At 39.5% G+C, this 72089-nt stretch overlaps 1 protein-coding gene across 7 annotated transcripts; it reads right to left on the bottom strand.

The window, feature by feature from the left end:
- Positions 1-27175: 27175 nt before the first annotated feature.
- Positions 27176-54614, bottom strand: INSIG2 (insulin induced gene 2). 7 transcript variants are annotated; one of them, XM_032637858.1, is made up of 6 exons: positions 54557-54614; positions 39887-40279; positions 33544-33668; positions 30242-30408; positions 29978-30077; positions 27176-28932 (listed from the first exon to the last, which is right to left on the bottom strand). In XM_032637858.1, exons 2-6 carry the CDS (start codon positions 40128-40130, stop codon positions 28891-28893), a joined length of 678 nt encoding a protein of 225 aa, XP_032493749.1. In that variant the 5' UTR covers positions 40131-40279; positions 54557-54614; the 3' UTR covers positions 27176-28890. The 7 variants fall into 7 exon arrangements, with proteins under 7 accessions (XP_032493749.1, XP_032493753.1, XP_032493754.1 ...); XM_032637862.1 differs by having other exon boundaries at positions 35568-40279; positions 54557-54596; XM_032637863.1 differs by lacking the exon at positions 39887-40279 and adding an exon at positions 35568-35795 and having other exon boundaries at positions 54557-54590.
- Positions 54615-72089: the final 17475 nt, after the last annotated feature.

Genomic DNA, 72089 nt, shown 5'->3' with positions numbered 1-72089 from the left:
CCTTCAATCAAATCCTGCTGGCCTTCAAATTCCGATTCTCTGGGGTCCCTCCTCCCATTGCCAGACCCCCAGGTTTGGAAGCCTGATGTGGGGCTCAGGACCTTCACTCCAGTGGATGGTTTATGTGATATAATTGTTCTCCAGCTGTGAGTCACCCACCCAGCGGTTAGGGGATTTGATTCTTCGTGATTTCATCCCTCCTACCATCTTATTGTGGCTTCTCCTTTGTCTTTGGATATGGGGTATCTTTTTTGGTGAGTTCCAGTGTCTTCCTTTTGATGACTGTTCAGCAGTTAGTTGTGATTCTGGTGCTCTCGCAAGAGGGAGTGAGCACATGTCCTTCTACTCTGCCATCTTGAACCAATCTCCAAATCTCAGATATTAAAATCCCCAAATTCCAAAAGCATGAGTATTGAAATCAGAATGGCTAGTTTGCGTACCATCTCTACTGTTTACTCCTCCAACAAACTGGATTAATCCAGTCCTCTCTGAGGCCTCATATCTTCCCCAGTGAAATGGGGATAATCATAGGTATCTTACAGCAGGTGAACACATGTCATAGGCTATGTAAAGTGCTATCTCTATAGACACTTATTGCTCTGATCATCTTTGTCACTATTATTATTATTAATCATTAATTCAGTGCCAGGGACTCAGCTGGAAACTGAGGATTCAGAAGTGAATAAAACTCAGCCTTGCCCTCAAAGTGATCACAATCTAATAAAAATAATTCATGCTCATGCAGGGCTTATTATGTTCCATGCTCTGTGCCCAGCACTCTACATGTATTAGCTCATTTCATCCTCACAATCATCCTGCAATGATTACTCTCATTTTTCAGATGCGTAAACTGAAGCACAGAGGAGTTAAGTAACTTGTGCAAGATGCCATAGCTGGTTGATGGGTAAGATGGCTCTTGAGTACCCACATTTCACCACTATCCCATACAGGGAGAAGGACAGTTAAGAGGCAACCATAATGATGACATAAATATTGTGAGTATAAGTCGAGTGAGGGGTGGGAGGAGTTGTCAGCAAAGGCTTCTTAGAGGTGGTGGCCCCCAAGCTGAGGTCTGGCTAGGAGTTGGGAAAAGGCATGCCCAGCAAAAGGAGCGTATCAACAAAGACCCTGAACTGTGAAGCTTCTCCTTTCATGTGGGAGGGACTGAGAGAGAAAAATGGGAGGGAGCAGGATATGGTTGGAGAGGTGGGCTCCTGCCAGGAGTCAGAAGGGCATTGGGCACCATGCTAAGGAGCCCTGACTGTCTTCTGAGGGCACCAGGGATTTGCATTGGAAGTCTCCCTCTGACTGCAGTGTGAAGAACAATTTGGGAGAAGGAAGCATGGGTGATAGTCAAGGTCAGGGGCTACCACAGAAGTCTAGCTGCTATTACTAGTGTCTGAAAGTAGACTGTGCCAGTGGGGATGGAAAGCTTGAAAACTATTAAGCTATAGACATTGATGAAAGAGAAAGAGGAAGAAGAATCAAGCGTGACTCCTGGATCCTCGCCCAGGTGACTGGAGGGTCAGAGTGGCATGCACCAGGACCTGATGAGCAAGATCTGGGAAGCACATTTAAGAAAGGGCGTAGGAAGCAGAGCCTGGAGAAAACCGAAGAATGAGCAGAGGGAATGGAGGAAAACAAGCCAGTGCCTGCTCAAGAATCCAAAGAAAGGGGAAGGGTGAAGGATCCAGATTAGACACCAAGAATTTGCTTCCAACAGAGTCCTGAGTACTTAAATCCAGACCTGGATGTCTAAAACACAGAACTTTTCCTTGCAATTCAAAAAGTCCTTCTTTTCAGTCTTATTTTTCCCAGTCTTCATGTTCCACAATTTCACATTTCACTGCCCCAATCATTTAGTACGTTTAATTAATTTCTCAATATCTTTGTGAATTCTTTACTGCTGCTCTCTGCACACATAGACATAATAGGATGAAGGAGGAGGTTCTGCTGACTGGTATTTGTAATGTGCTGAGACTGATGAATGAACCAATACACACACCGTCACCATCACCAATAATAATAGCAACCCCTATTACTAAATGGGAGTCTCATCTCCTGTTTATTGAGCATCTATTATGTACGAGGTGTTCAATTGTGAGCTTTATAAACATGGCCAATAAACAGAGTAGAAATAACATTTCCCTTTTATAGCGGGAAAAACTAAGGCTTGAAGAAGTTAAGTGAGTGGCTGAAGATCACACAATAAATAATAAAAGGTAATGGGATATATGTGTACTATCCACCAAGGGTAGAGCCCTTTAAAATGTTTGTGTACCTACATGACTGACTTCCTTTATTTCCTTCTTATGATTTGAGGGAAGAGGAGGAGTTTTGGGCGGGGAGAGGGAGCAGAGCAAAGGAAACAGAATTAAGTGTAATCAGGTCAGGGTGTCACTGTTCCCAAGCCCAATATTGTAAGTTGTTGGCTATGTGTTCAAACTCAAACACTCCATCCTGCACAACCTCTTTCAGAAACAAATAAGCACCTGAATGATTTTTTTATATTTGCCATAGAGATTTATCGAAAGAAACAGAACACCCTGATGTAAAAATTCCTGGCCAGCTTTGAAGAACACAACTTACAAATCATTTGTTCATTTAACAAATACTTACCAAGCACCTACTGGAGGCCAAGCATTGGTCTAGGTCCTAGGGAGACAATGGTGAACATATCAAACACACCAGCATGAGAGAGAGAACTGAAGTTGCCCTTCTTGAATCGCCTTTTTGGAGGGGACTTGAAGGATGAGAGTGGTCGAGGGAAGGTGGAGGGCCTTTTGGGCAGAGGGGTCACTTGACAAAGGCCTCTTGCTCTAAAGCTGTGTTTTCAACACTCTTCCTGACCTCAGGGTCTTGCAAGTTCCAAATCACCCCTTAAAACTTGGGCAGGTTTGCCTGGTCTGACCTCCCTGGCTGGTTCTCAAAGCTATCCTGTGGGATTCTTCTGCACCCTTTGCACACTTCTATAGGAGCAAGTAGGAGCAGACAGCCCAGCCTGGGCCTCTCTGGTCTGAGTTCTCTGCCAGAAGGGAGGAGTCTTTCAGCTCCAGGACCTTGATGCCAGCACAGAGCGGATGCTCAGTAAACACAGTGAAATACCCACGGCATGCTGAGAGGTTTCCAACACAAATCAGGACCCTTTGGGTAGTCCTGGGCCACACTGCACATTTAGTCACTTCAGAGTTCCTTTTCGAGGCAGGGAGTTGGAGATAATAGAAAGGTTGGAGGCCCGGGCTCTGCAGGACTGATTGAACACACTGCTTATGGATTTGTTTTCCTCCCTCATCAAAGGACAGAGTGAGACCAGCATGGTGGACTTGGGACAAGATAGGACTTACTAAAGCCCATGAGTAGGGTTATTTGTGCTACAGCAAGTCCAAGATCAGCCTACATCCTGTAGTCAAGATGGAGCAGAGAGAGATTGTCTAGAAAGGAAGTAACATCACATTTAGTTTTTCCTTTAGTTCCCTTTGACTTACAATTCTGTGACAAAGTGTTGCTCTTGTCTGTGATTCACCTGAAGCTTAATTTTTCAACAAAAACAGAGTTGAAGCACCTGGCATAGAATACAATGGTAACTAAAATAATATTATTTATGGAGAACTGTAATTTTTGAACAGGTAAAATGATCTCATGGCTTAAAAATGAAAGTGATATAAAATGATGGACATTGAGAACATTGTCCCCACCCATGCTGTTCTTTGCCCTGTTTGATAACCCTGCTCTCTGCCCCCATGCCTCACCAGTTTCATTAGTTTCTTACCTGTCCTTCCAGTGATTCTTTATGCAAATACAAGCAGGTATGGAATTTTGTCAAATGCATCTTCAGTATCTGTAGAGACGATCATATGGTTTTTCTTTTTAGATCTATTTTGATGAAATGTCTTTGCATTCTTAGAATAAGCTGTACTTGTTATGAAGTATTATTCTTTTCGTATGCTGCTGAATTCTGGTTGCTAATATTTTACTTATGATTTATGCATCAATATTCATATGTGAGATTCATTTATCATTTCTTTTCTGTATAGCCTTTGTATTTAATGTTATGTTTGCTGGGTGAAAATAATTTGAAAGCTGTTCTTTTTCGTATATGCTCCAGAACAATTTAAATAGTTTTGGAATCATCCTTCCTTTAAAGGTTTGGTTAAATTTGCCTGGGAAACATGTAGCCCTTGTACTTTTTTTTTTTTTTTTTTTTTTTTTTTGGTACGCGGGCCTCTCACTGTTGTGGCCTCTCCTGTTGCAGAGCACAGGCTCCAGACGTGCAGGCTCAGCGGCCATGGCGCACGGGCCCAGCCGCTCTGCGGCATGTGGGATCTTCCCTGACTGGGGCACGAACCCGTGTCCCCTGCATTGGCAGGCGGACTCTCAACCACTGCACCACCAGGGAAGCCCTAGCCCTTGTACTTTAAAAAAAGTTAACTCCTTTAAAATTTTCTCTAATGTTTTCTATGAAAATTGGTCTGTTTAGAGCTGGTTTCAGTAAATTATATTCTTATAGAAAACTCCATTTCTTTCAGATTTGCAAATTTAGATACATAAAGTTGTGCAAAATTATTCTTAAATTTTCCTTCCTTTCTTCATCATTTTCTTCTTGTCATGTATTTTTTTTTCATTTGTTCATTCTTCCTTGATTTCTGAGAAGGCTTATTTGTTTTATTGATTTTGCCCGAATGATCCAGGTATTCACTTACTTACTTTGTTCCCCCTCACCACTGTTATCTAACTCATTAATTCCTTTTATTTTTATTTTATTCCTTCTGCTTTCCTCTGGTTTATTTTGTCGTTCTTTTTTCTAACTTTTTGATTCTTAATTCTTTCAATTTCATCTATTTTATATTTTACACCAATATTTCTTTTACATTTTAGGTTACGACATTTCCTATGAGCACTGCTTTTGTTCTATATTCTAGATTCAGAATCTAATATGTAGTATTTTCACTATCATTGGTTTCTAGAAATTCTGCAATTTCGATTTGTACTTTAACTCAGGACTTGTTTAAATGAAGATTTTCTTAAAATACCTTCATTTTTATTAATTTTTATTTTTACTGTATTGTGAACAAAAAATAATGTCTATATTATCTCTACTTTTTGAAATTTATTGTGACTTCCTTTGTGGTGGTCAATGGTATGGTCAATTATTGTGGCTGTTCCATGGGCACTTGAAGCAATAATATATTCCTACCTTCAGAGAGAAAGGGAGTTTGTTCATAGTAAATGCTCAAATGTTATTGAAGTAGCATCTAAAATCCCTCCAAGTCATGAAAGGGCCTTTTCCTACTCATCAAGGAAATATAGAAGGAGAACTGGATTTTCCAACTTCGTTTCATAAACAAAACCTAATGTTTTGGCTCTGGATGAAGCTTTTCACATCTACCTTTATGATTATGTGGCTTAGGTCTTTTGTATCCTTATTCATTTTGGGTCCAATTGATCAGAGAGGATGTGTTACTATTTCCTGAGATGTGAAAAGGGGTGGGGGGTAGGAGTGTGTGAAGAAATCATAGGTTTGTTGGAGTCACCTGTCAGGTCATCTCCAAACAAAAACACTCTTGTCATAAAGGAGAGCCCCCTCCCGCCCACCAAATTGACCAAGGTCTGTATTGTTTAATTTCTATTGGTATTCTTGAAAGGAGGAAGAATTAATCTTTCATTTAATCTGATGATTATGTATGGTTTTCTATCTACTTCATACATAGATTTTGCTTACCAAACCAAGTTGGAAAATCCAGTTCTCCTGTTATATTTCCGTAGTGGGTAGGACAAGGCCTTTTCATGACTTGGAGAGATTTTAGATGGTGATGTTGCTAATAATAACATTTGAGCACTGAGTATGGGCCAAAGTCTCTTCTAGGTACTTTGTATGTCTTAGGTTATTTAATCCTCACATTAACTCATAATATCCCATTTTACAAATTAGAAAACAACAACAACAAGACAAGTGTAGGTATAGTAACTTGTCCAAGTTCAAACTGCTAGTGAGTAGCGGAGCCAGGACCCTAACCTTAGTCGCTATGCTCTGTTGCCTCTTTTAGAGACTAGCTCTTCCAGGGCCTTCATTTTATAGGTGAAAGAATAGACCTAAAGTTGTTGAGTCAGCCAGTAAGCTCCTAGTGGAGCTAAAACTAGACCCCTAATATTTGGGCCTTCATCCAGAACCTTCCCACTATACTGCGTGACCTCTCACTATGCATAGAAGTAATGTTTTGCAATAGAAAGAAGTTGTAATTTGCTGGATGACATAGGCTAATCATTTATGGCACCCCCTGCCTGTCTCACCTCACAGGGCCATAGGGTAACACCATAGTAGATGGAAAGATGTTTTAGTCTATGGGCTACCTAAATACTTTCCGGTTCCTGAACAGATTGGTCAGCTATGGAATAAATTCACTTTTAATATGATTAAGATACACAAAGTTACAAAAAACTAAAATTCTATGAGAGAGAAATTCTTCTGGATAGGAATGTATTTTCAATAGGCATCTCCTGTATTCTCCAATTCCCATGCACATGACCTTCATTCTTTGTTTATTTATTGTGGGTGTCAGGCTTAAAAACAGACACTTCATCTGGACAAGTAGGAACAAAAGATAGCTAATCGAAAAGAATATTAATCAATCCTCAGGGGAGAGCGTAATCATTAAAAACAGCACATAAAGGGGTGAGTTTCTTGTATTTCTTGTATCCAAGTCCAGCTCTCATAGCCTTTCTCTCTTGCCAAAAGTGATCTAACATCTCCCTACATAGCTTGGCTTCAGATGGCAGGATTTTTTCTTTTCCATTCCATACTTATTCCAAAAATTATGAAAAGAGAATGGAGTTTATGACATTTGGGAAGAAACGGTCCACTGTATCTACTTTACTAAGAAAGAACATAATCGTTTTGGCAAGATAAGAGAATTTCATTCTGAAATTGTAACAATATCTTGCCCCAGTGGAATTATTTGGCTTACCAAAAATCAGAGTTGTTAAGCTAGCTAGGACAGGGCCCTAAGCCAAATGACTAGAGGTGATATCGTGTATAACTCCACACACAGAGGCTTTCAAAAGCTCAGGTTAAGGAACCTGCTTCTGTGGCTGGGGCTGGTGGTGTTCCAGTTGGATTCATTCTTAGTCAGGCAGCAAGATAGGGTCAAATACAAGCCCTGGAAGCCTGTCCGCTAGTTGTACCAAATCTCTATGAAGTATGAGAATGGAAACTAAGCACTTTCTTAAATCACGACATCATGAAGAGATCTGTCCAAAGCTGGCCCCACAACCTGCCTCTTCTGGGCACTGCAGCAGAAACTGAATAAAATGTGTTCCCATCATCTTAAAGAGCAAATCCATCTTCCAAACCTTCTAACCTAGCTTTTGGTGAATGTCAAATGAAGGTAAGAGCGCTTAAAGATTTGGGTGGATTTCTTGGAGAGGTTCTAGACTCTCCTAGTTTTCATTTCAAACAAGAACTGAAATGATTTAGTTGTGGCCTAGCTCAGATTTGAGGGAATTGCTTCAATGATATCTCCAGCCCCATTGACCAAAATGTTCTTATTTACAAAAGATTTTATTTAAAGGAAAGTATGGCCACCTCATGCTTAACCACATAGATTATCAGGAGCCCCTTCCATGACACCAGGTGAGATAGTTGAGCAGGGAACTTGCACATGTGGTTCAAATTTAAGTTATAAATGAAAATGTATCTGGCAAAAGTGGGAAAAGAGTTAAAAAAAGTTGTTTTTCATGAAACTGAGTGTTGGTATTTTCAGAGAACGAGGTAACCTCTGATACTCAAGTTTCATGGCCACTTCCAAGATCATTTAATTCAAGCCACACATCTAATTGCTCCAAATAATCTTTGGATGATCTGTTTGGTGGGCAGGCTTCTCTTCCCATTGAGGGACACACATTATCTATAGGGTGTGTATAAATTACATATGAACCAGAATATTAATCAGTAAAGGGAACACTAGCACATTATTTTAGTCATGGTTGGACAGGTACAAAGAACAGAAAATCACTCAATTTAAATCCTTTCTTAAAGAGTTTATTTGAAGGAAAGTATAGGTTTCATGGGAAGTAGAAAGACATGAGATGGTTTTTCTCTCTCCCTTCTTTATCTCCATCACCTACTGTCTGTTTCCGTCTACAGTTAGCAACTTTGTCTTGCATTAGCAACTTCCAGTTCATTATGACTTTTGGGCTCTGATACACGACACTTGTCTTTTTAGTTACCCTTTTTTTTGTCATCATATTGATACAGGCTGGGACCTGGGATCCTTTGCTGCAGTGCTGCAATGCTTGCACCTGGAAACATGTCTACTCAGGCAACAACAAAAACAAACAAACAAAAAAACAACAAAACTATAAAGGACTAAAAATAACTGTGTGCATGTGTAGTAGGGGCAAATTCTGGACAAGACACAAAAAGACCAAAAATGTCCAACTACCACTTCTAAAGAGCCAGGAGCAAAAAACAGGGTGTTGGGAGAAAAAGCAGGGTACTGCGCATGCCCCCTGCACTCACCACCACCAAAGGGGTGGGCAGACCACCTAAGCCACCCCTCCACCTGACTTCTGGACACACCCCTACCCTCACCCCATATAAGGAACCAGCTCACTGCCCCTCAGGGAACCCCAATAAAGCCTTGCCTCAATTTCTTTTCTGGCCTCTTATTAATTTCTATGGATTGACAAAGGCTAAGAACCCTTGGCGATATGAATATCGCATTGTGTCTGTGCAGAACAAATACATGGGGATTGGTGTGGCAAGGGACACCTGACCTGACCAGAGCCAGTAAGCTTCTATGAGACTGTAGCAGAGGTTCCTGAGAGACAGGACATGCAAGGGGAAGGACTTGAGGTTGGAGCTGCCAACACCATCCAGCCTTGTAAAACCCCAGCCTATGGCCAACACAGCAGATACAGAGAAGGATGGAAAGAAGTTGAGCCCTGATGGCAGTTTTTGAAACCTAAATCCTGGCTATACATGAAGCCAGTCCTGCCTGTTAGTTTTAATAACTTGCTTTCTTGCTTATGTCATTTTGAACCAGGTATTCTGCCATGCATATCCCCAAAGGTCCCAACTGCTGTAGCCATCAGCCCCAGATTCCACTGAGCCAACCTCATTCCTGACCTGACCTTATGGCTCTAGTTTCCTGATTGGACTCACTAGGAAGGGCGGGGGCATGCTCAGGAAGGAGTGTAGTTTACTGTGGTGTGTGGGACAACCCTTTTCAGAGCTAATGGTGAGACAAAGGGAGAGGAAATTATTAACCTCTTGCATTTATATTTTTTAATTAAGGGCCTTGATCTCATAATTAGCCTAATCTTATTTTTTCTTCCCTATCATCATTAAAGTCATGAATGTCAAAACCTAAGGGATAGATGGAAAAAATACCGGACTTAGAAGCACTCCCATGTTGCCTTCGATTTAACAGCATTCCAGAGACCTTCAAGATGGCGGAGGAGTAAGACATGGAGATCACCTTCCTCCCCATAAATACATCAGAAATACATCTACATGTGGAAGAAAACAACTCCTACAGAACACCTACTGAATGCTGGCAGAAGGCCTCTGACCTCCCAAAAGGCAAGAAACTCAACACATACCTGGGTAGGGCAAAAGAAAAAAGAAAAACAGAGACAAAAGAATAGGGATGGGACTTGCACCCCTGGGAGGGAGCTGTGAAGGAGGAAAGGTTTCCACACACTAGGAAGCCCCTTTGCAGGCAGAGACTGTGGGTGGCGGAGGGGGAAGCTTCAGAGCCACGGAGGAGAGCACAGCAACAGGGGTGCGGAGGGCAAAGTGGAGAGATTCCGCACAGAGGATCAGTGCCGACCAGCACTCACCAGTCCGAGAGGCTTGTCTGCTCACCCACTGGGGCGGGCGGGGCTGGGAGCTGAGGCTTGAGCTTCGGAGGTCAGATCCCAGGGAGAGGACTGGGGTTGGCGGTGTGAACATAGCCTGAAGGGGGCTAGTGTGCACAGCTAGCCGGGAAAGAGTCTGGGGAAAAGCCTTGACCTGCCTAAGAGGCAAGAGGCCATTGTTTCAGGGTGCACGAGGAAAGGGCATTCAGAGGACCGCCTAAACGAGCTCCAGAGACGGACGCGAGCTGAGGCTATCAGCGCAGACCCCAGAGACGGGCATGAGAAGCTAAGACAGCAGCCACCACTGTCCACACCTCCCATCCCAGGAGCCTGTGCAGCCCATCACTGCCAGGGTCCTGTGATACAGGGACAACTTCCCCGGGAGAACACACAGTGCACCTCAGGCTGGTGCAACGTCATGCCGGCCTCTGCCGCCACAAGTTCGCACCGCATTCCATGCCCCTCCCTCCCACCACCACCACTCTGGCCTGAGTGAGCCAGAGCCCCCTAATCAGCTGCTCCTTTAACCCCGTCCTTTCTGAGTGAAGAACAGATGCCCTCAGGTGACCTACATGCAGAGGCAGGGCCAAATCCAAAGCTGAACCCCAGGATCTGTGCAAACAAAGAAGAGAAAGGGAAATCTCTCTCAGCAGCCTCAGGAGGAGCAGATTAAAGCTCCACTATCAACTTGATGTACCTGGATATGTGGAATACCTGAATAGACAACGAATCATCCCAAAATTGAAGCAGTGGACTTTGGGAGCAACTGTAGACTTGGGGTTTGCTTTCCACATTTAATTTATTCCTAGCTTTATGTTTACTTTGTTTAATATTTAGAGTTTATTTTCATGGGTAGATTTGTCTTTTAGTTTGGTTTCTCCTTTCTTTCTTTCTTTTTTTTATTACTTTTTAATTTTTTATTTGTAATCATTATTTTCTATTTCTTATTTTAATAACTTGTTTATTTTCTTTTCTTTCTTTCTTTCTTTTTTTGTCCCTTATCTTCTAAGCTGTGTGACTGACAGGGTCTGGTGCTCCAGCCGGGTGTCAGGCTTGTACCTCTGAGGTGGGAGAGCCAACTTCAGGACATTGGTCCATGAGAGACCTCTCAACTCCATGTAACATCAAATGACAAAAGCTCTTCCAGAGATCTCCATCTCAATGCTAAAACCCAGATCCACTCAACGACCAGAAAGCTACAGTGCTGGACACCCTATGCCAAGCAACTACCAAGACAGGAACACAACACCACCCATTAGCACAGAGGCAGCCTAAAATCATAAGTCCACAGACAACCCAAAACACACCACTGGATGCAGTCCTGCCCACAAGAAAGACAAGATCCAGCCTCATCCACCAGAATACAGGAACCAGTCCCCTCCATCAGGAAGCCTAAACAACCCACTGAACAAACCTTAGCCACTGGGGGCTGTCACCAAAAACAATGGGAACTATGAACCTGCATCCTGCAAAAAGGAATCCCCAAACACAGTAGGTTAAGCAAAATGAGAAGACAGAGAAACACACAGCAGATGAAGGAGCAAGGGAAAAACCCACCAGACCAAACAAATGAAAAGGAAATAGGCAGTCTACCTGAAAAAGAATACAGAATAATGATAGTAAAGATTATCCAAAATCTTGGAAATAGAATACAAGAAACATTTAACAAGGCCCTGAAGAACTAAAGAGCAACTAAATAAACAATGTTGAACAACACAATAAATGAAATTAAAAATTCTCTAGAGGGAATAAATAGCAGAATAACTGAGGCTGAAGAACGGATAAGTGACCTGGAAAATAAAAGAGTGGAAATAACTACTTCAGAGGAGAATAAAGAGAAAAGAATTGAGGACAGTGTTAGAGACCAGTGGGACAACATTAAATGCAACAACATTCGAATTATAAGGGTCCCAGAAGAAGAAGCGAAAAATAAAGGGACTGAAAAAATATTTGAAGAGATTATAGTAGAAAACTTCCCTAATATGGGAAAGGAAATAGTCAATCAAGTCCAGGAAGCACAGAGTCCCATACAGGAAAAATCCAAGGGGAAACACACAAAGACACATATTAATCAAACTATCAAAAATTAAATACAAAGAACAAATATTGAAAGCAGCAAGGGAAAAATAACATACAAGGGAATCCCCATAAAGTTAACAGCTGATCTTTCAGCAGAAACTCTGCAGGCCAGAAGGGAGTGGCAGGACATATTTAAAGTGATCAAAGGAAAAAACCTACAACCAAGATTGCTCTACCCAGCAAGGATCTTATTCAGATTTGACAGAGAAATTAAAACTTTTACAGACAAGCAAAAGCTAAGAGAATTCAGCAACAGCAAACCAGCTTTACAACAAATGCTAAAGGAACTTTTCTAGGCAGGAAACACAAAAGAAGGAAAAGACCTACAATAACAAACCCAAAACAATTAAGAAAATGGTAATAGGAGCATACATATCGATAATTACCTTAAATGTAAATGGATTAAATGCTCCAACCAAAAGACATAGACTGGCTGAATGTATACAAAAACAAGACCCATACATATGCTCTCTACAAGAGACCCACTTCAGACCTAGGGACACATACAGACTGAAAGTCAGCAGATGGAAAAGGATATTCATTGCAAATGGAAATCAGAAGAAAGCTGCAGTAACAATTCTCATATCAGACAAAATAGGCTTTACAATAAAGACTATTACAATAGACAAAGAAGGACACTACATAATGATCAAGGGATTTATCCAAGAAGATATAGCACTGTTAATTATTTAGGCACCCAACATAGGAGCACCCCAATACATAAGGCAAATGTCAACAGCCATAAAATATGCTAACACATATATATGGAATTTAAGAAAAAAAAATGTCATGAAGAACCTAGGGGTAAGACAGGAATAAAGACACAGACCTACTAGAGAATGGACTTGAGGATATGGGGAGGGGGAAGGGTAGCTGTGACAAAGTGAGAGAGAGGCATGGACATATATACACTACCAAACGTAAGGTAGATAGCTAGTGGGAAACAGCCGCATAGCACAGGGAGATCTGCTCGGTGCTTTGTGACCGCCTGGAGAGGTGGGATAGGGAGGGTGGGAGGGAGGGAGATGCAAGAGGGAAGAGATATGGGAACATATGTATATGTATAACTGATTCACTTTGTTATAAAGCAGAAACTAACACACCATTGTAAAGCAATTATACTCCAATAAAGATGTAAAAAAAAATAATAAAACGTATAAAAGGGGAAATTGACAGTGACAAAATCATAGTAGCGGACTTTAACAGCCCACTTTCACCAAGGGACAGATCATCCAAAATGAAAATAAATAAGGAAACACAAACTTCAAATTACACATTAAACAAGATGGACTTAATTGATATTTATAGGACATTCCATCCAAAAACAACAGAATACAATTTCTTCTCAAGTGCTCATGGAACATTCTCCAGGATAGTTCTATCTTGAGTCACAAATCAAACCTTGGTAAATTTAAGAATATTGAAATCATATCAAATATCTTTTCTGACCACAACACTATGAGACTAGATATCAATTACAGGAAGAAATCTGTAAAAAATAAAACACATGGAGGCTAAACAATACACTATTTAATAACCAGGAGATCACTGAAGAAATCAAAGAAGAAATTAAAAAATACCTAGAAACAAATGACAATGAAAACATGACGACCCAAAACCTATGGGAAGCAGCAAAAGAGGGAAGTTTATAGCAATACAATCCTAACTCAAGAAACAAGAAACACCTCAAACAAACAACCTAACCTTACACCTAAAGCAATTAGAGAAAGAAGAACAAAACCCCCCAAAGTTAGCAGAAGGAAAGAAATCATAAAGATCAAATAAGAAATAAATGAAAAAGAAATGAAGGAAACAATGGCAAAGATCAACAAAACTAAAAGCTGGTTCTTTGAGAAGGTAAACAAAAGTAATAAACCATTAGCCAGACTCACCAAGAAAACAAGGGAGAAGACTCAAATCAATAGAATTAGAAATGAAAAAGGAGAAGTAACAATTGACACTGAAGAAATACAAAGGAGCATGAGAGATTACTACAAGCAACTATATGCCAATAAAATGGACAAACTGGAAGAAGTGGACAAATTCTTAGAAAAGCACAACCTTCTGAGACTGAACCAGGAAGAAATAGAAAATATAAACAGACCAATCACAAGCACTGAAATTGAAACTGCGATTAAAAACCTTCCAACAAACAAAAGCCCAGGACAGATGGCTTCACAGGCGGATTCTATCAAACATTTAGAGAAGAGCTAACACCTGTCCTTCTCAAACTCTTCCAAAATAAAGCAGAGGGAGGAACACTCCCAAACTCATTCTACAAGGCCACAATCACCCTGATACCAAAACCAGACAAAGATGTCACAAAGAAAGAAAACTACAGGCCAATAACACTGATGAACATAGATGCAAAAATACTAGCAACAGAATCCAACAGCACATTTAAAGGATCATACACCATGATCAAGTGGAGTTTATCCCAGGAATGCAAGAAATCTTCAATATACACAAATCAGCCAATGTGATAAACCATATTTACAAATTGAAGGAGAAAAACCATATGATCCTCTCAATAGATTCAGAAAAAGCTTGTGACAAAATTCAACACCCATTTATGATAAAAACCCTCCAGAAAGTAGGCATAAAGGAAACTTAACAGAGTAAAGGCCATATATGACAAACCTACAGTGAACATTGTTTCCAATGGTGAAAAGCTGAAACCATTTTCTCTAAGATCAGGAACAAGACAAGGTTGTCCACTCTAACCACTATTATTCAATATAGTTTTGAAAGTTTTAGCCACAGCAATCAGAGAAGAAAAAGAAATAATAGGAATCCAAATCAGAGAAGAAGAAGTAAAGCTGTCACTGTTTGCAGGTGACATGATACTATACATAGAGAATCTTAAAGGTGCTACCAGAAAACTACTAGAGCTAATCAAAAAATTTGGTAAAGTAGCAGGATAAAAAATTAATGCACAGAAATCTTTTGCATTCTTATACACTAATGATGAAAAATTTGAAACAGAAATTAAGGAAACACTCCCAATTTAACATTGCAACAAAAAGAATAAAGTACCTAGGAATAAATGTACCTAAGGAGACAAAAGACTTATATGCAGAAAACTATATGACAGTGATGAAAGAAATTAAAGATGATACAAACAGATGGAGAGATATACCATGTTCTTGGATTCGAAGAATCAACATTGTGAAAATGACTCTACTACCCAAAGCAATCTACAGATTCTGTGCAATCCCTATCAAACTACCAATGGCATTTTTCACAGAACTAGAACAAAATATTTCACTATTTGTATGGAAACACAAAAGACCCCAAATAGCCAAAGCAAACTTGAGAAAGAAAAACGGAGCTGGAGGTATCATCAGGCTCCCAGACTTCAGACTATAATATAAAGCTACAGTAAACAAGACAGTATGGTACTGTCACAAAAACAGAAATATAGATCGATGGAACAGATAAACCAGGGATAAACCGACACACATATGGTCACCTTATTTTTTGATAAAGGAGGCAAGAATAAACAATGGAGAAAAGACAGCCTCTTCAAGAAGTGGTGCTGGGAAAACTGGACAGCTACATGTAAAGGAATGAAATTAGAACACTCCCTAACACCATACACAAAAATAAACTTCAAATGCATCAAATACCTAAATGTAAGGCCAGAAACTATCAAACTCTTAGAGGAAAACATAGGCAGAACACTCAATGACATAAATCGCAGCAAGATCCTTTTTGACCCACCTCTCAGAGAAATAGAAATAAAAACAAAAGTAAACATATGGGACCTAATGAAACTTAAAAGCTCTTTCATAGCAAAGTAAAACATAAATATGATGAAAAGACAACCTGCAGAATGGGAGGAAATATTTGCAAATGAAGCAACTGACAAAGGCTTAATCTCCAAAATGTACAAGCAGTTCATGCAGCTCCATATCAAAAAAACAAACAACCCAATCCAAAAATGGGCAGAAGACCTAAATATACATTTCTCCAAAGAAGATATACAGATTGCCAACAAACACTTGAAAGAATCCTCATCATCACTAATCATTAGAAAAATGCAAATCAAAACTAAAATGAGGTATCAGCTCACACCAGTCAGAATGGCCATCATCAAAAAATCTACAAACAGGGGCTTCCCTGGTGGCGCAGTGGTTGAGAGTCCGCCTGCCGATGCAGGGGACACGGGTTCGTGCCCCGGTCTGGGAAGATCCCACATGCCGCGGAGCGGCTGGGCCCGTGAGCCATGGCCGCTGAGCCTGCGCGTCCGGAGCCTGTCCTCCGCAACGGGAGAGGCCACAACAGTGAGAGGCCCGCGTAACGCATAAAAAAAAAAAAAAAAAAAAAAAAAAATCTACAAACAATACATACTGGAGAGGGTGTGGAGAAAAGGGAACCCTCTTGCACTGTGTAAATTGCAATGTAAATTGACACAGTCACTATGGAGAACAGTATGGAGTTTCCTTAAAAACTAAAAATAGAACTACCATACGACCCAGCAATCCCACTACTGGGCATATACTCTGAGAGAACCATAATTCAAAAAGAGTCATGTACCACAGTGTTCATTGCAGTTCTATTTACAATAGCCAGGACATGGAAGCAACCTAAGTGTCCATCGACAGACGAATGGATAAAGAAGATGTGCCACGTATATACAATGGAATATTACTCAGCCATAAAAAGAAACGAAATTGAGTTATTTGTTGTGAGGTGGATGGACGTAGAGTCTGTCATACAGAGTGAAGTAAGTCAGAAAGAGAAAAACAAATACCGTATGCTAACACATATACATGGAATCTAAAAAAAAAAGGTTCTTCAGAACCTAGGGGTGGGACAGAAATAAAGACACAGATGTAGAGAATGGACGTGAGGACATGGGGAATGGGAAGGGTAAGCTGAGACAAAGTGAGAGAGTGGCATGGACTTATAAATACTACCAAATATAAAATAGATAGGTAGTGGGAAGCAGCCACATAGCACAGGGAGATCAGCTCTGTGCTTTGTGACCACCTAAAGGGGTGGGATAGGGAGGGAGGGAGGGAGACACAAGAGGGAGGAGATATGGGGATATATGTATATGTATAGTTGATTCACTTTGTTATAAAGCAGAAACTAACACACCAGTGTAAATCAATTATTCTCCAATAAAGATGTTTTAAAAAATAGAATAAAATAAAATTCAGCATTCCTTTTTTAAAAAAAAATATATGGGATAATCTACAGAAATCACTTCCAACTTCTTAAATGATGCTTGTATTTTTTTTTTCATATGCAAGTCTAATGGAAATTTTTTAAATGTCTGTTTCCTTGTTATTCTCCTATGGACATGCCAACAATATTTTTAATTTTTTCAGTATTCCAACTTTAATTTTAAAATCAAAGACACTGGAGTGACTTAGAAGTTCCAATTTAAGCCATAGATGAAAATGTATCTGGTAAGAAATGCTTTACATCCTATTTCTTCATTATGAGAATATTTTAACCCAATTCTTTGATTTAAAAATACCTCTAATAAGTTATGATGCAAATAATCTTTCCCCATACCTCTTCTTTCAAGATATCCAATTTATTTCATCACAAAATAATAAATCTCAGGCTCAGAACCCATTTCTTAGCCAAGAATGGGGCCACTGAAATTGTTCATTGCTCCGACTGAAATTTAAAGTTGTTTAGGAAGGGTAAGGGCATGACTTTCCCATATACGTTTTAGTCCTACATCTAACATTTCATAGAAATAAATCAGGTTCCACATATTCCTGTGCTGACATCACAGGCAATAAAGATCTGCATCTTTCAGCATGGGAAGAAGGAGGGCTTGGGATCTCCCCCAGCTTAGCATCTACTTGCGTGATGTTGGCAGGTTATGTGTGATCTTTGTAAGTAAGCCTTTGTTTCTTCATATTATATTATAGATAATAATATTTGCATCGTAGTTTTAATGGGGTAATTAAATGAGGTGGTATAAGTAAAGCATATAATAGATCCTCAATGTTATTATGTACCAGCTCTTACTTAAGGAAACAAATAATTGTCCTTCAAATAGAAACATTCATAATTCATGAGTGTCCCTTTTCTACCAGTTGTCAGCATTGTCATAAATCTTGCAGAGTTATAAAATTAAATCTACATTTTTCATGAATTGAAATGTTAATGCTCTGTTAAAGCTACTGAAATGTCTCATTCTGCCACTAATTGGCTCTGTGACCAGGGACAAGAACTTAACCAATGTGAGTTTTGCCTTGGCGTTTGTAAAATGACAAGATTGCACTGCCTGAGATGAATTTTAGCATCTCTTCCAGCTCTGCCATTCTTTTCTGTGAATCTTATAACTCAGTTAAGTTGCTGTGTGATATATATGAATCGTCATGAGACAATCACATCTCGATTTTAACTGAATTCATATTCCTCTCAAAAAAAAAAATGCTGCCATCTAAAACTAGTCTCCCAAACAAATATCAGGATAAAAGGAAAGAGACAGAGAGAGAGATGACAGTTACAATAATTCATATGCTCAGATTTTGTAATTGTGGGAATCTCTAAAAGTATTTCTCAAAATTTGAAGATGAATTTTGTGACACAGGTGTAGCGAAAGAAAAGCATGTAGCAGGACATGGTGGACGCTTATCCATTAGATTTACAATCTACTGTTCCACATGCAAAGCTCTAAACCCAAGATGCCTTAGTTACTGGAAATCCTAATGACTGCTGTACTTCTTTTTTCTGAAACTGCAAAACAGACTTGTCTAATTAACCATTCCTTTGGTATTTATTTTGAAACCAACTGTGCATTTCTTGGCCCCTTCACATACAAGCGATGCCAACTCCTACACAATTCCATAGAATTCTTGCACAGTTCTTCCTTGCTCTGCCCAATTTTTTTTCTTAATCTCCTATTACCTCATAAATGGTGAACATTTCAGAAATTACGATCCCATTAGAAGGAGATCTCTACACATTGCTCTATAAGACGCTGGAGGAAAAATTCAAAAGATGCTGCTGCACAAAAGTGGGAAAAAGTTCCGTGAATTAAATTTCAAATGGACAGAAGAAAGTTAAGTGCTGTGTATGAAGAGCCCAGATTCTCTTTGACAGATGGCACACAGTGCTTGCTGCTCGGGGCTTACTCCACTGCCAATACAGAAACAGTAAACCTGCTTACTGATTTTAAAGAGATCTGTAATTAAGTTTGACATTCGAACAGATAAAGGTTTACCAAGGCAGCACAGCCAGGATTTAAGGGGTCTTAAAATGGGATACTATTTAATTGATGTAAATGTCATTCCCAGGATGGCAAAACTTCAGGAACTCCAACTTGTATGTGTGTGTAGGTGTTCATGGCTGTGAGTACACGCACGTGTGCACAATGAGTTCTAAAGTTTTAAGTGGTGTGTGCCCATCTGAAATTTTCTTGAGCTTAGAAAAGCAAAGGTTGCAACCCCTTGCATTCAGTTGCCCTGGGCAAGCAAGAAAAATATCTGTCAAGACCCAGGTCTCACTGTTAAGGCTAGAGTTGAGAAATGCCCTCCAAATCCCTTCAAGTCAACATTAGCTATGACAGAAGCAAGACTATTATTTAATGGTAGCAGCAAATGTCAAAAACAAACTGTGCCTGGCATTTTGACAAGACACTTTTGAAAGAGAACCACTTCTTCAGCACGTGTGTAACCATGGGGGAGAACACGACAATTAATACCCTGAGGTCTGGTAATAGGATTTCCAGGGTGCTTGGTGGTTCCTTTCTGATACACATGAAAGGCGTAGGCAAGTGGCGGACACGGGCAAAAATAACCCAGAGATGAAGCCTGGAGAAAAGGGCTGATAGGTTAGAAATCAGGTGCTGTGTGGCTAATTAAAATGTAACTCCTTCTATGGGAAAGTGCACTCTCACAGTGGTGACACTATAAAGTATGAGGACAGAGCCATCATCCCTAGGTAAAAATAAGATGCTGACAAAACCTATCTACTATTTCCCATACCCTTCCTTCCCTCTGGTGTCCTCATGCCATCCTGCAGCATCTCACCTGAGCTTCCCTCCCTGGATGACATCCCAGCCTAACCTGGCCAAACCTCCAGCTGAACAATTACTCAGTATAACAACGGCCAGCCAGTGTTCTGTCCTGCTTCCTTAGGAACCTGCTCGCTGTTGACTAACCTGGTGAGGGAAGCTGTGGACGGTGGTCTTCGGCGGAGTAGATTCTGCTCCCTTCCATTTTGATAAAAAAATTAGGGAAGTTATCCTGATGCAGAGGGGATGCCAACGTACTGGAACAGTACAGTACCCATACTTTGAAATGAATAGACAGGAGGGAAAGAACTAATATTTCACTGGACGCCTGTTTACATATTACTGCATTTAATGGTAATGGCCCTCCAAGAAAGGTGGGAGTGTATCTCCATTTTGTAGATGAAAAACTGAAGCTTCAAGAGCTTGGGGGACTTGCCCAGGGTCCCAGTCTGTAAATAACTCCTTGGGTGACACAAATCAAGCCTGAGTTTGTTCAATTCCCAAGGCTCTTTCCTGACTCTGCTCAACCTCAGGATTGCGCCTTGATCAGCCACAGGATGTTCCTTTTCAGTAAAATCTGATGACGATGGGAATGCTCTGGGCTGTGCTAGACGGGGGTAGCCTCAACACGCAGGGCTCCCACAAGTAACCCCGCGGGCAGCTGGGGGCCCTGTCTAAGCAGAGCACGTCCTGCTGGTAGGCTCTTTCGGAGCCACTTAAACCCCCAGAGTGAAGTGAAGCCATGTTTTTTTTTTTTTTTTTTTTTTTTTTTTTTTTTTTTTTTATGCGTTACGCGGGCCTCTCACTGTTGTGGCCTCTCCCGTTGCGGAGGACAGGCTCCGGACGCGCAGGCTCAGCGGCCATGGCTCACGGGCCCAGCCGCTCCGCGGCATGTGGGATCTTCTCAAACCGGGGCACGAACCCGTGTCCCCTGCATCGGCAGGCGGACTCCCAACCACTGCGCCACCAGGGAAGCCCGAAGCCATGTTTTAAGTCTGTCCTCCCACCACTTCCTCAACCTGCAATCTTCACCACCTCCAGACCGGACTTTGGAGTCTTCTGAGAACATCCGCCTGTCTGTCCATGTGGTGTTCCTGTCCATCCCATGCCCAAGAGAACTGTCCTCCCCTCCTCGAGCTGGCCTGACCCGTCAGTACCTGTGCCCCTGCCTTCCAGATGCCTTTCCCAGGCCACCGTGTTAACATCCTCTTCCTACTCTAATGGAACTTACCATCTATACAGCTCGCGTGCATGGATCCCACCAGGCCAGTACTTACGTATTGTGGGCACATCAAAAGCTAGACCGGCCAGCACAATAATTCACACAGACTTCTCTCAGACTTAACTTTTTAATAGGTCAGAAGTCAAAACCTGTTAAAAATTTTATCTCCTTTCTATGCTGTCAGATTTCCACATGGGACTGTGCCTGTGGAGGCTGAGGTAGGATGTCTGCTATCAAGAGAGCCTTCAGGTTCAAGTCCAGGCATTCCCTGAGGGCTAAAGTCGTCAGACTCTCTAAGTATGCTTATGTTAACTTCCTAGAGAAGCCGGATCCCAGAGTGAAGCAACACGTGAAACACACGTCTATGAAGTCAAGGTCGCATTCGTGTCAGAGATGCCTTGGTGCCAAGTCACTTAGTGACGGTCTTGGAAATCTGCTGGAAATGTACATGAAAGATAGTTTGCAGGGACTTGCAGGGACAGTACCATGTGGTGGTGAGAACCCTTGACTGTTGGAGCAAAGTTAGACCGGAGTTTGAAATGCTGCTCAGCCATTCAGAAAAACGTGGATGTTGGCAGCTGTAAAACGATCCTTATCTGTGTGGTAGGGACATTTGTAGGAAGCACTAAGGAAACACTTGATTCACTCCCTCCCCCTCACCCCCTCCCTTTCAGATGATAGGAAAAGACAAAAGTGGACTCCTTCCTTCTTTCCCACCCGTCCAGGACTTGGATACAAAGTTTGTATTTTATGTATTTTAAAGGCTATAATTTTACCACCAAAAGAATTTTCATTTCCTTATAACTCTGTTCACTATGAATCACTTGTGAAGAAAAATATTCTAGTGGGAAGAGAGTGCTACAAAATGCTTTAAACCAACTGAGGTGGACATTACCAATGATCACCTATATTTGGTTCTCCTGTCAGGGGAGGGATTGCACATCCCAGCCCCCTTGCAGGTAGTTGGGGTCACAGGACCAGAACTAATCCTAACAAAGATTTAAGAATCACTAATTTACTTTTCGTGGGGAAAAAATAAAGTTGAATCTGACTCAACTTTATTATGAATTTTACATATATTCTAGAAGACTTGCTTCAACATATCCTGACCCGCCTTCTCTCTTGGACAGGCATGATATCAACCCACACTAGGTCTGAGGCATAGAAAATTCCGCAAAGATTTGTCTTTACAAACATCTTTAAACTTCATCTCCAGTTTGTCAGTGTGCAGGCTTCCCAAGTCCAGTGTGTGGAGACCAAGCACAGCAGCTGCCTCCCGCTGATCCTAAGATGATGGGGCAGCAGTCTGTCCTCCTGTAATGTCCTGCTGCAAAATTTCAAGCTTTTGTGAAGGCAGAAGGAACTGTTTCAGAACAGAACTGTCACCGTCATAATTTGGTTGAGCAGACATTCCCAGAGGATCTAGGAGTGCCATGTGATGACTATAAAGGAAATAGAAATGACTTTCATTCAATGGCAGAAATTCCCAGGGAATGCATTTTAGAAACTTTTCTTCTAAAACAAACAGATTCAGCAGTTGGGTTCTTTCTTTTGTCTACTCAATTGCTCATCACAATGAATTGGTCCACGATCACATTCCATACAAGTTACTCAAAACATGTTTCTAAGAGAGACAAAATCTCACGAACTGAACAAACTCGTGGAAACACAGTAGTACTGAGTGAATTTATTAGTTTCAGAACAGTAATAAAAAAAAGATTATTTTAAATGGAAATACGCTTCCTAAGTGCTCATTACTTTTAAAGCCCACCTTTGGGGAAGCCACAGAACTATGAGCAGTTACAAATCCTGCCATGACCAAGCAGAATAAAACACAGTTGTGCCAGCACAGAATTTTGATTTAGAATCAAAACCGTCCCTTGCTCGTGAAAATCCTTATAGACACCTCAGCCAGAGCAACGGTGAAAGGGAAAAATTGCCCACATATGGCAATCAGTGTTGACACGAGGCTCATCAATAGCCCAGTCTTTCACAGGCACATCATTATCTATCTGATCCTTAACAACATTTTCTTCAGAACAGTTGACATACCCTGGAAGAGTCTGTCTTGTAAATCACAGAGAAGGATGACAGGTTTCACAGATTTCATCAGTGATAAAAAGAAGGGAGGCATAAAGGAACAGATACAAGGATATTTACACTTCCTGGCACAATGATCTCAATGAATTAAATGTATTTCGAAGGCAAAAAAAAATCTCCATACCCCAATTTTTATTGAGACCAAGCAGAAAACCACTGACTTAACCTACTTATCTCAGTTCCCAACTAAATTGAATTTTTGAAATGTGAAGACAAATGATCAGGCAAATGGCAAGATTTTACAGTATAAAAAATTGTGGGGAAGATTGAATCAGAAAGGCAGACTAGTCAAGCTGTAGCTTTTCCCTCCTATCCCAAATCCATAGAAACAACAAAAGATTTTTAAAAGGTAAAGGAATCTACAAGTATACTGCCAGATAAGGAGAAGTCTCCTCCATGTCTTTACCACTACCAGGAAGCCCTGAAAGCAAGAAAACAACTGAGAGCAGATAGGTAGAAAGAAACCACAGCTCACTCAAGGAAAGGATTTGCTAAAAATGAAACTGGGGACATTCAAAGCTCATAGGTGGCTAATGCTTGGAGCCAGAAATACCAAGGGCAACAGACCTCATGCGTTAGAGCAGGCTCCTGCAGAAGCAGCCATCTAGCCAACCCCTCCATACTTCTACTCGCTGCTTTGGACCGGGCAGAGACAGACAGCACAGTATCTGCCCCCAGATGCAAGCAGTGTGAGCACTAAGTTCAGAGAGGCCTGGGAGTGTGCCCAAGGCAGACCAAGGAGTGCTCACATCCAGAGACAGGCTGGTGCAGGCTCATCCTGCCCTTCCCTGCCACAGATCTTTAGAAGAGTTTAGAACTTTAGAAGATTAATTAATATCCTCAGGAAATACAAGAATGACCACACACTGCCACACATACACACACACAAAAAGAGGGATCCTGGAAATTAAAATTTTCATCACTGAAATTAAAAGTTCAACTGATGGGATGAATGCTGAATGGGTACAGCTGAAGAGCAACTCGTTTAGCTGGAAGATCCAGATAAGTAGTTCTTCTAGAATGTAGCACAACAGAGGAAAGCTAAGGGATATATAGAAAACAGGAACAAAAGGTCAAAGATCTCCCAAATAGAGGAATTTTAGAAGAACAGAGAAGGTGAACAAAGGAATAATAACAGCAAACACAGAAAAAAAAATTGCCCAGGATTAAAGAGATGATGTCTCTGATTGAACAGGACTAGTAGAAGACACACTCCTAAACATCGTGTGAATTTTTAAAGCAACTAGGATGATGAAACAACTCAAAATAATTACATAAAAGGGGGGAAGGGACTCTAATTAGAATTCCAATACAATCAAGGCATCTGGATAAGTGTTTCACTCTAATGGTCATGAGCCCACAGAAGGGACCTTCCTTTCCACCCAGCCTCTGCGACCATTCTAGTACCGTCCATACTGGTACTAACAGCTGGTCACCCAGGCCTCAGATCTCCAGCCAATTCTGTAAACCATGGAAACACAAGTGTTCAGATCATACCCTGGACCTCGAGATCTGGAAGCGAGCCATTAAATCCCTCTCTGACTACAAACCCCAAGCAGATCACCCTTCCCATCAAACAGGGTTTTGGCCTCCTTAGACGTGCTGTCCTTTCACGTCACACCGTTCTCCCATGCAGTCAGATTAGCACTGCTGATTCAACTTCCTTCCCCAATTTGCCTGGCTCCCACGATAAATCTCTTGACCTTGCATTAGGAGCCTCCTTTAATTTTCCACAAAGGCTTGTGCCATGTCTACCAGCGAACTCCCCACTAGACTCAATCTACTCCATCACAAATGGCCTAGCCCCTGGGCTACGGAGCCCATTTAAACATGGCACCACCATGTTAACTGACTCCACTGCAAATATCTGATCTCCAGCCTCACCTGGGTCCTGGATGGTCTCAAAACTCTCTGAAAATTCTTTATTCACCTCTAGTCAGTTCCTGGGTCCGTTCTTCAAAAATACGGCCCCAATCTCCACTATTCTTTCAAAGTTCTCTAGCTGTCCCCAGTTCCCCTTTACTAGTAATAAATGACAGTACATGATCAGGCTTTTCTCAAATATATTTTGTATGCAATGATATACTTTAAATGTTAAGATAAAATAGGTTAGAAAAAAATTTTTTCAACATAAAACAATCAGATATCATCACCTGTACTTCTAAAGTCAATGATTCCCTCCAACTGTACTTCATTCTACCAGTTACCCTCTGCCTGAAACCCCCTATCTTGGCTTCCACATCACTCTCTTGTTTTTCCTCCTACTTCTGACTACACCCCCTTTATCTCCTTCACCAGCTTCTCTGCCAACAGGCCAGTGTGCCTCAGATCTCTTCCTTTTCACAATACCATGCTCCCTAGGTGACCTCATCCACTCCCACAGCTGTATTTATTAGTGTCATATGCTGATGGCTCCCTCATTACACCCAATAACCCAGGCTCAAATATCCCACTGCTTATACTCATCTTTACCAGAGGCCTCCTACATCCCTCAGCCTCAACATATCAAATCAAATTTCCATTCACCTACTTCTCTGCATTCCTTTTTCGGTTTACAGAAATACCATCCACTTAGTTTTCCAAGGGAGAAAAATTAAGTCACCTTTCACATTTCCTCTTCCTCGACCTTTATACCCAAGTCACCAAGTTCAGATGATTTAATCCAAAATGTATCTCAGTGTGTCCCTCACTCTTCATTTCCAAGTCATTACATCTCTCTCACCTGGACCCTCTACCTTATATGACATGTATCTACACCTATGAGAGTCAACCTGGGCTGCACATTAGAATCACCTGGGGAACTTATGAAACTCCTAATGCTCAGAGCACACCTCAGGTCAATTATATTAGAGTCTCTGGGAGTGGGATCTAGGCATCAGCATATTTTTACAAGACTCCACAGGACTCCAATGTGCAGCCAGATTTTAAAATTTTCCAGACATTAGCCCACAGACTGAAAGTGCATACTGAATACTAAGCAAGAAAAATAAAAACAAATTTTAAAACCAAACAACTAAAAGTGAAACTAACCTCGAAGATGAAGGGAAAATCATGAAAAAGCTCCTGGAGAGAAAAAAACAGATTATCTACAAAGGAAAGAAAATTCCACTAATAGCAGACTTGTTGTCTGCAACATTAGATGACAGAAGACAAGAAGTTAAAAAAATCTTCAAAGTGGTGGGATTAGGGGGAAACTGTGAACCTAGAATTCTATGGCCTGCTAAATTTTTCTTCAAGAATGAAACAGACTTTTTCAGACACACAAAGCGAAGACTCTACCATTCACAGACCATCACTGGAAGAATTACCTTACAAAGAATATATGTCATTATGCAGGTAAGTGAGCCGAAAGATTAGAGAAGTATTTAATGATATTGACCAAGTCTGGATTCCACCTAGAAAACAGATGTGTGAAGTAGAGGCACCACTGAGAGGTTCCAAAGACCTTAATGAAGGTAAAACAGTTCAGTGCAAACAAATGAAGATTATAACAGAAGTATTACCAGGGTTCTTGCTAGCTAATTTTAATTATTTGCCTGTGCTTTCATAGAATTTAAGTTTCAGTTTTCAACTATTCAATTTTTAAAACTTTAAATAATAAAAGCCAGGAAGCACTGCCAATATAGCAGTATTAAAAGATGTTTACCACTTTCACTGCAAAAAAAATGATGTAATATATTTATACACTTACCAAAATATCAAAACAATTTTATTTTTGTCAGAAATATCTTTTCTTGTTTTCTAGGTGATATACAAATAATTTAAGAAATCAAAGTGAAAATCATTCAATTCCTGTAACATTAAACTTAGTTTCCTTCATTATTTCTGAATTAATTCAACCACCCATGTTAAGTTTAATAAATTAATCCTCAGTAATATAATTCTAAGATTAACCACAAGGATAGAAAAAAGACTCTTAACCAAGATGATAATTATATATTTAATACATCTTGCTTTAAACAGCAAATTTCAAAGTAAACACATCATAGACCTTATAACTTATTAAAGAATTATAGTGCTTACAAAGTTGATTCTAAAAATATACCTTATTTGTTCTAAATGAATAACATTATCTGGAAGATAGAATAATAAATTACAGTAGTATGTTTACCACCACTATAGTTAAGATTGTGTACATATATTCAATAGGAAATCCTCAGGATTTTCACACTTTCAGCCTTAAAACATAAGAGCAGATTAAAGTTTGGCATACAAGATCTCAGTCTGACAGAAATGGTTTTAAAATCAAAACTGGAAAAATATCTAGTTGACATATTAAGAGAGCATGAGCACACGCGCACACACACACACACACACACACTCTCTCTCTCTCTCTCTCCCTCACTCAGTCCTACACACACACACATACACACCCCTCCAGAGTAAGCAGATTTCACCCTTGTGTATCAGACAATTGCCATCAATTTCAAAAATAAAAACTGGGGGAAAAGGTTAACTAAGACTATGTTTAAATCATACTCAAAAGGCTCCAGTTGTTGGAAAAATATGCACAAAACTGTTACCAGGATCCTTACCATGCACAATATGCCATCCCAGTACATTCTAAAACAACACATTCTTGAACTGTTCATTAATGGGCGCATGGATACATAAGAAATTATGTGCCCATCCACTCCTCGGATGCAATCCACTGACAATCAATCATATGAAGCAGCCCAGCTCAAATGGTTCTCTTTACAGAACCCAACAGATTACAGAACCCAAGACAACTAGAAACTTCATTTTGACCTGTTCAGGAATTCTTATGTGTTCCATGTGCAAAAGCAGGGTAATACTGTACTGCAAATGACAGTTAACATCACTTAACACTTTGTGGCACTCCAGAAGGTCATTTTGTATTTGTAAAACATATTTACTCTAGTTAAATTTTTCAATGGTCCTTACTTTTAATTATATGTATTCTTCCAGATTTAGACTCAAAACAATTTGATGCTGATAAACTCTCCTGCTGATCACTTTCACCTCCAGTAAAATCTGTTAAAACAAAAATTACTCTTTGGACTCTCTCCAGTAATGCAGGTATGAAAATGTTCCCTGGAAGTTCTTTTTCATCATATATTAAAACACCCAAAGCTCTCTGAGACAACATTAAAATAGAAACTAACCACACATTAGGGCACCCATAACTCGTACTGCTATATATTAGAAAAATAAAAAGGCACAACAGTAAGCAAAAGAGAATATACCACTTTCCATTTGCTTTTTTTTGGCTTTCCTCATATTTTATTTCAGTAAGTCTATAAATTGTTCAAAGCATTCTTATACTCTGCATGACGATAACTGAATATTTTGGCACATCAACATTGTGATACAATATATGGTATGTCTAAAAAATTAAAAATTTCATCTATTAATCAACATGTTTTTTAATGTAGTGCATATATATTTTACAGTTATTTAAGTCAAATACATAAAGGTTTGTACTTGATTTACAGATGAAGCAATCACAGATTGCAGTAACATATGTATGTGTGTATATGTGTGTATATGTATACACACACCAATTAAGGGAAAAACTGCATCCTGGCAATTTTATAGTCCGAAGTATTGTTGGTATAGCTATCATTTACATGCCCTTTTCGTCTTGTTTTTCTGTACAAAAGATACGTTTTTGCCTTCTTCATTCTTGATGAGATTTTTCTGCGATAACTTTACATTCATACTGTAAAAATTAAAAGGTTAAAAGGTTAACAGATTAATGTTATTTTGAATAGCAATTTCCATATAAACTAAAAAGGTCTAAACTTAATAGTTTATTAACATATGCCCACTTTATTCCTCAAAGAATCTGAGAGTTATACAACTATTAGGATTAAATGACAATTATGAAAGGAAAAAAGAAATTTGCATTCTAGAACTGAAAGGGGCATAGCCAAAAGCAGGGAAAATATGATATTTCTACATTACAAGCAAATGATAACAGTATATGATTTAGATCAATCCTAGAATATGAAAGGAAGCAAAATAAATTTCTTTGTGTGTTCACTAAGGCATATTAGCAAAGGAAAGGTCATGAACTTAAGGACAGGACTAATATTGTGAATTCAGATAATATTTTTTCAAATAACTTTAAAGTTGAAAGGAAAAACTCTACTATATTAGCAAAAGCTTCTGGTCAAAACAATATTTTGAAAGGACAGCTATTAAAATGTCTACCCATAATTCAAAATAAAGTAAACCAATGGATTTAGTATAACTGGGTGGCTAGACTACCAAAAAGACAGCAATGTAAACCACTCAATTCTCTCAGCTGGCTAAAATGGTAAAAGTGACAGCACCTATTCATGAAACTGCTGTGGCATCTGAATGCCAGTCCCTGACCTTTGCCATCTCTGACTGGGCTCATCAACAATGTCCTTTTCCTTCTTAACTAAAATGATCAAACATCTTGATTTGCTGGAGATAGTCCTAATTTATATTTACAGCAACATAGTTATAAGCAGCGCTTCTTCTCACTTTTAAAACTGTCCCTTTTTCATGGAGTAGAAACATATAGATTAGTAAAATAATTAATTAATAAAAATTGGAGGATAGATCGTATCACCCTATCCATAACACATTTTAGCTTTTCTATCCAGTGGTTCTTTCCATTTTTAATACACTTGTGATTAAATTCTTCCAAATGACTTATTCTATTGCTGTATGGAGAAAACTTGTCTTACATCTCAATAACAGAAAGGTAAGTAAGTAAATGAGCATGAGCTTACCATTGCCAGTTGTCGGCCGATGTTTCCCATTGTTATGCCTCCAGCAAAAAATATACATGGTAACCAAGAGCGAACATAAAGAAAATCTGGAGATGTATATCTAGAATAATAGAAATATTTTTAACAACTCACAAAGGAAGTACAATGACACTTATTAAGATAATTACAATGGAAATAAGTTACTCTGTAGATTAAAGTGGCTAATGCAATTTTAAAATCTCAATTCTGAGATTTTAGGAAACAAGCACCAAAAAGAATACTTACTGATAAACACCATTATAGACTAGCAGTTGAGTGACCAAAGTTGCCAAGAAAGCAATTCCTATTCCAAGGCCAAAACCACTTCTAGATCTATCAAAAGTCCACCACAGTCCAATGGATAGTGCAGCCAGTGTGAGAGACAACTGTATGTTGTTATCAAAATCCACTTTCTGAGATCAGTGTTAAAGAGTCATCTTTAAATTTGTAACCAAACAATTTCACCTGTTCATTTTTCTAAAATAAAAGATGTTAATGTTGAGAAGGGAATAGACTGCGTAGTCTAGAGTGCATTCAGGTTTTTAATACAATGTACAAGACTAGGGAGGCTTAAAACTATTTCCGATATGTACTAAAGACGCACAGAGGGCATGATACTTCACTAATAGATCTCACTGACGTGTTAATCTCTACAAAAAAATGGCACAGTATATACATTGCCGATTATCAGATCAGATCCATTATTTAAGAAATGCTTTCCTTGCAAACAAATGTAACTAGAAGCCTCGAAACACAAGTATTGCTAAAGGAACACACTTTTGCCAAAAAGGAAACCGATATTACTTCTCAAACAGGCTTAGAATTACTTGAGAATCATACAGGAACTTGCAAATAGAAGAGTTGACAGCTATTTAACAGGGTACCACATTCTCTATGTGATTTACTGACAGACACATTTTATAATAATGCAGTTCAGAAACAAGAGTACCAAGGACACACTATCCCTTTCTATTATGTCAACTGTTCTAGTTTTAATTTGTTGAGGAGAAAGCCCTGAAGTGAACATTATCTTGCAACCTGCCAAGCTATTTTGGTGCCTGAGACTTTCTGGTATAGGACAGTTTGCTCAAATGATGTTTTATTTCCGTCACCTACTTAAGCACCTATTCACAAATGTACAGCCCTTTTCTACTTCAAAATCTCTGGGTAAAACGAAGCTTTATAAATTCAATTTTCTCATTTCTTTGCTAGAGGATTACACTGAAGGAATTAATTTCAAGTGTCATTACAAGAGCATTATCTATGTCCCAAAGGCCACATCTTGGCTGTATATCCAGCTCCCCAGAGGATACTATATATCTTGCCAAACTGGCCATGCTGCAACTACAGAGAAGAGAGGGGAAGTTCCAAAATACATATAAAACCATTTTCCACTTCCTTTAACACCCTGCTGTTTACCACCATTCCCCCCTCCTACCCAACCAGCGGGTATCCTGAATGCCCAGACTGCCATTCTTGGTCAGCCCTTGTTTAGGCTTGATTTATCAAGAGACCTATAGTCTATGGCATGCTTTCTGAAAAAAGCTTTTATTCTTTAGTGAGTATTATACCTCAAATTCCAAAGAAACACTTGTGCACTCTGATTTCTCTATGCAATAAACATTCTTGTAAAGACTGGAATTTGACATTAACTGGGTTCTATCTTTGCTGACTAAATTAACTTTGCTAAGAGTCAAAGCAAAATAAGGAGGCTTCTAGGGTACAGGTAAAACATCAATCTTAAAAATAGTACAATGTGATTCTCTAAAGTCTAAGTAACCTAATATTAAGTCTGTGTTATATATTTTGTAAACATTTTGGATTCTGCTTAAAGGATGAACAGAATAGCTAAGATGACTATATTTAAGGATTTCATTGAGAAGAAGAAAAGAATGACCAAAGTAAAGAATTTAAATTAGATATATAAGTCTTTTTAATTCCAGAAAGGGTTATCTAAATTACTCAACTTAAAAATACCTGAACTGTCTAGGATAGAAAGGTCTAATCCACCAGACAGAGATGAATTTACACACTTGTGGGGCTCCTCGGTAGGAGAAGGAATGTTCCTAGACTCGAGTCAGGATCTCCAGGGTCTGGCCTCAGCTCTGGAGCAGCCTTGCAGTATGTATGACTCAGCAAAGTACGAAACCTCTCTAGCTTTCATTTCTCTTATTATCTTTATAAAGAAAATGTGGAACTAGGGGATTTCTAAGTTTTCTTCTAGATATAATATTGTACAAGTCTACCTTTTTAAAGTCCTCCTAACCACTAGATTTGTTTGTTATAAAATCCTAATTCTCAAAGATTTCACCAAACCAAACATGTTGGGAAACTCTTTAAGACAAAAGGGTAAAAAACAAAATAATAAGAGCCACTGAGGGACTTCCAAATTCACAGGTCTCCAAGAGCCAGCGTGACTAGGAACAGAAAGGTAGACGTGCTTTCAGAATCTAGGACCCTGCTTCTTTCCTTGGTTCCTCTTCTCCAGCTTCTCCAAAACACCTCAATACATGCTGTTAGAGACGCTGGAATCTCCTTGCCCCGTGACCCACACTCTCTCCAGCTAACTGCCAGCCCTGAGCCCAGCGCAGTTACAGGAAGAAACCTTGGTCAGCCTGAGTCACACATCTTCTCTTCTCCAAAGAGAAGGCTCCTGCCACCTCCATCCTCTAAGCCATCTCTTCCAGAAAAGGGAAGACTGAACTAGCATTTCCCAGATCCTCTTCTACAAAGGGAAGTTGGGAGGTCAGCGGGGCAGGGGGGAAGTAGGGAGGATGACAGGATAAAATCCTTATGAGGGCAAAAACTTTTGTTCTGGGGGTGGACATTTTTTTTTCTGGGGGGTAGAAGCAGAGGAGAGGTGGGACATAGAGGCTACCTTATCCTTCTAGCCAGAACACTATGAAAATACTCATTAATCACTAAATTAAAATATCAAAATCCTCAAAATGATCAAACTTTAAAAATATGTAACTTAGGAAAAAAAGTTCATTTCAGCCACAGTCTAAGTTGGCTATTTCTGCCTCTGCCACTTTTAAGAACATTTATGTGGTTTGTTGGTGTTGATTAAAACCAATAAATAACAGTCTTTAAAATATATATATATATACATATATATATATATATTCTTCAAATTAAAAAAACAGAACAAAAAACCAACCAGCACCTGAAGCCACCAGATGGCCTTACTAACAAATCTTAAATGAAGAGAGAAAAGAAATTCCTTTGAAAATGTATCTGTTTCAATGCTAGTTACCAAAACTAGATGGAGGTAATCAAGTAACCTAATTTAAGAAAACCATGTAAATTTTTTAAATGTGCAAAGTTCTGAGTTATATCGAAAAATAGGGATTGAAATGAAAGGCTATACCCCACACTGTAATTGCATAGGTGCTCCCATGATGCTTCAACAATGCGGCGTGCATTATTTTTATGACTAAGTGGGCATATCACAATTTGACAACAGTGAAGTTGCGAGGGACTGTTTAACCTTTGGTTTGTCAAAAGCTGCTTTGTTATTACGCATTTCATTACAGCAGGAAGGATACAGCGCTGGCATGATTTATACCAACAAAGACGGCTACACACCGCATTACACTGGACCACTCTCTTTTAAATTTATGTGGTTCTCCTAGATGCCTGTCAATGCAGGGGTATAATAACCCAATCACGGCTGTGGGGAAAAAAAGGGAAAAAATTAAGTCATCTCCAATGGTATACAGGCAAAACTTAAGCTAAGAGTCACAACAAGCATCATAAGCATTTGAAAGATTCTCTAGAAAAGCTTTTCAACTTACTTAACATTAATTGTTGATATTTTAAACTTACCTTCCAAAAGAAAAAAAAAGTGAGGATAACACCATCGAAGACAGCATTGTAAATGAGTACAACAGTACTCTCAATTATAATAGGCAAAACACTACTTCAGCGTATGATTCAGAATTTCGCAGATTGGACTAGATGATTCACGCTACTTTTCTACTACTAATATCTCTGAGACTTGGAAAGCATCAAAGCAGTTGGCAGTTAAGCAATGTTCTCTCTAAGCTATATAACCATGAAGCATGCTATGAAATGTCACAAATCTAAAGAGAATCTCGAAGTGTAAACACGTACAATCTCATCATATACATTGTATTAGATGGCTATAGCTGTCCTGCCACACATACAATTCTTGTCCCCCCAGCTTCTTGTCTCACTCAGTCTCTTGTGTCTAGTGCCTTGTCTGGACAACTCCCTTCCAACCTGGCCCCCTAATGAGACTCTAGGTCAGAGTGTCAAAGCAGGGAAACCTGCAACAGAAATCTACTTGTAAGACTCATTCTGCAGAGGACAGATGGAGGAAACATGGTCTACAGAATTATATATTTTCAGTTAAAATTTAAATCCACTGTTAAAAGATCAGAAAAAAACCTTTTTGGTATATTTCTGCATTTTGGAAAGAACATTTTGAATACTAATGGTGCAATTAATTAGTATGAATAACTCAATTTTTAACTTAAATACTTGACAAACCTCAACATTTTATTCATTCACTGGGAGAAGATTTTAAAGTCATTAAAAAAAGAGTATTTCATGAACCAAAACATTCTTCAACAAGTTTTAAGGAAAATATACTTCTACAGATTAAATTTAACAGGAAATAGCTGGGCAGCTTTAATTTGCTCATCTTCCTAAAAACAGAATGTTTATGCTGCCATTTGGTAATAAAAACACAACTGTCACATCAGTTGAAAAGTATGTTTAAAATGTCCAGTATTACCTATGATGTATCATGAAATTATTGCACCCAAACCTACGCCTGAGGGGTTAGAAGCCCCTGCCTGGCCTAGTACTGGCTAGCTCTATCTCACAAACAATGCATTCAATCTTAAAGGAAAAACAGAAATTAGTATCAAAAATCAGAGGCTAGCAGACCAATGGAACAGCATGAAAACCAGGCTGCACCGTCACCCTTTCATCTGGAGTGGAGATGTTGCAATGATGCAGACATTTTCTAACCCGCAAAACTGAAAGTGTTCTTCTGATTAGGCTTTTGCTGAGGATAGATGGTTCACAGACCATAAAGACATTAACAACAAACTTCAGCAACGCAGAGCTCCAACAGCTACCAGTAAATTTAAAAGTTTCAAATTATATTCCTATTTAAAAGGTTCTGCTCTAAAATCCTGTGAGATTAACTGACAGCATTTCCAGATTTCTACAAAATTAAAGTGGCAACAAGCATGCCTAACAGTTGAAATATATCTAAATGAATATTACCTCTTTTTTGTTCTCAAGGGGTCATGAAACTGGCAGCTCATGTGTCATCCCTCACTCTCTCTCTCTCTTTCTTCCCTTTGCCTGTTGCTGAGGAAATCAACTAAGATCAGATATTCCAAGTCAATTTTCCTCAGCAGCTGATGCCATAGGTAAAGAATTATCACACAGAGAGTACTGACGTGTGTGCAAAGATATAAATAAGTAAAATTGACTGTATTTTTATGCATGTGATGTCAGACTCACACATGAGAGACAACTGAGGAGAGAAAGCAAAAACACAAAAAGAAATTTAAACTGCCACACTGCCAACCTTGGGATTTGCCAATAAAAATCAAATCCATTGAGTATGCATGGTTCTTGGACGCTCACTGAGAGGGAAAATTCGAGGGAGCTTGTCACTTCGCATTAAACGTCTTCTTTCTTTCCTTTAAATAAAGGCCTGGCAGAGTCTGAGAGCAACATCTACAGCACAGTGAGGCTGCACTGTTCAGAGCTCAGCAGAAGTGTGTCTGGCCTTCTTGTCCTCTTCCTCCACTTTCTTAAACAAGAGAGACTGTTAAAATCACGCCTGTGTAAAATCATATGCAAACACAGTCCTGCTTAATCAGATGGTTCTCTGATGCAAAAACCACATTTCTTGTGATATATTTCAGTTATTTCCCAGTGACTAGTTGAAGGGTATCAAGACCAAAAACAAGAGAAGTTTGTAAAACGTCAATATTAAGTCATCATTTTTCATGGTCATGTTTTTAATGCAGTGCTGCGCTAAAAGAAACAGTTAAATCAAACATTTTTCAAGGAAAAGGGGCTGAAAAAGCACAACCACTGAATGAGATATACTTTCATGGAAAACTACGACAGGATAAGCAATGTGTTCATCCAACAAATACTTAAACCTCCATAATGTGTTGAGTTCTTGGTATTTACTGGGGATTTAAAAAGGGAAAATGAGTAAGACATGACCCCCGTCCCAAAGTGACCACAGAAACAATTAAGTAGAGTAACGTGTTAGGGGCAGCACTGAAGGGCCCGGGGGTCCAGTCTTCTCCTGGTGTGTGCCGAGGGGAAGCAGGGTGCGAGCGTGTCAGGAAAGCTTCATAGAAGAGGTGACCCTTGAGGCAGGAGTGTTCAGCAGGTGAGTGGTCTGGAAAGGGCTTTCTAATCAAAGGAAAGCATTGAGGAAAAGCACAGACAACAGAAAATACCTGGTATCATCTGGAAACTGGAAACTTTAGGCGGAAAGGGAGTTTCGGGTCCAGAAAGAGTCTGAGAAGGATACAAGTTGGCGGGGGCCATATCACAGAGACTTGCCCCACAGTCACTGGGAAAATAACACCATCACACTTGTGCCAGAGAGAGGGCCAATCGTTCTTCCAGCAGTGAGTGTACAACACAGGACAGGAGAGAAGGGACTTAGGGTGCAGGGGGGACAAAATCAGAGGCAGAAAAAGAAAAGACTGAAAATTCCAAGCAGAGCTGTTGAGGGCCTAGACCAAGAAAGAGACAAGGGAGAGATGTAAAACTTGGAAACCAGATGTGGGCAGTGAGAGACAAAGGGAGGAGCCTTCTAAGACTCTCCAGGAATTGGGTGACTGACTGCATGACTCATCAGAAAAGATCTGTTTGTTTTCATTTTTAAATTAGATATTAATTTGACTCGTGATTTGTTAGTCAACTTCTCCGGTTATTTTATCCACACAATCTTTTTTCTCCTATTTATTCTTCAGAGAGATTCCTTTGTAGCTCTCAATCACATTCAAGAGGTTCTTAACTCCAATTCCTATGCACTGCACACGTAAAGAAGTTAACCAACTTGAAACACCAAACATTATTAAACTAAAAATAGAGAACCAGGAAAAGGAAAATGGGATCAAAAGGAGTTTATCAGAGTTCTCTACTAGTTGTCGCTCCAGAAGCACCACTAGCAAATTTTCCATCACTGGGTTTACATGTAGAAAGTGGTGATTCTGGAGACCCTCCAGAAGGTAGCTGCTCAGTCTACAAATATTAATTAGACAGGAAAATCAAAGGACAATTATCAGTTTTTCTGATTTAACATGATAAGAGCTTTGAAAATGCACAACACATATACACAAAAACATATACATACCATATACACACGCAAACTGTACACACTGTTTCTTACAGCATTTACTTTTTTTCTTTAATATTTTCCCTAAAATTGGAGGGGGCAGCGATTATGCAAGAGTCCATTTTCCATCTTTGGCAACTTCCACAAACCTGGTATCCTCACCCCCACCTACTAAACACCATGACCTACCCAACATCAACAGCAACATTAACTGGAATCTCAATTCCCCAAGGCCTCTCTCCTTTCATTTGCTGGGCACCTCATAGAATGCACTGCTTTCAGAAGAAACACTTAAGAAAGAAATGTAAATGCAAATCCTCCACACGAAATGATATGAGGTTAGGTTTGTAAATGTGACAAGCCTAGCGGCTGGGAGAAGGTAGGAAAGTAGGGACAAAGTGACTAAAATGTAGCATTAACATTACAAATTTTCCTTCCTAAATGTGAGTTTGTGGCAAAAGTGCCCATATCACAGGCAGAGATGTAACCCCTGTTCCTCTCCATGATAGAGGTAGAATGAAACCTCAGCCAAGTTCTCCTGCCCTAGCCCAGAATGTGTAGCACAGGCCACTGTACTCCATCCAAGCCTGGCACTTAGTCTGGAAGGTTCAAAAGAGATACCCAATAGAGGGAAGGATGAGTGGCTCCCTCTGCCCCCTTCCCCAGCATGTGATGTTTCACCTAGCCATGCCATTCCTTGGCTCTGGAACCCTGGACTCATTGATATCCTCTCCTTATCTGTTTCCTCATCCCCCCAAAATAGGCACAATGCAAACATCTCACTCCCAACGTTGCCCTACAGATCCCTGGGGTTAAGGGATATGCCCAGAACATTAGTAGACATTCAATAAGCAATCATTTCCCTCCCTTGACCTTCCTTTTGTCTATTCTGAAAAGACATGTTCTTCCAAGTCCTGAAAAGCTTCTATTAGTAGCAAGACAGCAGCTCTACCATAGGAGAAAATAAACAAAGAAGTAGAAAAAGTCATTGGGAAAACGTTTTTTCTTCTGAACTTAAGTGAAAGAAAGGAAAATACATGAGGACTGGTAGACACAACAGAGAATAATAAAACGTAATTTATGCTTTGTCTGTTTGGACTATGTTGCCTGTTCTCACAGAGAATAACAACAGCTCTGGGGAAACTAAGAATCATCACCTTTACAAGTTCTCTTTTAATGGGAATATTGTAATAGTGAGACATCAATATATAAACCATGCTGAAACCTTACCACGAAAATGCCCTTCAATCCACACAATGGGATTATGTAATTGTCCAATAAGTTTCACAAGGTCATTTTAAAATGTCTCACACCTAACTCCTCACTGTTGGCCCTCTAGCTCTAGGACGGAAATCAAGGAGGATCTACATTATATTGCAAGGTAGTTATGTACATTAGGTGTGAGACACCAAATGGACATTCATAAAAGCGCTTTTCTCTCTCAATCAGAATTATCTTCTACCACATGATTATGGCTTCCTTCTATTACTTTATTATATAAAATAGTATCAATCTATTGGTCTCATTAGAAAAAGCTGAAGAGCTATCCATTATGAAAGCTCATCATCAATACAGCATTCTGAAATGCTCCACTTTATCCAATACACACTGTCCACCAAAATCAAGATCTAAATAGGATAATAATGATTTTAAGCAAAGAGAATCTACCTTACTGATCTCTTTAAGAATCTATTATTCTGAATGTATATCTACAAAGAAGATACCAAGAAAAAAAGCATATGCAAAAATGTAAAAAATAACAACATGAAGCTTTAAACTTGAATAAAACTATACTCAACCTTTGAACAACATGAGGGTTAGGGGCACCAACCCTCCATACAATCAAATATCTGAGTATAACTTTACAGTCAGCCCTCTGTATCCACAGTTCCGCATCCACAGATTCAACCAACCTCGCGCTGTGTAGTACATATTTATTGAAAAACATCCACACGTAAATTCCACCTTATGTTGTTCAAGGGTCGACTGTCTCCATCTTTCAAGTTTTTATCTACTTCAAAAACCAGAGGATAACATACATGTCAAAACCTTAAAACCAAACAGTGATGATGATCAACAAAATAACTTAAAATAAGTTTATATGAGATGGATTGACGAAAGAACAAAATCCCTAAGAGAATCAAGATTGTTTTTAGGATTGAATTTTTAAGTCATATGGGTCAGTCAGATAGAAATCAGACACAAAAGAGTACAAACTCTATGATTCCATTTATATCACATTCTAGAACAGGCAAAAATAATCCAGTGACAGCCTGAGGCTGGGGGTAGGCTGCAAAAGGGCACAGGAGAATTTAGGGGGTAATAGAAATGTTCTATACCTGGATTGTGGTGGTAGTTACATGACTTCTATGTATTTGTCTAAACTCATCAAACTGTTCATTTAAAACAGGTCTATTGCACTCTATTTAAATTATACCTCAATAAAGCTAATTTTTTTTTAAAGTATTGCCCAGACAATATTGACACTCATTTACCCTAATTCCTTTCTAAGCGTTACAGACATGGCCTTCACGTACCTGAAGCTGTGCCACAGCATGGCGGTACCCACCATGCTGAAGAAAAGATGCTTGCAATCACATCAGGTGGAAAGAGCGTCACATTTCTCTGAATCTGAAGTAAATTTAACACTAATGCAAGAAATACTCCAATAAAAAACAGCACTATTCCTCGAATCATCAAGTTCACAGTTTGGCTAGTGACAGATGAGATATAGGGACCACACTTTTTGCGCCCAGGTGACTGTGTCTCTCCTTCCGCCATGGTTTCATAAGTTCAGTAAGTCAGCAAAAAAATTTTAAAAAGAGGAAGAAGAAATGGCTTCTCAGCTGAAAAGCCAACTGCCTGAACCAAAGCAGATTGGCGTTTCAACAATATTGCATCTCGTCCTAAAATAGGACCTACCAGAAATCCTGCAAGAGATAAGAAAAAAGAAATCAATGTGTCTAATAAATGACTATACAATTTTCCTGATTTCAATACTAATTCATTTTAAAGGCCAAATAATGAATTGACAAGCTTATATATTTATTTAAATTATTTACTGAATAAGAAGACATTTAAAAAGCATTTTTATATGAATGATTTAATAAAAAATAAAGTGCTAAATCTATATTTACTAGGACAGAATTAGTGAGCTAAGAGACTAAAAGGTTAGAATAATAGTAAAACAGCTAGCCCCACATCAGTGAAAAAAGCAGGACGGGTTATCTGAGACACTCCTACTAGAAACTGGAAGATCAAAATCCAGGTTTCTGTTTCTTCCACCCAAATCTCCAAGCCCAAGTAACTGATGGGCTTGGAGATTTAGGTAGAAATTTTTACGCTTTACAGAAAATAAATAAATTTCTACTTTACAGAAAATCAACATATTCTGACTGAAAATGTTACAATGCTCTGAATAAAATGTGACTTGCTCGTGAGGACAATCTCCATAGGGGAATAAAATGACCTCTTTTGATGTTTAATGCTGATATATGTGAATTTCTGCACAAAAGTATCTTACAAAAAAACAGACCACCACCCACTCACTCACACATACACCAAGCACAGAAACCAGACCTAACCCGCTGTCACCAGGGCCCGAGTCATGTCCCACCCCTGCCTTGACCCAGTCTGCCCTTGTTGCAATCATGGGAGCTATTGTGAGAAAGCTGCAGTAGGAAGCAGAAGAAAGCGAGCTAAGAAAATAACGAATAACCTCTTGGCTAGATGCTAAGAAGTTTGATCCACATGGCTAAAACCTAGAACTTTGCAAGTACAATCACTCTAGGTATTCACTCACCCCTCTAAACCAACGTGAACTTTCCTTTGTATGTTTAAGACAAATAACATTTGAGGCTATCTAGGAGCTGTCCTTTTAACTCTCACAATAACCCTAACAGGTAAGTGCAATTATGTCCATTTTACCGGTGAGGTATAAAAGCAAAGAAAGGTTAAGTCACTCAACCAAGTTTCCAGCCTTAGTAAGAGGGCAAGCTGGGATTCAAATCCATGCAGTCTGTCTGGCTCCAAAGCCCTCATTCATACCATTATGTTCAGCCTCCCAAATTGTTACATGTTGCCCTAAATTCTTTTTCTATGAATACTTTTTTTGAAGTGGGAAAGTATTATACAGACTATTTTCATAACTTACCATTATCCCACCTAACAGCATATCTTGGGATATTTCCTTTGAATCTCTAAGCATTTTATTTAAACCTTTACTATGGCACTTCTTATAGGTACCTTATGATGATATGTACAGTTGCTTTACAGATTATAAAATTTCTATGTAGGTCTTATTCACTATCAAGTTTTTGCTGTGCCTACGTACCCAGACAGGTACGTGCCTAGCTCATAGTAGGAGCTCTACATATTCATATTTGTTTCATTAAATTAGGTTAACTCCTTTTGAATCAAAGTATATTGGGTTAAGCAGGCCTTTTTTTTTTTAACATCTTTATTGGTGTATAATTGCTTTACGATGCTGTGTTAGTTTCTACTTTGTAACAAAGTGAATCACCTATACATATACATATATCCCCATATCTCCTCCTTCCCACCCTCCCTAGCCCACCCCTCTAGGTGGTCACAAAGCACCAAGATGATCTCCCTGTGCTATGCGGCTGCTTCCCACTACCTATTTTACATTTGGTAGTGTACATATGTCCATGCCACTCTCTCACTTCGTCCCAGCTTACCCTTCCCCCTCCATGTGTCCTTAAGTCCATTCCCTACATCTGCATCTTTATTCCTGTCCTGCCCATAGGTTCTTCAGAACGTTTATTTATTTATTTTTTTAGATTCCATATATATGGGTTAGCCTATGGTATTTTATTTTTCTCGTTCTGACTTACTTCACTCTGTATGACAGACTCCAGGTCCATCCACCTCACTACAAATAATTCAATTTCGTTTCTTTTTATGGCTGAGTAATATTCCATTGTATATATGTGCCACATCTTCTTTAACCATTCATCTGTTGATGGACACTTAGGTTGCTTCCACGTCCTGCTATTGTAAATAGAGCTGCACTGAACATTGTGGTACATGACTCTTTTTGAATTATGGTTTTCTCAGGATATATGCCCAGTAATGGGATTGCTGGGTCATATGGTAGATCTATTTTTAGCTTTTTAAGGAACCTCCATACTGTTCTCCATAGTGGCTGTATCAATTTACATTCCCACCAACAGTGCAACAGGGTTCCCTTTTCTCCACAACCTCTCCAGCATTTATTGTTTGTAGATTTTTTGATGATGGCCATTCTGACTGGTGTGAGGTGATACCTCATTTTAGTTTTGATTTGCATTTTTCTAATGATTAATGACGCTGAGCATCCTTTCATGTGTTTGTTGGTGATCTGTATATCTTGGGAGAAATGTATATTTAGGTCTTCTGCCCATTTTTGTATTGGGTTGTTTGTTTTTTTGATATTGAGCTGCATGAGCTGCTTGTAAATTTTGGAGATTAATCCTTTGTCAGTTGCTTCATTTGCAAATACCTTCTCTCATTCTGAGGGTGGTCTTTTCGTTTTGTTTATGCTTTCCTTTGCTGTGCAAAAGCTTTTAAGTTTCATTAGGTCCCATTTGTTTATTTTTGTTTTTATTTTCATTTCTCTAGGAGGTGGGTCAAAAAGATCTTGCTGTGATTTATGTCATAGAGTGTTCTGCCTACGTTTTCCTGGAACAGTATTATAGTGGCTGGCCTTACATTTAGGTCTTTAATCCATCCGGAGTTTATTTTTGTATATGGTGTTAGGGAGTGTTCTAATTTCATTCTTTTACATGTACCTGTCTGGCTTTCCCAGCACCACTTCTTGAAGAGCCTGTCTTTTCTCCATTGTATATTCTTGCCTCCTTTATCAAAAATAAGGTGACCATATGTGTGTGGGTTTATCTCTGGGCTTCCTATACTGTTTCATTGATCTGTATTTCTATTTTTGTGCCAATACCATACTGTCTTGATTACTGTAGCTTTGTATTATAGTCTGAAGTCCAGAAGCTTGATTCTTCCAGCTCCATTTTTCTTTCTCAAGATTGCTTTGGCTACTCAGGGTCTTCTGTGTTTCCATACAAATTGTGAAATTCGTTCTAGTTCTGCGAAAAATGCCATTGGTAGTTTGATAAGGATTGCACTGAATCTGTAGATTGTGTTGGGTAGTATAGTCATTTTCACAGTGTGATTCTTCCAATCCAAGAACATGGTGTATCTCTCCATCTATTTCTATCAACTTTAATTTCTTTCATCAGTGTCATATAGTTTTCTGCATGCAGGTCTTTGTCTCTTTAGGTAGGTGTATTCCTATGTATTCTATTCTTTTTGTTGCAGTGGTAAATGGGAGTGTTTCCTTAATTTCTCTTCAGATTTTTCATCATTAGTGCATAGGAATGCAAGAGATTTCTGTGCATTAATTTTGTAGCCTGCTACTCTACCAAATTCATTGATTAGCTCTACTAGTTTTCTGGTAGCATCTTTAGGATTCTCTATGTATAGTATCATGTTATCTGCGAACAGTGTCAGCTTTACTTCTTCTTTTCCAAGTTGGATTCCTTTTACTTCTTTTTCTTCTCTGATTGCTGTGGCTAAAACTTCCAAAACTATGTTGAATAAGAGTGGTGAGAGTGGACAGCCTTCTCTTGTTCCTGATCTTAGAGGAAATGGTTTCAGTTTTTCACCATTGAGAATGATGTTGGCTGTGAATCTGTCATATATGACCTTTATTATGTTGAGGTAAGTTCCCTCTATGCCTACTTTCTGGAGGGTTTTATCATAAATGGGTGTTGAATTATGTCCAAAGGTTTTTCTGCCTCTATTGAGAGGATCGTATGGTTTTTCTCCTTCAATTTGTTAATATGGTTTATCACATTGATAGTTTGCATATATTGAAAAACCCTTGCATTCCTGGGGTAAACCCCACTTGATCATGCTGTATGATCCTTTTAATGTGCTACTGGATTCTTTTTGCTAGCATCTTGTTGAGAATTTTTGGATCTATGTTCATCAGTGTTATTGGCCTGTAGTTTTCTTTCTTGTGACATCTTTGATTTTGGTATCAGGGTGATGATGGCCTCATAGAATGAGTTTGAGAGTGTTCCTCCCTCTGCTATATTTTGGAAGAGTTTGAGGACGGGTGTTAGCTCTTCTCTAAATGTTTGATAGAATTCACCTGTGAAGCCATCTGGTCCTGGGCTTTTGTTTGTTGGAAGATTTTTAATCACAGTCTCAATTTCAGTGCTTGTGATTGGTCTGTGTATATTTCCTATTTCTTCCTGGTTCAGTCTGGGAAGGTTGTGCTTTTCTTAGAATCTGTCCATTTCTTCCAGGCTGTCCATTTTATTAGCATACAGTTGCTTGTAGTAATTTCTCATGATCCTTTGTATTTCTGCAGTGTCAGCTGTTACCTCTCCTTTTTCATTTCTAATTCTATTGATTTGAGTCTTCTCCCTTTTTTTCTTGATGAGTCTGGCTAAGGGTTTGTCAATTTTGTTTATCTTCTCAAAGAACCAGTTTTTAGTTTTACTGATCTGTGCTACTGTTTCTTCATTTCTTCTTCACTTATTTCTGATCTGGTCTTTATGATTTCTTTCCTTCTGCTAACTTTCGGGGTTTTTAGTTCTTCTTTCTCTAATTGCTTTAGGTGTAAGGTTAGGTTGTTTATTTGAGATGTTTCTTGTTTCTAGAAGTAGGATTGTATTGCTATAAACTTCCCTCTTAGAACTGCTTTTGCTGCTTCCCATAGGTTTTAGCTCATCGTGTTTTCATTGTCATTTGTTTCTAGGTATTTTTAAATTTCCTCTTTGATTTCTTCAGTGATCTCTTGATTATTTAGTAGTGTATTGTTTAGCCTCCATGTGTTGGTATTTTTTACAGAATTTTTCCTGCAATTGATACCTAGTCTCATTGTGGTCAGAAAAGATACTTGATGTGATTTCAATTTTCTTAAATTTACCAAGGTTTGATTTGTGACCCAAGATATGATCTATCCTGGAGAATGTTCCATGAGCACTTGAGAAGAAAGTGTATTCTGTTGTTTTTGGATGGAATGTCTTATAAATATCAATTAAGTCCATCTTGTTTAATATATCACTTAAAGCTTGTGTTTCCTTATTGATTTTCACTTTGGATGATCTGTCCACTGGTGAAATTGGGGTGTTAAAGTCCCCTACTATGATTGTGTTACTGTCAATTTCCCCTTTTTATGTCTGTTAGCATTTGCCTTGTGTATTGAGGTGCTCCTATGTTGGGTGTATAAATATTTACAATTGTTATATCTTCTTCTTGTATTGATGCCTTGATCACTATGTACTGTCCTTCTGTGTCTCTTGTAATAGTCTTTGTTTTAAAGTCTATTTTGTCTCATACGAGAATTGCTACTACAGCTTTCTTTTGATTTCCATTTGCATGGAATATCTTTTTCCATCCCCTCACTTTCAGTCTGTATGTGTCCCTAGGTCTGAAGTGGGTCTCTTGTAGACAACATATATACAGGTCTTATTTTTGGATCCATTCAGCTAGTCAATGTCTTTTGGTTGGAGCATTTAATCCATTTACATTTAAGGTGGTTATCAATATGTATTTTCCTTTACCATAATCTTAATTGTTTGAGTTTGTTATTGTAGGTCTTTTCCTTCCCTTGTGTTTCCTGCCTAGAGAAGTTCCTTTAGCATTTGTTGTAAAGCTGGTTTGGTGGTGCTGAATTTTCTTAGCTTTTGCTTGCCTGTAAAGATTTTAATTTCTCTGTTGAATCTGAATGAGATCCTTGCTGGGTAGAGCAATCTTGGTTGTAGGTTTTTCCCTTTCATCACTTTAAATATGTGCTGCCACTCCCTTGTGGCTTGCAGAGTTTCTGCTGAAAGATCAGTTGTTAACCTTATGGGGATTCCCTTGTATGTTACTTGTTGCTTTTCCCTTGCTGCTTTTAATATTTTTTCTTTGTATTTAATTGTTGATAGTATGATTAATATGTGTCTTGGTGTGTTTCCCCTTGGATTTATCCTGTATGGGACTCTCTGAGCTTCCTGGAGTTGACTATTTCTTTCCCATATTAGGGAAGTTTTAAACTATAATCTCTTCAAATATTTTCTCAGTCCCTTTCTTTTTCTCTTCTTTTCCTGGGACCCCTATAACTCGAATGTTGGTGCATTTAATGTTGTCCCAGAGATCTCTGAGACTGTCCTCCATTCTTTTCATTCTTTTTTCTTTATTCTGCTCTGTGGTAGTTATTTCCACTACTTTATCTTCCAGGTCACTTATCTGTTCTTCAGCCTCAGTTATTCTGCTACTGATTCCATCTATAGAATTTTAAATTTCATTTATTGTGTTGCTCATCAGCGTTTGTTTGCTCTTTAGTTCTTCTAGGTCCTTGTTAAAAGTTTCCTGTATTTTCTCCATTCTATTTCCAAGATTTTGGATCATCTTTACTATCATTACTCTGAATTCTTTTTCTGGTAGACTGCTTATTTCCTCCTCATTTTTTTGGTCTGGTGGGTTTTTACCTTGCTCCTTCATCTGCTGCGTGTTTCTCTGTCTTCTTATTTTGCTTAACTTACTGTGTTTGGTGGTCTCCTTTCCATAGGCTGCAGATTCATAGTTCCTGTTGTTTTTGATGTCTGCCCCCAGTGGCTAAGGTTGGTTCAGTGGGTTGTGTAGGCTTTCGGGTGGAGGGGACTGGTGCCTGTATTCTGGTGGATGAGGTTGGATCTTGTCTTTCTGGTGGGCAGAACCGCGAGGGAACCCTATAATTCAAATGTTGGTATGTTTAGTGTCCCAGAGGTCTCTGAGACTGTCTTCAATTCTTTTCATTCTTTTTTCTTTATTCTGCTCTGCAGTAGTTATTTGCACTATTTTTTCTTCCAGGTCACTTCTCTGTTCTTCTACCTCAGTTATTCTGCTATTGTTTCCTTCTAGAGAATATTTAATTTCATTTATTGTGTTGTTCATCATTGTTTGTTCTTTAGTTCTTCTAGGTTCTTGTTAAATGTTTGTTGTATCTTCTCCATTCTATTTCCAAGATTTTGGATCATCTTTACTATCATTACTATGAATTCCTTTTCAGTTAGACCTCCTATTTCCTCTTCATTTGTTTGGTCGGGTGGGTTTTTACCTTGCTCCTTCATCTGCTGCGTATTCCTCTGTCTTCTCATTTTGCTTAACTTAGTGTGTTTGGGGTCTCCTTTTCATAGGCTGCAGGTTCATAGTTCCTGTTGTTTTTGGTGTCTGCCCCCAGTGGGTAAGGTTAATTCAGTGGGTTGTGTAGGCTTCCGGGTGGAAGGGATTGGTATCTGTGGCCTGGTGGATGAGGCGATCTGGATCTTGTCTTTCTGGTGGGCAGGACTGCATCCAGTAGTGTGTTTTGGGGTGTCTGTGACCTTACAATGATTTTAGGCAGCCTCTCTGCTAATGGGTGGGGTTGTGTTCCTGTCTTGCTAGTTTCTTGGCATAGGGTGTCCAGCACTATAGCTTGTTAGTCGTTGAGTGGAGCTGGGTCTTAGGATTGAGATGGAGATCTCTGGGAGAGCTTTCTCTGTTTGATATTACGTAGAGCTGGGAGGTCTCTGATAGACCAATGTCCTGAACTCGGCTCTCCCACCTCAGAGGCACAGGCCTGACACCTGGCCGGAGCACCAAGACCCTGTCAGCCACATGGCTCAGAAGAAAAGGGAGAAAAATAAAAAGAAAGAAAAAATAATACTAAAATAAAATAAAGTTATAAAAATAAAATTATTTTTTAAATTATTAAAAATAAAAAAAATTTAAAAGAAAAGAAAAAGAAAGGAAGAAGAGAGCAACCAAACCAAAAAGATCCACCAATGATAACAAGCGCTCAAAACTATCCAAAAAAAAAGCAGACAGAACTCTAGGACAAAAGGTAAAAGCAAAGCTATACAGACAAAATCACACACAGAAGCATACACATACACACTCACAAAAAGAGAAACAGGAAAAAAAATATACATATATCTCTATGTAAAAAAAAAAAAAATGGAACAGAGCAACCAAATCAATAAACAAATCTACCAATGACAATAAACTCTAAATACTAAACAAGATAAACATAAAACCAGAAACAAATTAGATGCAGAAAACAAACCCCAAGCCTACGGCTGATCCCAAAATCCACCACCTCAATTTTGGGATGATTCGTTGTCTATTCAGGTACTCCACAGATGCAGGGTACATCAAGTTGATTGTGGAGATTAAATCCACTGCTCCTGAGGTTGCACGGAGAAATTTCCCTTTCTCTTCTTTGTTCGCACAGCTCCTGGGGTTCAGCTTTGGATTTGGCCCCTCCTCTGCATGTAGGTCTCCTCAGGGCATCTGTTCTTTGCTCAGAAAGGACGGGGTTGAAATAGCAGCTGATTAGGGGGCTCTGGCTCACTCAGGCTGGTGGGGCAGAGAGGCGTATGGAATGTGGGCCGAGCCTGCGGCGGCAGAGGCCAGCATGACATTGCAACAGCCTGAGCTGTGCTGTGTGTTCTCCTGGGGAAGCTGTCCCTGGATCACGGGACCCTGGCAGTGGCGGGCTGCACAGGCTCCCAGGAGGGGAGGTGTGGATAGTGACCTGTGCTTGCACACAGGCTTCTTGGTGGCTGCAGCATCAGCCTTAGCGTTTCATGCCTGTCTCTGGGGTCTGTGCTGACAGCCACGGCTTGCACCCATCTCTGGAGCTCATTTAGGCAGTGCTCTGAATCCCCTCTCCTCGCGCACCCTGAAACAACGGTCTCTTGCCTCTTAGGCAGGTCCAGACCTTTTCCCGGACTCCCTCCTGGCTAGCTGTGCACACTAGCCCCCTTCAGGCTGTGTTCACGCAGCCAACCCCAGTCCTTTCCCTGGGATCTGACCTCCGAAACCCAAAACCAGAGCCTCAGCTCCCAGTCCCCGCCCGCCCCAGCGGTTGAGCGGACAAGCCTCTCAGGCTGGTGAGTGCTGGTCAGCACCGATCCTCTGTGCGGGAATCTCTCCACTTTGCGCTCCGCACCCCTGTTGCTGCGCTCTCCTCGGTGGCTCCAAAGCTCTCCCCCGTCGCCCACCGCCCATCTCCGCCAGTGAAGGGGCTTCCTAGTGTGTGGAAACATTTCCTCCTTCACAGCTCCCTCCCAGAGGTGCAGGTCCTATCCCTATTCTTTTGTCTCTATATTTTCTTTTTTCTTTTGCCCTACCCAGGTCCATGGGGAGTTTCTTGCCTTTTAGGAAGTCTGAGGTCTTCTGCCAGTGTTCAGTAGGTGTTCTGTAGGAGTTGTTCCACATGTAGATGTATTTCTGATGTATTTGTGGGGAGGAGGGTGATCTCCACGTCTTACTCCTCCGCCATCTTGAAGGTCTCTCCTAAGCAGGCCTTTTGGAAGGTGAACCTAACCTAGCACTTAATCATCTTTAAAATATATGTCCTCTAAGCTTCCAAGTTTCAAACTACCTTATAAATGAATTTTGGGAACAAAACCCATGTGTAAACTGGAGGGAGGGGTGGGGGTGTTGAGTTTAGAAATAATCAGTATGAAAATGAGAACATCTGTAAGCACTAGTAACTTTCACAGCCTATCAGTTCCAGGTTATAAACAGAAACAATAGACTTTTTTTTTACTGTGCCTCTACCACACTCAAAGCTCTGTGCCCAACACCCAAGGGGGGAATTTTATCCTCAAGCTCACAAACCTACTTACTGTACAACATCACTGAGCTCTATAGCTTAGCAGCCTTGAGAAAACAGTACATATTATAGCTGATTCATAGGAAAATATATTCTAAACACCTACTAAAAATCCTAGAAAACATAGAAAACATCTCCCCTTGACCTGGTCTTGCAGACTATTCCTTGCTGTGGTATCCAGCATGTCAGCATGTCATGTGTTCTACAGTGTTCAGTATCTACAGAATTCATCATCATCATTATCATCACGATACAGCACCCATTTATGGAGGGCCTACTCCATGCCAGGCATATAGTAACTCTAATCTTCAAAATAATGCTAAAGGTAGGTATTATCATCCACATTTTACAAATGAAGATATAAAGTCAAAGAGACTTAACAACTTGCCTATGGTCACATGACATGCAGTATTAGAACTGGAATTGTACCTTACATCTGACTGATGCCAAAACCCATCCTCTTTCCTCTAAAACTTGAGTCCCATTCCAGCCCAACTCCTTAGACTTCTTTTTTGGCATCCCCTATAGAAGAGGATTTGGTTACTGAAAAGATGGACAGACACTGGAAAACAATCTTAACTGTAAATATTCTCAAGGTACTAATGTAAATTAATGTCCAACCAGAAAGACCATACAAACAAATAAATTTTCTTTAAAAGTACTAGATCCAGGAGTAAAAATATGTATTAAAGAAAAAAATCATTTGGCCAACTTACATACAGTATTAGACCAAGAGTTGACTCCTCATTTCCCAAACTTCAGCAGACACAACAATACCCCCCGCTTTCTGCTACTAAAACAGCTACTAGAGGACAAAGAGTAAATACACATTTTAAGTAACCCAAATTGCTCTAGTATATCTAGTAAATTGTTTCTGTCTGTGAATTTTTCCAAAAGGGAATTTTATGTTGAATAATATTTTTAAAAGAACAAAACAGCTTCAGTTTTAAAAAGCTATTCTGGTGTGGTAGGTCCCATCTCACATCACTCACCAGTGTTTGTCAAAGGGCACTGGCATTTTGGGCAGGGCAATTTCTTGTTGTTTGGAACTGCCCTAAGCATTGAAAAACATTTAGCAGCCCTGGCTCGTGCCCACTAAATGCCAGTGCACGCCCCCTCCCCACTCTGAGATAACCAAACATGGCCTTACATGTTTCCAAATTCCCACAGAGAGGCAATGTTGTCCCACTGAGAGACACTGATTGCTAGACTCTTTCCGCATTCTATTTCCAGGCTGCTAGAGACTTTCTACAATGTTTATTTATGTAATTCTGCCACAGCTGTTTACTCAACCTTTCTGAAAGTGCTTGTTTATAGTTTCTTACTTCACCCCAAAAGTTGTCTTTAAAAATAACACAACACTTGTTTCATGTCTACCTGAATAAGATTTTTTAAGCTATTTTTTAAGTCCAAAAAGCTAATTTTGTGACTACATAATAATACAATACTATATAATTACTGGAGACAAAAATAAAAGTTAAAATGCTTTAGAATCACAGTATCCTAAAATGTAAGAAATGGAAGGGAATGGGAGTTCATCTCTTCCAGGGGCTATGTGAGTCTGATGTAAAACAAAACCAAAAGAGCTGTGGATATGTGCATTTTTCTGGTTAGGGAGTTGGAGATTTTTATATCAAGTACTCAAAAAGTTCGTGATCCAAAAGAAGTTAAGAACCAGTGATCTGTTTCCTGGCAAAGCAAATGAGACCCAAAGTGGTTAAGTGAAGTGACAAGATCAAGAATGTATACTACTGGGTCTTGCTACGACAAACATGTAAAGTGAACTCCTAGAAATGGCCAGACTCATCAAAGGAGTAAAAAATTCTACAAGACCATTCACCGCCTACTATGCAACAACTAAGTTCCTAAATAAAGCATGTTGTTTATAATAGTCACACACTAGGGGAGGTTATTTTAAAGTGAAAGCTCTTGGAATAAGTATCCCTAATTTGTTTGTTTTCAAGTTTGGTTTTCTGATTATGTATTGATAATATCTTCCTAGAGCGTATCTATACCTTTAAATGTTACTGTTACAACAGCAATAAATTTGATTCTCAAAATTTTTTTAAAAACCTATATTTGAAAAATTTAGATTACCCAAGAAATAATTTTCTGATCAGGGAAGAAGTCTCTGGTATAAAGATACCATTTAAAAGACAATATCTCAATAGATCCTCAACAATAATCCTAGTAAGTAGGCAGGTGTTTTTAATCCTTAATCTTTTTATTTTACAAAAATAAAATAGGTTAAGTAACTTTCTGAGATTATAAAACTGTTGCCAGGTAGTACCAGGACTAGCCCCAAGCACTCTGACTCCATGTCCAGAGTATTTCCCATTTCACAACTGCCTTTTCTACAAACACCATAGAGAAACAATTTAAATGCTACAAAAGTAACCGTTTTTAAAGCCATGTTGATAAACTGCTGTTAATACCAAAATAATACTTTTTTTTTTTAAAAACTGACAAAGAAGAAACATGAACATGAAAAATTCCTCCTTGAGCCCTGACCTACAATTTCTATAAAGTACGTTACTGAACAAAAAGAAAAATAGTTCAAATAGTTTGGATAGATAATAACAAATCATCAAAACTGGAAAAACATTATTCCCAGTCTATGACTTCCTGTCAATGGATTATTATTACCTTTATGTAAACAAAATAAGTGATTCTCAGCTTTGTGGATGAAAATCAAAGTTTACATTTGCCACTGAAACAACTTCCAGGCAACAGGCATTTGAAAACAAGCATACAAACAAAATCTCCTTAAGAACTGATTAAGTACCAATTGTATTTTAACAATTGCAACACCCCCAAAACCATACAAGATCATTTCTCTTCAAAGGAAGAGCAGTCACAGAAGTATGTTTACTCCCTCAGATTACCTGTCTCTTCAGGTGCTTAGATCAGAAAGGCTACTAAATAATAAAATTAAATTACTACCTCACATCTTTTTTATCCTATGCTCTTGTAATTAGAATGGCATTCTCAAAATAGAATAAGCATTACAGTTAGGAAAAACACACTTAAGTCAATGAAACTCTCCTTAAATAAAAGCACACAAATGTGAATCATAGGCTATGGACGCTAAAAACTTCTAGGAAGAAAAACATGTTTGCCTTGAAGACCCTGCAACTCATCTCTCCTGTCAACATTAAAACCCAAATACAGAAACCATTAAGCAAGCAACATTTGCATCCCATTATTGCTTTTAAATGACAAATCTCAGTCCCTAAAAAGGTTACTCCATCGTTTGAGAATAATTTTCTGATAACAATGAAAACAAGCTCTGTCATTAGATTTCTAAATTGCATTTTATCCTTTCATTTTCAGTCCACCACACGTAAAAGCAACAGTTGTCAGTTTAAAAAGAATCAACCTCTTTACCAAATAAATGTACATGATTCACAGCTTCGTCACTTTATATCAGGTATGTGCTGAGAACTATAACAAAACACACTACTCAACGTAATGTCCAGAGAAAGAATAAAAGGAGGAAACAGGAAGAGTACGGGGCTATTCTCTGGGGGGGGCCCCTATTAGTGGGGACATCCCTTCATTCATTTTTCACTCAATGGTTCCCTATCAGGGCCAAACCCCAAAGTTGGAAGATACAACCTAGCCTCTGCCAGACTGCCTTCATTCCTCCCGCACCCAAGACAGGAGCTTGTCTCCTCCCCCCCCGCCCCCCCCCACAATCCTCAGCTCCATTGCAATAGTGATCCCGGCCAGTCTCGGTGCCCCAGCTGTCAAGACTATTCATTCCTTCTTGAAGCATTTTCTCAATAATCCTACAAAATAGTCAGCTCTCCCTGGTATATTTCCCTAGACTACCTAGCTAACGCCATACTTCACTAACTTTCTGCCAATGCTAACTGGACATGGGTCACTATCACTTAAGTTTTATCCACACTGCTTTCCTCTACCAGATTGCCAGTCCCCACTGACCAACCCTAAAATCCCAGAAACTATCACCAACCGACTTCTAGGTCCTGAAAAGAGTTATCTTTGTCTTTACCATACACCTACTCCAGAGGTTTCCAATTCCAATCCAAAATGCCGAAGCCCCACTCCTCAACCCAATATCAACATACCTTTTGGCGGATTCTAAGCATTCTACGATACCTACCTTTTCGGATCCTTCCCCCTCCCAAGCCTGAGTCTGGTCTCCCTGGCTACGAGCCTGCCGAGTCCTGACAGCTCTATGCTTGACAGCCCGCCGACCTCCACCCCATCAGATCTCCGGGGTCGCCCTTCCCGCCGTCCTCCAGCCTTCTCTCCGCTCGGACACTCTTCCACTGTCCGGGGAGCCTCGGCCTCTCCTAGACCCTCTCCCCGACCCAGGTGTCCCCTTCCGGATCTCGCCGACCCTTCTCCAGGTTAAGCAGAGCCCCTCGCCCTTCAGGCCCCATCTGTGGTCCTGGCTCCTCGTACTTGCCAGCAGGGTTCCCAGGCTGCAAAAACGCAAGCGGTTCCTCTTCCCGAGGGCCACCACCTTCCTCAGGCCCCTTCCCTCAGCACCAAGTCCACCGCGCTTCCCCGGGGAATCCCAACTCACCCCCGCCTCCGCCATCTTCTGGGACCGGCCCCCACGCCCCTCCGCCGCTTCCTCCTCCCCTCCCACAACTCCTCCCGAGCTCCACTGCGCCTGTGCGGCCGACGCGGATACGCTCGGACGATCGGGGCAGAACAACTTCCGGTTCCCACCGGCGCCAGGTAGTGGGCCCGCGAGCCGGGGCAAAAGAACTTCCGGTCTCCGCGAGGGTAGCGGCCGGCTGTAGGCGTGGACTGTCGAGTGGTGAAAGGCTGGTAGATCCGCTGTTGTGCTGACCGGGCAGTCGTCGCTTTTACTGGTACATTTATTAATGAAAATTGAAGGAGAAATTAAATTTGCAACAAAATGCGTCAAAGCAAGTATTTGTATGGCCTTTCTTGTTTTCTCTAATGTTTCCTAAAGGTCTTAAATTTGTTTCCTGTAGATTTTCACACTACCAGTAAAAAAAGGGATGTGGGTGGATTATACTGAATGGAGGAGGAATTTTAAAAAGAAAGGAGAAGAGCACCCAGAAAAGAACCCAGAAAAGAGACAATAACTTCAAACTGTCCTGACATCATTGCTCTCTTTAAAGCAACATGAGCCCTGTTCATCCAGGTCTTGCCTCCTCTAACCCAGCTTTTTCAAACACTTCAAAATTGCCTTCAATGAAATCCTTATGGAAGATTTTAGCCTGGAGAGACCTTTGTTTTAGTTTAAGTATTTACTGATTGCAAGGAGGGACAAGACCTAAAAAGCAAGAACTGTGTGGCCCCCAGTTCCTAAGGTTCTTCCATCCAACACAGTCATTCCTACTTCAGTATGAGGCAGAATACAAAGCCCTCAGGAGAAATACAGAGAGCCACTGTCTTCTGATTAAGTTTGGCAACAGTTTTCATGCATGATAAGGAGGCAGATATGATGAAGCTGTGCATTCTCTGGGAGCTCAGAGATGGAAAAACATGAAATAGATGGTGGAGCCTGGAGCATAGACAGATGTATTGAGACATGAGATCTGAATGTCACACTCATGAATTTGGACTAGATATTTGTTATTATCATGGAAACATGAAAATCACAAATTACTTGATGCCAGAGTATAAATTGATGAAGAATGCTGAGAAATCAGAATAACTGGGTTACTTTGAAGCTGGTGTAATATGGCTGAGAGAACACTGGTGAAGGATTGAAACCTGGCGCTGTGACAGTAAGTGCATAATCATGTCCAATAAATTGATTTCTCTAGGCTTTTTTATTCCCATTTGTAAAATGAAGGATTGGTCTAGATTATTTCTAAGATTCTCTTCATAGGCAAAAGTATCAATGATTTGCTAATTCTGTGACTTCAGAAAAGTTTTTTCCGTTAACCTTACATATTGTTTGGTTTCCCAACTGAGTGGGACAAAAGGTAAACTAGAAAACAAAAACCTTTTTACTTAGCTAACACAAACACCCACAAAAGTTTATTTGCCTTGTTGAAGTGAGATATTGTTAGACTAACATTAATGATTGTCCAAGGGTTGATGACTAAGCCTCTAAGAACCTTGGACTTGGAAGCCTTTCCCAAATTAAAAGCATCTGGAGTTTTCCTAGTCAGTACCTAGAACCCAAAACACTAGAGACTATAGTACTAGTTTTGGTGGTGTTTTGATGTAGGAATACATATAGTTGTGGGACACAAAAAGTCAAGGATTTTTGCCTTTTTGAGATTACAGGATGGATCATTTGTTAATCCATTCATCCCTCAACAACTATCACCTGAACGTCATACACATCCCAGGCACTTGGCACTGGACCTCAGGAGGAAAAAACCTTTTCTGCCTTGTGAAGTTTGCAGTACAGCTGGGGAAACACACAGTAAATAGTTAAATTAGTGTATAATTGAGACAAGTGCTACAAAGATGATGAACATCTCCATACTGTGAAAGGGGACTGGGTATGACTTCAGGTGTGACTTGAAGATAGAGATCTTCTAAGAGCAGGGTGAAGAGCAAGTGTGAAGGCACTAAAGCTGCAAAATCTTGGTACATTCCAGGAACTGAAAGGAAGGCAAAGCAGATAGTGGGTAGCCATTGAGAAGGAGGTTACATGTTGAGGTTGTGTGTTAATTTCATGACTTACCATGTGCCAGGCACTATGCTAAATTCCATTTCATTTCACATGCTCAAAACCCCTTCAAAACAGTTCCTATATAGTAGATGAGAAATTAAGGCTAAGAGCAGCGATTCTCACCCTGGCTGCATTTTAAGATCACCCGTGGATCTATTACAATTTCTAGTGCCTGAGCATCACCCTCCATATATTCTGATTTGATTGGACTGACAGGGGGCCTAGGACCTTTTAATAAATCCCTTGTGTAATCCTAATATGAAGCCAGAGTTGAGAATCACTGTCTTAAAGTTAATTTGCCCAGGGTCACTTGGCAACTAAGTGGCAGAGGAGAGAAATTAAATCTAGATCTGTCTGATTCTACAACCTGTGCTTTTAGCCACTCACTAGTGCCCTGTCAACATTCAACGACATGTAGCACCAGTTGCACGCTAAAAACTTTGTAAAACACTGAGAAATAAAAATGAACAAGACAGAGCCCTTGCCTTCATTGAATTCACAGCCTTTTAAGGCAGAAGTCTCAGTAAATGAAGCTAGGCCAGCTCATGTAGGCAGAAGCAAGTCAACTGAGGACTGTCATTGAGATCAGATATGTTCTTCCTATTTTAAGCTAGATTGGCACTGAAGGTAACTGGTGCATCAGGGGATCTACGTAGGCAGCTATTGCAATCATCATCTGAGAGATGGTACAAGCCTGAACTAAGGCAATGGTGAGGGTTCAAAGAGAATTGGCAGGACTTGCCGACCACTGACATGAGGGTGAGGAAAAGAAAGAAGTGGAAGATGACTTCAGAGTTTTGAGTTTGATGGACAGAGTGGAAGTGAACACCACTGATCTAGAACAAGAACACAGGAATTGAATCTGGGGTTGAACGAGTTTGAAATACTTGTTGAGCATTTAGGTAAAAATGTCGAATAGAGTACTGGAAATGTGCATCTGGAATTCAAGTGACCAAACGGATAGAAATAGAGATCTGGAATCCTTGACCTCCAGGTGGTAGTTGAAGGCATGCCTTGCATAGTGTGTATGCTGTGTATGGAATTTTTTTTAAAAGACAATAGAGATCAAGAGGAAAAAAATCCACAAAACCTGACCTTGCTGTATTTGAATAGTTCAATAAAGCTATTTTTATCTGCAGTGATATTAAACACAGTCAACTCATGATTATCTATGATGAGATTTTAATACTTTCCAGACCTTCCCTGGGCACACAGCAAATTTAACAGATGATGCATAACCATGGAATGCAAACCAATTTTAAATATTGGCTAAATATTTAAGAATGCTATATGATGCATTCGGAACTGTAACAGAAATATCCTACAACAGTGTTTTCACACATAAATAATTTGTATGTAACCCTAGTTTTGACTTCAATCATTTTGATAATATTACTCAAACCTACAAAAATTATAATGTTCTAAACATAAAACTAGGTAGAAGATCCTTAGGCTTAACTCCTACTTCTATAAACCAAAACATTTGCAAAATAAATATGAACAAAAGCATAAAATAAGTAAGCTTCAAATTATAGTAATGTGAAAGGTGTTTTTTGAAACTGAAGCATTTCAATAAAGACTGAAGTAGTTGCTACAGAATGAATTATTTTGAGATAAAACATGCTCTTATTACTGTTTATCACGTGATGGCCCAATTCTTTCACTACTTCTCTTTATTAAACCTTTATTTGTACAGTCTACCCTACCATTATTTGGCCTTCATTTAGAGCCAATGATAATTTAAATCCATCTCTGTTGTTTTTTAATCAATGTAAGACAATTAGAATCCAATCTTAAGAGAAATCATGTAGCAGTGCTCTGCTAGAACGTGTTTATCAACATGATTCACAACATGCTTGTATTAATATTTGAAGGTTATCATGTAATTAAAATCACATCATTTAAAAATTCTCCAGTAAATTTAGGGACCACTGAGAATGCACTCATGTCCTCTAAAGATCTGCAAATGCTACTTTGAAAAAAGCTATCATAGGTTATCCAGAGTTTTTGCTTATTTATGCCTTGTAAAATTCCTTGGCATAACTCTCCAATTCCCAAAATGTATTCCTTAGAATTAATATTAACAGGAATTTGTGGAGAAAAATAGGATTCTGTGCTCATATTTAGTAAGCACTGGATTAGAAAAAATTAAACAGATATTGTCAATATGGGAATTTTGAGACCCTGTAATAGTCTAAGACACAATTTGTTCCATGAAACATTTGCTTTTTCCCCCCTTTGGAGCATCTCACAGAGCTAGTGGTTGGCTATGTTTACATCCTGTCAAACATCCCTCTCTAATATGTTTAGGGGAAGTTGAAGTAATGAAGTTGTGTTTTACAGTGAAAGCTGTTTATAAAATCCTCTGTCATCAATCAATCCATAATCATCTACATAGAAAGCAGGCTCTTAGGGCATATGGCACACTTTTCAGTACCTAGGGTGGTGCCTGGTTTGTATTGTGATATGAGTTCAATAAATATTTGTTGGGTTAATTAAAATTTTGTTGTGTGTGTTATTTGTTTTATGTCAATAGTGGTTGCTACTATTTTGGTTTCATGAACTACGTAGCATCTGGAGAGAAGACTGTGATCAGAAAACTATTTTTATATAGCCTTCTTATATAACAAGTGTTTATCCTGAAGGAGCAGAAAGAAATTTGTCTTAGAATCTGTACTGTCTAATACAGCAGGCACTAGACACATGCATCTATTTAAATTAATCAAAATAAAATAAAAATTCAGGTCCTCAATTACACTAGCCACATCTCAAGAGTGCAATAACCCACGTGATGGACAGAGCAGATTATAGGACACTTCTATCATCACATGAAGTTTTACTGGGAAGCACTGATTAGATGATTTATGTAAATTTAAGTGCCTCAAAATACTGACAAGGTAAGAAAAAAAATCAAGAAATAGAGGCAAAATCATTATCCACCAATTTGTCCATCTAAAATTTATTGGTTCTTTTAGCATGTTGGAGACAGAATATATAATGCAGAGGAGCCCAGTGGTTTTAGTTTTACTTTAGGAAAAAGTTTGAGTTATGGCATTCTAAGCTTTCAGACTTGGCACCAGCCTCTTCCAGAGGGACGTGCCAATTTCAGAAGGCAGTTTGGTTTCTCAGCAAGAATCATGAGTAGGTGACCTGTAGACAGTCTATATAGCACATTAACGTGGGCCAGGTTATAAAGAAAAAGCCTCCCGCTGGAAACAGTGTTTGTTGGAATGTATTTTAAGTAGGACCTTGAAAGCGTCAAACATCCAAAAAGACAAAGAGGGATTAGCAGGCTAAAATCTAAGGGGAAATGGGACCCCAGGAAAGTAAGCAGAGCAAGGAAGCCACTCTTGCCCTGAAATTATTTGCTGATTGGGAAAAACTGAAATTCTGTTTGTCAGACTTTTCAGACAAGAGACAATGTAACATCTTGGCTGCGAACTTTTGGCGTCAGAGACCTCAAATTGAAAAGGCAGGACCCCAAAGAACAGCACCTTTGACCATGTGAAGTAATCCCACACCCCACCCACAGGCGGAAATGAGCAGTGGGAAATTCAAAGGTATGAAATAAGTACCTGTGGAAATGTAGCCAGAAGCTGGCGTTCAGGCAAATTTGCATATTCCAAATTCACTCCACCCCAGTGAATACAAAAACTCCCTGTCTTTAGTTTTGTTTAAAGTGGTCTTAGAACGATAGGTTCCGAAATGCCTGTGAACTGAACTCTTCTAAATGTTCTTCCAGTCTTTTCCAAATACCAAGCCCACATCTAATACATCTAGAAGTTTATTTAGTAACACTCACCTTAACCAAGTATCCAGAGCTTTCAACTTATTTGTCATAGGAAACAAAAACCACCCTTTTCATATTTTCATTTCATCAAATTACAAATTTTGTATTACTTTATGTAATTTCAATAACACAACTGATAACAATCACAATGAACTCTTGGTGGACACACAGCCTAATGGCTGGGGCCAAAAGAGCCTGGGGCAGCTGGCCGCGGGAATGCAGGAGGCTCTGCCAGGGAAAGCGGGCTTTTCCTCTACTCTGAGTGCAGGCTCTTTTTTTTTTTTTTTTTTTTTTTATTGAAGTACAGTTGATTGACAGTACTGTGTTAGTTTCTTCTGGACAGCAAAGTGACTCAGTTACATACGTATATCTATTCTTTTTCATATTCTTTTCCATTATGTTTTATCCCAGGATATTGCATAGAGTTCCCTGTGCTCTACTAGAGGACCTTGTTGTGTATCCATCCTCTATATACTAGTATGCACCCGCTCATCCCACACTCCCACTCCTTCCCTCCCCTACCCTCCTCCCCACACCCCAGCCAAAAGTCTGTTCTCTTTGTGAGACTGTTTCAGGATCTTCTTACATCCTTTGTCAGCGCTGGGAGGAGACCGGGAGGCTCACAGAGGGAAAGGACTTGCCCAGGGTTTATTATTAGTTGGGACAGAAGAGCAATCAGATCTTTGATTCCTAATCCTGTGCTCTTTTTTTATTTTTAAATAGAATTCATCTTGATCTCAGGACCATGCTTTACATCTTTTAGATCATATAAAAGACATTTTTTCTACTGTATTAACTTAACAGACTCTGAGACAGTGATCGATAATTCTTGGTATATTTGTAAGTAAAGCTTTTATACATTTTCTTAATAATATGCCCAGAATATTCAATATAAGTTATCATTTCATAACTCTGTATACTGAGATCACCCACTATTCGATAATAGTTACAAATGTGAGGTGATTTCATAATAGGGATGCTTATCTTCTTCCATGTGAACTCATTAAATGTCTACTGCAATTACTGACCTTAGCTTAACTGTAATTTTTTTTTAATTGGTGGCTAGCTCTATACCACATTCAAACAAACTGGAAGAAAAGAGGAATGACAGAGGTGCTTATAAATCAATCTAGTCACAAGCCAGCAAACTAACCTGAATTCTCATGCTTGCACTGCTTCAATCCGTGATGATTAGTGATGTGATAATCAATGCTGGCTACAGAAAAAAAAAAAAAATGTGGTCAAAGAGGGGGGCAGGATGGGGAACATACAGGTTGAACCTCCAATATTCTGAAAGAAGAGGGCAATGAGAAGGGTATTCACCATTTAGTACTGGCCTTGGTGTAACCCTTTCAGGGCGTTTTTCGGGTCTGTTAGGAAGCAGTGATGACTAAAGTCAATAAATTGACTTTAGTCAATGTATATAAAGTCAAATGGTCCCTGTAAGGCTTGGTATGTACCATCAGGCAACAAATAAACTAAACAAAGCCCAAACAAGGTCACCATGGATGAGCAAGCAAATGCAAAATACAACTCTGAGACAAAGTCACTGAGGTATAAAACATCAGGGTGAGAAGACAACTGGAAAGATTATAGACTATAAACTATTTGTCAGAGAGGCAATGATAGAGACCAAGAAAGAAGAGGCGATACTAGCTATTAATTATTACAAGGGCCCATACAATTTGAGGTCAAAAAACATAACAAGGTGCTTTCTAAGGGATTTCTCTCCTGCTAATTCACCACACTATCGTTTCAGCTCTGCAACACTCCTTCATTCAAACTGAATCACACATGAGGGGCTTATACAGCTTTCACTCTCCTGAAGGCAATGTGTGTATTCTAAGCTCTTATTGAACTTAAGCTAGACTCACAGTTGTCTAAAAGTGTATATTGCTTTTATAAGGGGCTGAAAAATGTAGCAGAGAATTTCCTCTGACTTGCCAGTTATATATATATAAAAGCAGAGGATTTTCACTGATAACAGATGGAGGACACAAATGATTAAATAGTTGAAAATTTCCCAAAAGATATATGTATAAGGTAGGTGATGTAATAGACATAAAACACACCTATAGAAGTTCAAGGGCTTGAATTTAGATTTCTTTTGGGATTTAGATTTTCCCAAAACAGGAACTATTAAAATAATTTTCCATAGAAATAAATTATTTGAAACGATTTTAAATTCAAAGGGGAAAGGGAGGAGAGGGATAAATTAGGAGTATGGGATTAACAGATACAAAGTACTATACATAAAATAGAAAAGCAACAAGGATTTACTGTATAGCACAGGAAACTATATTTACCATCTTGTAATAACCTATAATTGAAAATAATCTGAAAAAAAATATATATATATATAACTGAATCACTTTCTGTACATCTGAAACTAACACAATGTGATAAATCAACTATACTTTGATAAATTGTTTTAATTTTAAAAATTAGGGCTTCCCTGGTGGCGCAGCGGTTGAGGGTCCACGTGCCGATGCAGGGGACACGGGTTCGTGCCCCGGTCCAGGCCCGTGAGCCATGGCCGCTGAGCCTGCGTGTCTGGAGCCTGTGCTCTGCAACGGGAGAGGTCACAACAGTGAGAGGCCGCGTACTGCAAAAAAATAAAAAAATTAAAAATAAAATTAAAAATAAAATTAAATTTAGTTCTTTTGGAATTTGAGAAGCACTGCTTTTTTCTTAAGGCTAGCAATTAATGCTTTAATAATGATGACAGAAAATTAAAAGAACTTAAGACTTTTCAGAAACAGATCTTAGATTCATAAAATTAATTTTAGTATGACAGAACCATCAGTAGAAAAGACATTCCAAACTGAGAAATAGTATATGTTGCTCAGTGATGGCCTGGAGAGTCCTGGTGATGCTTAATATTCTCAGAGGGTTTATTGGACACCTTAGCTCCAATAGATCTCATAGCTCCTCTGTGATTTTAAAGATTGGTCCTCTGCTAGAGCTCAGTTTTCTTTGAGGAAGCCTGCACTAGTGGAAAAGCGTGAGCACTCTTTAGAAGGAGGCATATCTACATTCTGGTCTCTGCTTTCTATCACCAGCTGGGTATTCTTTGGCCAGTTGCTTGACTTCTCTGAGCCTCCATTTCCTCAACATTAAAGCACTGGCTTGGCCCAAAAGTTTGTTCGGATTTTTCCATAAGACGGTACGGAAAACCCGAACAAACTTTTTGGCCAACCCAATACTTCCTGTTGTCAGGAATATATCTGATAAAGTCATAAAAGATCCTAGTTTTGTGGGTATTATAATTAATGACTTTGATATACATCTTGACAAATGGCCTTATTTCTATTGAATGGCTCCAGGACTGGGACTTTCTCGCCTCTTCATCTTTGCACGCACAGCTCCAGGTCTGAGAGAGTTCCTCCTGGGGTACAACTGGACTCGGCTTCTTTATGGCTCCCACCTCTTGATTCCATTCCACGCGACAGCTTTTAAATTGTTCAATTCTCCTCCCATTCCACGCTCCCCACAGATTCTTGTCCTGGCTAAATATACTGTTTCTTTACTCATTTTCCATGGCACAGTTTCTCTGCCCCCTTCTATAACTGTTGCTTTCTTCTGGACATACTTCAGTCTGTCAAGTTACCTGCCATAGGGCTACTTCCAGGACAAACACCAGAGTTGCATCCTCACATCCCTTGTTTTGGATGCTTCTTTTAACACAATGTGCTATCACAGTAGCATTTTTTGGCAGCTACATCCCACTATTAAGTTGTATGGAGTTGTTAAATTTAAGCAACTCTTAAATCCTTTCCATGTGCACAAACCACATTTTCTTTATCTTTTTCTTTTATAGTTGTGAGTAGAATTGGGGCTGTTTTGGATGTTTCCACCTTGTGCATTGAAGGTGAGGGGTGGATGCCTAAACAAAAGGGTTTATAATTCAAAAGGGTTGAATTTCTTCTTCTTAAACCATGTTCATAGTTACTACCTATAAAGATCTCTGGGGTACAAATTCCACCATTTAACATAATGCCTTTCAGCTTTGTGTTATCTACAGCCTGTATCTGCATGCCATCATGCTATCATAATCTTATTCCAAGTCCTTAGTAAACAATTTGTGTAGTACAGCGCCAAGGCCAGAGGCCTGTGGTGGGCTCTAGAGAGAGCCCTGCCTTTTAGTTGACATAAATCCATTCATCAGAAAGAACTCTGCCTACTGTACACCCAACTCACATTCAGAGTGCTATCGTTAGAGGTTGGTAAGTTCATGTAGAAATTCAAGCTAAGCACTTCATCCTCACTAATTTATGCTGTTTTTCTTTGCCAAAGGCTTACAAATCATCTCCTTAATAATTGGTCTCAGATGTCAAGCCCATCTCCGGAGTTCACAGGATTCACCTCTGTTTTGAGAAGAAGACATTGTGCATTTTCAGTCTTCCCTAATTCTCAGGATTCTTCAAAAATTATTGACAGGAATTCCTCTGTTTTATCCCAAAGTCCTTTCAGTGTCTAAGAAATGCACCTCATCATGAATGTCATGAAATGTCTATGCATTTTGAACAGCCAGCCCCTACAGATTCTTACACATTCCTTCCGTATCTGACAGTCTTTCAGCTGGAGAAAACGTAGAAATTAAAGCAGATAAGCAGTGCTGCTTTCTTCCTTTTCTCTTTTAACACTGTAAATGTCTGGGTCTACCGGGCTCCTTAAATCAGGGGCACCTTTCTGGGCCATCTGTGACTCACCACCTCAGTCCTGAGCCACATACATTTGTATTGTTCATAACTTCACCCTGAGTGCTTGCACTCGACAGTCTGACCTGTTTTCAGCCTGACTCTGTGACTTATTTGTACTTTTCACTTCTACTTGCCTTCTGAGACCTGATAGTTCTCATACTTTGACTTTTCTCTTTGCTCCTAACCCTTTGGTCTCCCAAGGGGAAATGCTTCTCTTCAGCCAATGGGTTCTTTCCTTAGGGTGATACGCTTGGGTCTGACATCCTCACTAGGTATTCCGGCTATTCACTGCTGTGTATCCAACCAGGTAGCAGCTGCATCACCTTTAAGTCACAGGGTATCACTTCTGCCATACTCAGTTGGTCAACTGCTCACTAAGGTTGGCAGATTCAGAGAGAGGAGACGTAGATTCCATCTCTCAATGAGAGCAGTGTCAGAAGATTTGCAGACAAGATTTTAAAACATCATACCAGATTAGCAGAGCCCAGCGAACAGAGACCAAGCATCATGCAGCAAAGGCATCTGTCACTTGCTTTTCGTCCGCCACGTAAGTGGACAAGTCCTTTTTGATGACTTCATATGTTTTACATGGCTCCCTTCATTCTGGACATTAACATGTAACTTTCTTACAGACTTACATGGCTGTTTAGTCTTTGAACATGACTGCTTGTCTATTTTCTGTTTGGATTCATCAGAGGAGACCCTCTGAACCCAAATCAGTTTAATAGGAGCACTTCCATTGCTCCCACCCCACTCTATTGCCCAAACTTAAACTTTGAAAATGTTTAATTTCTTTTCTTGGCGTCCCTATAAATGGAATGCTACCAATACTTTCCTTCTTCTGTGTGTAATCCACTTCCACATACATACATACACACTAGGTATTTGCCTCTTGTCATCCCTCTTAGGGTGCAGAAGGTATAAAGGCATGGTCAGACAGACGTGGCTTAAATGCCTGCTCTCCCTGACTAGCTCTCCAGGTAATCTGAAGAATGCGATTTTACTTCTTAGTAAAATTTAGTAAATTTTATGTGATACAAGGGGATGACAGTGGGATTAGATGAAAGAATATGTGGGAAGAATTTAGTACAGGTTAGGCACTCATTAAATGGTAGCTCTTATTATTATTCAGCTCTTATCCTTCTAACTGAAAACTATAATAATTACCTCCATCCGGTACTCCAGTTCTGCATAAAACAGCACCTGTATATCTGTACCAAACACCCTGGCAGATGACTTTATAACACCCTGTGTTCTCTGTGAGTTGTTTTCCTGGTTTCATCAGCAATTTTCATAAGATCCTCTACGGTCACAGTCACCCATTTTTTTCTCTTCTTTTGTAAACCTTCTAGCCCCTGGTGCAGCTCTGAGCTGCACAGTCCAGAGGTGCATCTTAGATTATATAAACTCCTCTACGAACAATTGAATGTAGGAGCCAAGACTGTTGCCCCAAATTTCTCTCCACAAATAACTCTCAGACACGTTCCTACAGGGAACCTAATGTAGAGGAATGCTGCTTGTCCAGAATGACTGCAGTGCTTGTAGGTGTATAATTAGTCACTAGTCAGTGTGTAAATACTGTCTAAATTGCTTTATTTGTGAATGTGAAAAGCTCTGCAGAAATACAAAGTATTATAGGAACCGGGGTTGGACACAGGAGATAAGGTACTGTGGTGGGAGAACAAGTGAGTGAGGTATCAGTGTGTGTTGTGTATCCCTCTGAGGGGACAAAGCTTCTGGGTTCTCCCCGCCGTCACTTTCTAAGAACACTGACTCCCCTGGGTGAATAATTTAAAGGACAAATTACCACTCTTCTGGGTACCAAAGCTAGCCATAAGCTGAAATTAAATTAAATCATAAAGCCCTACAAGAAACTGAGGGAAGAGTCAGAAATATAAAACCAAGGGAATCCAGAGCTAGCATGAAATATTAGAGTCTGTGCGATGTCCTTGCCTTCCTGTGCTGATGAAGGGAAAAACTGAAAACCACCCTGGTACAGACTTAAAGGACCACCATCAAATATCCATTGTTAAGTACTTGGCAGTGGCTATTGCAATGATTTCAGTTCCAGTGGGGTATTGGACGAAGGTAGAAGACAGAGCACTAGATCAACTTCAAGTCCTTGCACTTCAGCTAAATAGCTGGGTGACCTTGAGCTAGTCACTACCTAATCTGGGCCTTAGTTTTCCTTCTTCTTTGAATTGAGAAACATGAACTCAGAGTTTGTGTTTCTAGGTCTTTTTCCCCCATAAATGCTCAAAGATCACAGTGAGCTGATAAAAACATGTATAAAATTTGCTACCTATTAAACATATAATAAAATATAAATATTAAAATATATAGCAAAACATCTATTAGAATATAAAAGTTCATTTGCTTTTTTTTTTATAGCTCCAGCCCTAGGATCACCATTAAAAATTTCCTTATATGTGCTCCTTAGCAAGGGATCAGGAGACACAGGGACAGCTGTGGAAATGGAAAACCACAAAACTTTGTACTAAAACACTGTGTCCCCATGTGTGTTTCCTCCAGAGGGGAATGAGTGTTTACTAGGTGGCTTAGAGGGGTGGTCCCACCCCTGTATGTTGGAGTCAAGGGGCATTTTAAATACCCAAGAGTGGCTTCTGAGGAAGGAATTCTGCATGCCTGTACTAAAGTAGAAATCCAAGGATCAGGCATTCTCCATCAACGGAATGAGGAAGAGTTGTGAAATAGTGCTTTTATTTAATCAGTACAAAGCAGGGACTTTGGTAAACAGGCTGGCAACGCTTCTGCTGCCAATGTGGCATGGAGCTCTAAAATAAAATAAAAGTCAACAAAGCAGCTGGTATTTTCTAGGTTGCTATGTCATTGAAAGGCCTGGGACACGTCCTAGGTCCAGCATAATGAGCTTAACTCTATCAGCATCATGGCTAAGGCTGCACAGCATTTACTGCCATGACAACATGCCAGGAACAGGGAAATAAAATCCTAAGACACAATGGTCCTTACCCCTGCTGGAAAGCTGTCCTCAACCTCTTGGCTTACATGGGGGAGGGCTATAGGAAAGGCCACATGTCAGGAAATGCTCACCTAACTGGTGGTGCCCAGATCTTTGGATTTCACGGGTCTATAAAATTTCAAAGGGAAAGAGAGAGACCATCACATGAAGGCCAAATTTCACGCCATTATTTCACAGAATAAAAACATCTACAATCACTGTCATTTTACAAAAGGGTATGTTAACACTAAAATGAAGGAAGGGCACTGTCTCAAAATAAGAGTCCTCTAAATTGCTTACATTTAGTTTTCAGACATACTCACTGCCTTGCCCTTGACTTTTATTAGTAGTCATGATCAGTGAAAACTCCTTGGACCAGAATGGTCCTTAGACCTGCATTTGGAAGTCCTGCTCTTTGTAAGATACTCTTAGAACTAGAAAGCCTCTTTCTCCAAGAATTCCAGGCTTAAATGTCCTCAAGGCCACACTTGCAGCCCTAGTTCCACTTTGAAGCTTCTCCTGATTACCTATAACCATTATGATCTTTCTACTCTCTGAATTCTTTTAGCACTTATAATTTTAATATATAATTTAGCAACTTTACTTTGTGGGAAAAGTTTTGGAAATTTAGAATGTTTCATAGATAACGTTTTTTAGTTAACATTTGTAGTTTTATTTTTAACTAAAACATTTTTAATTTTTATTACTGAGAGAACCACAAGTTAGACATGGTTGAAGAAGATCTCAGCTCAGGAAAGAAAAAAAAATACAGAAATCTAGAACAAAGATAAATCATCCATTATTCTAAATGCATCTGAAGTTGGATACGGTCTTTTAAGGTTGACAGAATAGAATCCAATGTATTTGGATCAGAAGACTGAGGTGTTGAACAGACTGTAGTAGTACATTAAGAAAAGATCACTAGACCTTTGATTTTAACATTATCCCTTCTTTCTTCAAGCTCAGTAAGCGTCAGGACAATCGCTCCACTGCGTCTTGTTCCAAATGGTCCCATATTCTCATTTACGTAGAAAAACAGAATTCTATACACAGAACATTATCTTAGAGGTCATTTACTCTATACCCTTGTTTAACTGATGGGATGTCTAAGACCCAGCTAAGTGAAGCAACTTGCCCCAAATCCCAAGGAGATCAGTATTAGAGTTAGAATTTCTACTGTGATGTATGGTCTTGTAGGTATTTTATATAAAATAATCTTATATCCCCATATCTCCAGATATGCAATACACTATACATCAGTGAAGTCCCTAAGAGATTATAAAAGGAAGACAAGGTTTTCCCAGTCCCATAGGCTTTCTTTTCTGCTTTCTTTTCACTCTTGACTATTTCTTCTTCCCTTCTTTGGTACCCATTACTCCTACCCTCTGCATTCACCACCCTACCCACCCTTCAAGCTCATGAAAACCTAAGTTCTCAAGAAAGCCTATGATAAACGTATCCGCACAAGGTAAATTCCTAATAATCTTTATGGAGTGACTGTCACGTGCCAAACATTGTGCTGGGCATGGCTTCATGTGTTACTTCTCCTGGGGGAACTTGCAGTTTTACAAGGTAATGAACTAAGACAACAAATTAAGTCAGGTTCCCTGTTTCCTTGAAACCACCATGTATAGGCAAATAGTCTACTTCCAAAGTCAGCCGAGCTCTTTACAGTTGGAATTCTGCCTGTCTTTTGTCCCCTCAAGGCAATTATCACAGTCCTAGATATTTAATAATATTTATAATCTATGTCGATGACATAAGAGACCCTTCTTCATTTTCTTTTTTTTTTTTTTGGTGCTGGTCTTTTCTTCCTTAAGTAAAATCCAAGCCTTAACCTTTCCACTTAAATACATCTTTGAGATATTTTAAACATTTTTGGATGTGATTATCAAAACTACTCACATCGAAACCTGGAAATAAGGATTACCACTTCTGGAAAATTAACCATATGATCTCTGCCAATTCTCTAAACTTCTCTGGCCTCAAGTTTTCACATTTGTGAAATGGAAAAATTGCCTTTAATAGAGACTGAGGTATTGGAGGGTTGGGACCACACCTTTTAATCTTCCGTATGTTACCATACAGAGCTTTGTCTCAGGCTCTGCCCACACAGATGCTCAGGAAATGATTGCTAACTAAAGATTTTTATGAGCATTGATAGACACATAAATGCAAAACACGATTTTTCCCTTGCCCCAAGTTACCCGGGAGTATCATTCTCATTCAGAGATGGCCACATTTCAGAAAGTGGGTCTCATAAAACATACAATTTAATGAAGCCATCTGGGAAGATGATCGTCGTATAAATGCAAGGTATTGATATTATCTGGCTACTTGGGGAATACCGTGTAAATGAAAGTACAGCCCCTCTCCATAATTCAAATCAAGTATTGATGTACAATGTCTTTGGATAATAGACTTTGAAGATTGATATTTCTCACAAATCTGAGGTTACTTTTCTTCTCTCCTTTGCAATTTTGCTATTTTTACAATAAGATTTTATTTTATTTTTCAGAAAACATCTTTTTTGTTTAACAGGAATCTATCAGTGTCACCTGGGAGTCTTGCAAGAGAAATTTTACATCTGACTTTATCGGGGTTTTTTTTTTAGCTTTTCTTTTGAAGCAAGAAACGACACAAACAACACAGGCGTTTCTTTCCTGCTCCAATAATTATGCAGAATGTTTTTCAGTAATTCAGCATCCCAACTGACTCAACTGCTTTCTTTTTTTTTTTTTTTTTAATTCTCCTAACAGGGAGGTGTGCTCTACTCCTGACATTATCCTGAGGGCTGTTCTGGATGGAGCCACCCAATGACCTTTTTAACCAATGTTAACCTCCTTTCTCTGAGAGACAATTGCTAAAACAATACCAAGCTCACTCATGCCAGTAATCACAAAATGAACATTCAACCAGCTTCGGCACTCAATCTTTTATATGGTTGGGGAAAGGGATAGAACATTTCCTCCACACGTAAGACTCTGCTTTATTGCGTCTGCTGAAGAAATTACCTCTTGCACTGAGGCAGCGGCTGCCCCCATTCTGTAAACCAAAGTTCCTCTGGGCTTCTCACACTCTCTGCAGGAAGAACCAGATGCAGTGTTTGTGCCTGATTTCCAGAAAACCTGAGTCCATTTAGCCCTAGCTAGCCTCAGCCTCCCCACTCAAAACACAGTCACCAAATAACAGTTAAATACAGTCGATCACAACATGGGTCCCAGATGTTGGTAGGATTCATGGACGTGGTCTGGGTGTGTCTGTGGTGGGTTTGCTGGTCCCAGGGGCCACACAGAGTATCCTTCTCAAGCATGTGCAGGGGTGGGGCATGGAGGCAGAGAGGTTGTTCTACATGCTTTGCTTAGCTGATGACTGGGGTGGGATAGATAAGGAATTGGTGCTATACCCTTTATGTTTAATCCTTTTCCTATTCACTGAAGAAACTCTTTCTCCCATTGCTCATCTTCTTGCATCTCTAAATCATAGCCTAGAAGTAAGTGTGCCCAGAGCTGAGGGTCAAGACATGGCCTATATCCCAGGGACAAATTTGCATACTCAGAAGCAGGGCAAGGAGGATGTGCTGGCCTTTTTTCTTCTCGGGCTCTGCCAGGCACTGTCACTGCCCATCCCTGATGGAAAAAGAATATTCTGAGTTTCAGCTTAATGAGGCTGATGGGAAGTCTAGCATCTTGGAAGCCACATAAGCAAGCTCATTTAGTGAGTGCTATGGGCCAGACTGGCTACAAACATGAGGGTATAAGAATGAAGAAAACCCAGTTTGTGTCCACAGAGAGTTCTCAGCCTGGTAAGGACCTCATAGTAAGTTTGACTATATAGATCTGTTGATATTCTCAACATTATTCTAAATTTTTGCGGTGTGTGGGCCTCTCACTGCTGTGGCCTCTCCTGTTGCGGAGCACAGGCTCCAGACGCATAGGCTCAGTGGCCATGGCTCACGGGCCCAGCCGCTCTGCG

This window comes from Phocoena sinus, chromosome 7 (genome assembly GCF_008692025.1).
Source record: "Phocoena sinus isolate mPhoSin1 chromosome 7, mPhoSin1.pri, whole genome shotgun sequence".
NCBI lineage: Eukaryota > Metazoa > Chordata > Mammalia > Artiodactyla > Phocoenidae > Phocoena > Phocoena sinus.
The sequence above is the reverse complement of the archived record's forward strand: the minus strand, read 5'-3'. Positions and strand labels throughout refer to the sequence as shown.

What these genes read in the sequence shown, in the direction of transcription:
- INSIG2 (XM_032637858.1), bottom strand. Translation starts at nt 40,130, where the DNA reads ATGGCGGAAGGAGAGACACAGTCACCTGGGCGCAAAAAGTGTGGTCCC. An exon ending in ATGCTGTGGCACAGCTTCAG is followed by an intron (nt 33,669 to 39,886) that starts GTACGTGAAGGC and finishes TTTTCCCCACAG; the next exon opens with CCGTGATTGGGTTATTATAC. An exon ending in GTCTATAATGGTGTTTATCA is followed by an intron (nt 30,078 to 30,241) that starts GTAAGTATTCTT and finishes CTATTATTCTAG; the next exon opens with ATATACATCTCCAGATTTTC.